The 72,089-nt window shown below is 37.0% G+C and overlaps 1 protein-coding gene across 2 annotated transcripts; it reads right to left on the bottom strand.

Annotated features, from left to right (window-relative positions):
- Positions 1-20,385: 20,385 nt before the first annotated feature.
- On the bottom strand, positions 20,386-68,650 carry LOC131069303 (uncharacterized). Of its 2 annotated transcripts, XM_058004664.2 has the most exons (6): positions 68,344-68,647; positions 65,634-65,839; positions 52,451-52,558; positions 21,831-21,895; positions 21,520-21,585; positions 20,386-21,191 (listed from the first exon to the last, which is right to left on the bottom strand). In XM_058004664.2, the coding sequence occupies exons 1-6, from the start codon at positions 68,405-68,407 to the stop codon at positions 20,822-20,824; spliced, it is 879 nt and encodes a 292-aa protein (XP_057860647.1). In that variant the 5' UTR covers positions 68,408-68,647; the 3' UTR covers positions 20,386-20,821. The 2 variants fall into 2 exon arrangements, with proteins under 2 accessions (XP_057860647.1, XP_057860648.1); XM_058004665.2 differs by lacking the exon at positions 52,451-52,558 and having other exon boundaries at positions 68,344-68,650.
- Positions 68,651-72,089: the final 3,439 nt, after the last annotated feature.

Below are 72,089 nucleotides of genomic sequence, written 5' to 3'. Positions count from 1 at the left end.
CAACTAGCAAGGATGTCTCCCACAAAGACATTCAGTTTGTCTCCTCAAGTGGAGATAACAAGGGTCAGACCTTCACAGTCAAAAGTGCTCCAAGAAAGAAGGTTGACCTAACTACAACCGGTGAGGACATGAGGCTAAAGATGAAGACCGGTGCAACAAGAATAAATAATGTAGATCCAAAAGGAAAAATAAAGTTGAGAGAAGATAGGTTCACCGGAAATGAGAATACAAGAAGGTAGCCTAAAAAATCCCCTACTGGTAGAAGACAAAGAGATGTTGTTGTTCCCAAGAACAATCCCCGGAGAAGTAGAAGTGGAGAAGCCAAACCGGTAAGATCTCCTCATGCATGGACAATAAATTTGTAAGTTATGAGCCCTCTTTCTCCGGTTATTGTTTTACCTACAAAGATTATGGTCATAGGACTGATGAATGCAAAATGAGATCTAGGAATAGACAAGATGTTTTTCCCAGAAATATCAATTTAATCTATGAAAGATACAATGGTTTTGGCCATAGAAGTCATGATTGCAGAAAGAAGAACTCGGAGTCATATGACAACCTGTATAACAACTATGCTCATTATGGAAGTGGTTATAGAGCATATGGGAGTCAAAGACCTGCATGGAACCAAAGGAGATATGTTCCTGCAAGATGAAAAAATAAACCGGTTTTGGTTGTTGGCTACAACAACATGATCAAAGGAAGAAGATCTAACTGGTATGATAGAAGGTCATCAAATCATGTGTTTGGTATGAACACATTCTGCTTCTACAACAATGCTTCCGGTCATGTTGCAGAATCTAGTAGAGCAAGGACAAATCAATAGAATAAGGTAAGACCTGCTCCAAACACTAGAAATGGGAAGAGGAGTGAGACCAAGCAGGTATTGAAGAAGAAGGAAGAGAGTAGAACCATGGACCGACACTGTGCATTCAATGCACAGGTGATATCTTCTAAGGCTTAAAGGAGATGCATGACCATAGGGGGAGTTAAATATTGATCATATCATTCACCCCCAATTTGGAAAGGATGGGTTGCCATCAGTATAAGGGAAAAGATGAGACGACAGTGTATGTGTAGTTACTGCCCTGACTACACATAGGTGAGATAAATTACTGTTGTAAGTGTAAATAGACAAGAAGTGGTATCAGAAGCATTTGACACAAGAAGACAGAGGTCTAAGGAAAGTGTCCCAATGGAGATATTGAACCGATAGAGTACCGATATGCATAGTGTGGTACCGGTATGGATATTAACCGGTATAGCAGGGTATGCAAGTCAATGTGTTCCGGTAACATTGTAGCGGCTCGGGTGGCTTGGAAAGTGGAAATTTTGCCTTGAGCAATATTGGAGAAGCACTGTCTGGCAATGTGTTGGACCGGTAATTGATCTCATGTGCATACATCCTAATGAGTCAACCGGTTGGATATGTGACATGATGATGATGTAGGTTGGCATTGTGGTCATGAAAGAGGATGTCACAGGATTGTAATGGACATCATGGAAGTGAGAGATCATTTGCAGATCATAGATGCTCACTTCTACCGGTACAAGGTGCAGATTGAAGCATCGGGTTAGGACCTGACATGCAACAAAGACCTGAGATCTATGGTTCAAGGGGAGTTCACAGCCATATCCTTTGATTGATATCAGACATACTGAACACAGTGGCAGATTGGGTAGTTGTTTCACTTGCCTATTCAATTTGTCTATCTATCAGAGTCACAATCAGGTTGCTTGGGAGTATAATAGAACAAGAAAAGGATATGCTCATCTATCATTGGGCCACCGGGTGACAGGAAGTGCAGTTTGATTTACCAGTAGAACAACCTACGAAAGAGGAGAAAAAGAATATATTAGATTGGTGTTTGATTGCTACCAACTAAGATCGGTATCACAGCAACCCCCAAAGAGGTAAAAACTACCATTGGTATTAGATTAGCACCAATTGGTATCAGTGTCTGCATAAAAAATTGGTATCAAATGGAGAAGATGCAGTCTAACCGACAAGTAAGTAGTATTCAGTGACACACCTATCAACAATTGGTATCAAACTGGTATATAAAATTGGAGTCAGTTGGTGTCTGAACCCTACATCTCAAGTGCTGCTATTTGAGACGATGCAAAGCATAGTGGTAAAAAATGGAGAAGCAACCAATAGAAAGGGGGAGAGATAATGCCTTTAGTATACCGGATGTTAGTTCCCTTTGCCATTATTGTCAAAGGGGGAGAGAGAATGCCTATAATATACCAAATACTACATGTGTTGACATCAATGCCAAAGAGGGAGATTGTTGGCATTTTGTTGTCATTGATGTCTACCAGATTGTGTTGTAATTGATGTCAACTGGTATAACTGTCATGGATGTCAACCAGCAGTGTGTGCAGTTGAGATGAACCGGTATGCAAGCTAGAGTCACTATTATACAAGTTGATGTTGGGAGTGAAGAAACCAGTGCATGATGTGTTGTCATTAGGCTATTGCCAACCAGTAAGCTGGTAACCGGTAAATATGTGACCGATGAGAATGCAAAGTTAAACAAACAAGTATGTGCAGTGGAACTAGCATGTAGTGTGATGGCACATAGTAGGACTACAACCAGATGAAGAGGTTATCATATGATGAAGATGTGACCGACAGAGTTTGGGTTGTTGCAAGTTAATAAGGTAGACAAAAGGAAAGTTGTCGAGTCATATGTCAAGCTAAAGTTGTGTCTGATCTAACAAGGAAGTCATATCAGTGCAATGCAGGAGGCGGACTTAGAAGTGTAATGACAACTGGTTCCCTTCAGATGGTTGTCAGCAAGTGACAAAGATCCACTTCCGTCGGTAAGTGGTCATACTGAGCTCATCTCACATCATGCATGGAATGCATCACAACTCTGGTATAAGACAATCAAAGGAGTTTAAGGCAAATGATTGAGAGCTCACACCAGATGAACATAGTGGAATAATGAGGATGCCTCAGGTGCATGAAATCAGAGATATACATTGGATCAACAAGAGTAAGCATAATGAGCTACCAAGACAGAAAAAGGAAGAGTATGAAATGGTGAGGTTACCACCTTGGCAAACCGGTTGAAAGGAGAACCGGTCAGTTGAAGAAGGCAAGTGGTAGCATTTGCACACATGGATTCACTCTAGGATGTTGATGTCTACCGGAATGCATATGTAGTATGGTGCATGACAATTGGAGGTTGATGGCATGGTGTCATCAGAGGTGGTTATCGATATGCAGACAAGAGAAGTGTCAACTGGTAAGAGAACAAAGACTAAGGAGAAAGCCTCTCATCCAATGGCTCAGCCCAGATACCTATTGAGGACCAGTATGTGTGATGAGCGGGCTAACATGATATAGCGGCAGGATAGAGAAGGTGATGGCATGAAGGATGATTGGTTGGTGTATACTGGTAAGTTGACATGTATAGGCAAGGTTATAGAACTAGTAGGTAAGCATCGATTGAGTGGTTGGTCGGTGATCTTGTCTGAACCAACACAGAAGACTTAGTTGAGGTGGATGCCAACCAAGATGCCATGTGGAGTCGAGGTGGCAAACATGCGTGAAGTGGTAGATGGAGTGTGCACCGACGAGGTAGTTACAAGGTCGGTCGACATTATATGAAGACCCCGAAAAATCATGAGATGTGTTGCAGAGGTTTGCGGCTTGAGGAAGGTCGAACAAAGGAGATCGATGGCATGCATTGATAGATGCAAAGTATCTGGGTGCATATCAAAGTAGGTGATGCAAACCGTCGAACCATTTATGGTGATTGACCAAGTGCCAAGTCGATGGACAGTCCCTGTTTGCTAAGTATAGCAAACATTCTTTGAAAGAAAAGAGATATGTTGGTGATGTTTGATTGCTTGCATGTTGTCAATCTACATGCAGATCGGATCTAATTTGATTAGCCTCATGGTTGGAAAAGAAACCCTAGCACGCCAAGTTTTGAACTCATGTTTTGGCGGGAATGCCTGGGTATAAAGATGTAGATAGAAGACCAGATTGAGCGATGCTGCAAGATGGTGTGATTCCAATTAAAAGAAAATAGTGCTAACAAAGAGTTGATCTAACTGTGAGAGTGAAGTAACTGAGCATTTGGAGGTGCAACCGGTAAGAGGTTTTGAAAGTGGTTTAACCTGTAAGGCCAAGGCAACTGATAAACTATTATAGAGTTTAACAATAGTATAAACCGGTAGGGTTTGCACCAGTAAGAAGGAAACAGAGAGAGTGAAGCATGTAGGGAGAGTGTTGAAGGAAATCCAACAAGGTGAAGGACAGAGCGGGGTTTAACCAATACTATGAAAGTCACTGGTAACTGGGTGCAAAGATAGACAACTGGTAGATCCCGAACCGGTAAGGCAACAACATCAAGCAAAGAAGAGAGAGGAAGAGAGTAAGCAAAGATCAGACAAGAAAGAGGTAATGTGACAGGAGGAGGAGTGAACCGGTAAGGCAGAGGAGGTGTCACACCGACATAGAGGAATCATTTGAAGAGGTTACAAAACTCATTGGTGACCAAGTTTTAACTTCTGTATTATATTGATAATACTCTTTGTAATCACTGAGTTGGAGTTCGGTGCAGGGGTTGGTGCTCCTCGGGTTGGTGCCCTAAATCAGCAAGGGTGATGCTCCTTGGGTTGGTGGCCTAAATGATGTAAACATTGTTTTATTGTGAGGCTAGATTGGAGCAATAGACTCCAGCAACATTTCTCACCAAGGTTTTTCCCATCTTGGGTTTTCCTCGTATATCAATGTTATGTGATGTGTCTTTGTGTGGTTGTATTGTGATATCTTCCTTTATCTCTCTGATGGGTTTACTTAGTGTTTGCATTGCGAACCGGTACTCACTCTTAGGACTAAAAGGTTAAGTGTTTTGGAAATCATTGATTCACCCCCTCCCCCTCTCAATGGCATCTTGTGTCCAACATGTGAGATAACATTTTGGATCCTTAAGGAGAGCGTTTGACTAGTGCACCTATTCTAGCAGTGCCAGACCCTTTGGGGAATTTTGTGGTGTGCACAAATTCTTCTTTAGAGGGTCTAGGAGTGGTGTTGATGCATGATGGTCGTGTGATTGCATATGAGTTGCAAAAACTTAAAGATTATGAGCAGAATTATCTCAACCATGATCTAGAGTTAGTGGCAGCGGTTCATGCTTTAGTTAGATGGAGGCATTTTCTTCTTGGGCATATTCGAGTTGTACAATGATCATCGTAGTTTGAAGTATATCTTCATGCAGTTGAATTTGAATGCCAAACAGAGGTGTTGGATGGATTTTTTATGTGAGTACGACTTTGAGGTGAGATACATCCAGGGTAAGGAGAATGTGGTAGTGGATTCTTTGAGCTGCAGGAGGCATGAGATTTCAGTAGTGTCTCTTAGTGTGGATTTGAGGAGCCATATTCTCAGTGCCCTTCCTTCAAATGTGTGGTATCAGGAGATTATTGCAAAGTTTTCCGTAGGTAGAGCTCTTGAGGGAAGATATACAGGTCATTCAGTTGAGTCAGATGGAATTCTTAGACATTTGGGACGCATTTATGTTCCACCATCAGACGGTCTTCAAGATTTGATCATGTCAGAGGCACATCGTGCACCTTACTTGGCACATCCAAGTGTCAAGAAGATGCATGCAGATTTGAGACAAATATATCATTGGTCTGGTATGAGGAGAGATATTGCAGATTTTGTGTCATGTTGCCTAGAGTGTCAGTAAGTGAAGGCAAAGCATCAGCATCCCACAAGATTATTACAGTCACATTTGGTTCTAGGATGGAAATGGGATATTATATCTATATGTCTTCACATCGTCATGATGCTATTATGGTCACCGTGGACAAGTTGACCAAAGTAGCGCACTTTCCCCCAATCAGATCATCATATACAACAATGATAGTAGCTTGGGTTTTCTTGGAGGGAGTTGTGAGGTTGCATGGTATTCCTTGGTGGATCATATAAAATCGCGATCTAGTGTGATGTAGGAGCGTCCCCGGTTTACAGGAATCTTGCATCAACCAAAAAAATATTTCCTTTTTGTTTTGCTTTTTGTTTATAGTTTCAACATTTCTTTATGTGTGTTTCAAATTTGGCTCAGCTGGACCTATGGAGTTGGATTTTACTTGAAGACTTGATCATCTTCCTTATTCCCAAACCGTGGAGCATTTGGATCATTTTCCGAGAAGTTATTGCTACCGGTGAGCATTTGGATTATTATAATAAAGCATTAGAATGTAATCAAGAAGTTAGACTAAGCATAGAAGATAGATCTTAAGATTTGAGGTCCTGGTTGTGACCTGTTTTATATTTTGAGCATGTTTTAACAGGCCCGTGAGCCGGTTTTTGTAACCCAGTTCTTACTGGTTGGTTGTAATCAGTTTTCATGATATAAATCAATATGTTCTGCATTGCCTCCATCATGCCCTTATGTTTCTGTTGTGTTTACTCTTGTTGACCGGTCTGGACTGATCTATTTGAGGTCCCTCCTAGCCATTGACTGCTTCACAGTGTTCACATCAGCATTCTGGATAGCTCTTCAGCATGATTTAGGCACGCAATTGAACTTTAGTTCAACTTATCACACCGAGACAGATGGACAGACAAAGAGGGTGAACCAAGTTTTGGAGGACAAGTTGAGGATGTATGTGATGGATCAGTAGTCTCGTTGGGAGGATTACCTCTATTTGGTTGAGTTTGCATACAATAATGGTTACCACAACTCTATTGGCATGTCTCCTTATCAGACATTATATGGTAGACCATGTCGTACACCCCTGACTTGGGACCGTTTGGAGGACAAAGTGTGTATTGGATAAGAGATGTTGCATGATATGGAGGAGCAAGTGGCTTTCATTAGAGAGCATTTGACGGCCGCTCAGGATAGTTAGAAGAAGTATGTGGATGCACATCGAGTGGCCAGGCAATTTTCTGTTGGTGACATGGTGTTTCCGAGAGTTCGCCCGCAAAAGACTCTGATCCGTTATGGAAAAGGCTCTAAGTTGGTGCCTCGATTTGTTGGACCTTTCGAGAGTTTGGAGCAGATTGGTCATGTGGCTTATCGCTTTGCCTTGTCGTCTAGCTTGTCCCGCATCCATGATATCTTTCATGTTTTAGTTATGAGGTTATATCATCCTGATATTTCGCATGTTTTGGATTGGAATGCTTTATAGGTCGAGGATAGGCAATTTTCTATGGAGCCCGTGCACATTCTTCAGCTACATGGGAGGATGTCCCTCAGAGGCATGAGCATAGAGCAGGTAACGGTCCAGTGGGATCCGATTGATGATTCTTCAGCTACATGGGAGGATGCAACGCAAATGAGAGAGCTATAGCCCTATATGTTCCCAGTCTTCCAGGAGTAAGCCTAGGCAAAGGGGGGGAAGGATGTAGCATCCACCATTGACTTGACCTATTTTGACTAGAGTTGACTTTTATTTCATTCTTGATAGACTTATCTAGACTATATTTGATGATTTGGATGATGAATACTCATGTGTTTCAGTTACTTACTATTGATGTTAGACACTATTGGACATATGTTATTTTGATAATCTATATGGATATTGATACCATCATTATTGATCGTGTGATTTGATGGATATATGTATTTGATGGTTTTCATATGCTTACTATGTGATGGAGCATTGATAGATTATGTTGATCTTGGATTTGATGTTGATTATGATTACGCTAACCCTATTTCATGGTTATATATGATGAGATGTTTATGAGATGTGTTTGACTATCTTCATGAAAGGGACGATGTCACATCACTCATTGTGAATGGGATGTGCCATCGTGATTCCCTATCACTTGTTTGTTATAAGATATATGCAGGATTTTGCAGGGACCAGACATCAACTCCACCTGGCTTCACAAGTCTAATTGTGTCTTTAATTCCAATGGCTTATGTGGTTCAGAGATGACATGAGTTCCCTTCACATACTCTAGGTCTAAGATGTTCACCATGCGTTGTTAACGTCTTGGCGTAATTCACCATGTCAGTTAGTGAGTTTAATCTTTTCAGTATTGTGAGTATGTTTAGAGATGGTCGATTTATTTGATTATGTTTAGATTAATTATTTGATCCTTCATGTGTGATTTTAGAATTAATAATGCTTATTTTAATGTATTAAATTTATTGGCTTTGATTATTTAATTACTTGATATTTTATGTTTATTTATTTTGTGTGATTTTAATATTTATTGTTTAATCTTTATTGTTGTTTAATAATTATTTAATATTGGTGGTTAAAACCTTTATTGGTATTTAATTATTTAATTATTTGCCTATGGTTAATAGTTCATTTGATATTTAATATTTATTTGGCTCTTTAATTCATTTATGAGCTTTTGGTTTCAAATTCCCCATTTAATTAATTAATTAATTTATAGCTTATGTTTTATTTATATAGTTGACTTTGATTTATTAGTGGGGGTGTATAAACACATTTGAAAAAAAAAAAATCTTCCCACTTAGCTGTATAAGCAAATTTTTTATGACTTTCACCTACCTTCCATTCTCATTGGCTGAATTTGTAATGGAAATATACAAGTAACCTAACATGGGGATTGGTAAAAATTATTGTATTTTGGTTTATTTTCATTGGCTAGAGTTTTGTTTTAGACTTCTTTTTATTTGGTAGTTTGGGCTTGTTGTCAGGTTACCATTCTTGAAGTTTTCTTCAACATTTGGATTTCGTTTTTGGTTTTGGCCTTGGATTGCTGGAGATTGTGGTTTGGATTTGGATTTGGAGCTCTTCGTCAAATTTCTGCCATAACTTCTATTTCCAGGTTGGAGCTCTTGTCTCTTGTAAAGATTTTCATTTCTCTGTATTTTCCGTGTCTGCAGAAATTGCTGCTTGTGGGTTTTATTTGGGGAAAAGATTTATTATATAGTTTGGACTAAAGTTCATAGGAAATATTTATGTGCATATATTTTAATATAAAGTTGAACTATTGGGCTTGGAAAAAATACTATTTTTCTATTGGCTGGTTTGGTTTGTCGTGAACGCATGACTTCGCATTTTTTATAATTTCAATTATGTGAAGATTTGAATCTCTTCTTCTACGAATGTTGTCTTTTGGGTGATTAAAGGGAGAATTGTTTGTGGGTAGAGATTTTGGGAGAGTTTGTATTAGACTTGGAGAGATTTGATTGATTTTTGTCATGAGGGAGTTTTGAGGATTTCACTGTTATTTTCTGATTTTGGTTTGGTTAAAGGGATTCCCTAGTTCTCCATGAGTGAAACAATGATTTGGGAATGAGTATTATTTGGTTTGGAGCTATCTGTGAATTGATTTTGGTGCATATTGAGTTGGAACCTCTTGGGTTTTGAGATTCGATTTCTCCTTCTTAAGTTAATGGTTTTATATTCTATTTGTTGCTATTATTGTGTCTATTCAAGGCGTATTTGAGTCATTTGGTTTCAGTACTTAGTTATTTTTCTTAGATTTTTAATTTGAAGTCGAAACTTAGCCATTTTTATGCATTTTTTGTACCCTAGAATAAATGTGGTAAAAGATTGAACAAATGCGCTAAAAGACCGAATGAATGTGCTAAACTGTTTAGCAAATGCACTAGAACAATGAACATATGCACCAGAACAGAGGAAAAATGTGCCTCACAACTTGATAAACGTGCTAAAGGAATCAACATATGTGCTAGAATAGTGAACATATGCGCTAAACTGGCTTTTTCCAGTGTTTTTTCTAGTTTGTCATTTGCGATGTCGTTTTCAGATTTGGATTTCGTACCAGAGGCCTTTTTGGATGTTTTATGATAATTTTCAGATTATGCATTTGATCTAATTGATGAATCTTTTACCAGTTTGCTTCTATATTGTTGTAGCAAATCTTTATGTTACTTTTGAGCCCTCTATCATGTTGAGAAGCCATGGTAGAGAGGATTTTTTTATTGCGCCTAGTCCAGTGAGTTGATATGCCTTGTTGTTGATAGTTGGCTCATTTAATGAGAAAAATTCATTATTTTATTGATCTATTTGTATGCTATGAGGCTCCTTGTTGTTTATTTGGCTTTATGACCTTTGGATGACCATGTATGTGTGTGGTTGTATGATGATAATGATTTCAGATTTAATTGTTGATATGAGCCTCTTGTTGCATTTATTGTTGGGCCATGTTATGGGGAGTGGGCTTCCATGTGATGATCGGGGTCACGAGAGATAGGCTTGCGTGAGCTTCCTTGTAAGGATGCATGAAGTCTAGACCACCAGGGCACATTGGGAGTTTACCATGATTTGTAAATAAGTGATAACCTAATAATTGATAGGTTGGGTAGTTAGATTCATTAATAAAGATAATAATTGATGTGAGCCTCATGACTTGATCCTAGGGAGGATTTTTAGGATAAGCTTGAGAAGACCATTGCGATGGCAAGTCAATCTCCCTTGATCTCTCATAGGTTGAGATGGCTCCACATGTCCATCAGGCTAGTGCCTTATGTTGTTATGTTTTGAGGATGGCATGTGATGACACTCCACTCCTACATGTGTTTCCTTGATGATTTATGATTATGCCCTATCGGTTGCATTTATGTCTTGTTGAGTTGTACGCTTTTGGAAGTTTATTTTAGTTGTATTGTGTTGGTTCTTGCATGAGATTCCTTGTGTGATTAGTCTCTTTGGTTATAGGTACCAGCTTAGGTTTAGAGTGTGTTTTGGGACCTTGTGTCATCTCCTAGCACAGGGGATGGTTCTTTTGGTTCCATATGGTTGGGTGGTTGGCGCTTTTTAGCCATTGGGATGTTCTCTTGGATTATTCTTGCATGGATGTGGATTCTTCTTCATGATGACTATGGATGTACCTTGTAGCAGATTTATGTAATGAATATGATGAAATTCATGTAATGTAATATTCTTGTATGTAGTAGTTGGGATCTTGTATTAGGAAGACCTATGCTCATGATGTATATTATGTACTTGTAATTGTAAGAAGGTTGTAATTGGAAATTAGGATTATGTCATAAATTGTAATGAGACATTAGGAATGTAATTGTATTATTGTAACAATGTGATCTTATGTACCTTGGAATTAAAATGGATTATGGTTGAAATAGAAATGGATTTGCATTGTGGTCTAATTGTATTATTCTATGGAATGTTTAGGATGTAAATTAAGATGTAATTTAGAATGTAAGGGAACCTTAGAAGAGGATTAATTGTAATGTAAGAAATTAATATGTTAGAAGATGTTAACTAGGTCTAGTGAAGATGAATGATTCATATAGATGCATTAAGAGAGGGGAAGTTATGCATATCATGTGAAGGATTGTAAGTAGGAGGTTGCGTTAAGATTCTTGCATTATGCATTTAGAATTAATGATAAAGAAGACGATCATATTAGTAATAGATGCAATTTAAGTATGTTTAAATGGATTAGTAAAGATGGATTATACCTATGCATTAGGATTGCATTATCATGGAAAAGGATAAAGAGCATGTAGATAGGAATTATTGGGTTAAAACACATTTGGATTTGGTGCATAAAACGAATGTAGGATTAAGGGGTTGTCTTTCATTTTTAAAGAAGGAATGTAATATGCTAGTTGAAAGATAAAATAGTATGTGTATCATAATGGATAGATAATCTAGTAGGTTGCATATCTCATGGTTAGGCATTAAATTAAGATGGAATGTGTTTATCATGTGAGTAGGATGTCATTATGGTAGTTATTTAAGTAAAGACGTTGGGGAAGGGTTAATGATGTTATGTTATTTCCGCTTGCGTAAATTAATGAAATGTGTAATGATGCATGTTCATAATGGTTAAATGGTTAATGGATGTAGTTAGATGGAGATCTTATGTGTTACATTAGTTGTTACTAGAGGTTAATAAATTTTTTATCTCCAATAGTATGTTAGATGCTTAGTTTCTCTAGGGCATTTTGGTGGGCATTACACATTAAACATTTCATCCATTAGGAACTTAAGAGTATCAAGATGTTCTTGCATATGGGTAGTTTGTCCTGTTTGAGGATCAACAACTACTTGGGTTAGTTCTTGAAAGAGTTCCTATTATCATAAATGTATTGGTCCAAGCTTCTATTTTTTATTGAGGATTTTCATCGTGTCTATGTCTAAATACCAAGGTTTTATGTTGCAACTTGTCCTCATCATCATCAATTTATTAGTAGATTTTTTGGCTCTTTTTTTTCTTGAATTTGCAATAGATTTGGAATTACCACAACAATTTTTTTCTGGTGTTTTCTCTTGATTTATCAACCAATCTAAAGAGAGTGTTAAATCATTCAAAGAATGATCTATGTCATCAAATCTACTGATCATTGTTTCATTTCTGACCTTAGAATTTTGTACATGAGTAATTACAGTCTGCATATCATCACCTGACTTATGAAAATTGTTTAGAATCTGATCAGACTGTAACTTTAATTGTTCTAGAGATGTTTTTGTATTTTTTCAGATTTTCATGGTTTTCCACAACAATGTTTCCTACATTATTATGTAATATTGTCACCGAATTCTTTAGAGCTAAAATATTTGTAAAAAAATCATCTACATTTTGCTGCAAGTGTTCACAAAACCTTAAATGCAATTTCTATGCTTGAATTCATTAGATGGCTCCTTTTCTTCTGAAGTACTTGGTTGGAAAACATATTGAAAGAGAGAAACAGTACCATGTCCTGTCTTGAAATTGCCTCTAATGGGTGGCCATCTTCCATTCTTATAATAGGATGCTTCTTGTTCTTTATACCATTCAAGTGTTTCAGCTCTAGGCAATGTATAAACCATGTGACAAAAAGGATGATTCACCTTTTATTTTCCTTTATTTTGTGTTCAAACAGGTTTTGAAATTTTCCTTAAAGGATTCAGTCCCTTGTTGAGGGGGACATCATCATCTTCTAATTCCACAAATAATTAAGCCTTCTTTCTACTAGAAGATGAAATGAAAGATGATCTATCACTTTGAAATGTTTCCTAAAAAGTGTTGTAGCTACTCTTGGTTGACAGAGATCTAGGCAATATGCTTATGTGATTCTGAGATACATTGTGAACAAAATTAATAGCTTCTATCAATTTAGGAGCAACATGTTGCATCCAGTCAATTTTCCATCTTGCTGGAATATCAATAGTATTGATATGTCCTCTTTGTAACTGGACTTCTCCATTCAATGTTCTAGCATAAGACAATTTTGGTAGAATAGCAGGATTGTTTGTGTTTGTCAAACTGTAGAGGATTTGGAATTGATAGACGAATATTTGAATTTATCAAACATGTTTAGTCCATATAAAGAACTAAACACTCCCCAATAGTTTAATGAACCATATTTTACTTTGGTACTTGACTTCTCTCAAGCAACAATTGTAAGATTAGGGAAATAGGTGAAACAAACAAAGTTCTTTGTTAACCTAGGCACACTTGACAATTGATAGGCATGATTGTAATCTACTTGCCTCTGATCACAAAGTGCTAAGTATGATACAGGCCTAATATTTTAGGATCTGATGACCCAACATTGACTTGGATGGCACCAAAATGAACAAAATTTACATCTTTATGTTGTCTAATATATTCTATTTCTTCAACTGGGAAAATAGACCACATCTTGGTCTGGAATGTTTGTTGGGGATCATATTCTAATGTTAGATCAACAATTTTCATGCAAGGCACAACAAAATGCTTGAATGTAGACCTAGAAATAAAATTCCTTAAAGGATTTGGGTTCAAAACACTCTTCTTATAAACAAATTATGCTTTTAACTGAGGAGGTTTATAGATGCTTACTTGTTGTTCAATTGTATTCTTTGAAGTATCGATTTCTGGAATATCTTCTTCGATCATCAAGTCTCCAGTCGTAGGTTGGACATGAGGAATATCGAATAATCATTCCATGCTTGCTTCATTGACTCATTCAATGCCATCTTGGGTAGAAAATCTCTAGAACTCAGCCATTTTCTTTTAAGAGTGACAAGTTAGGATAATCTAGAGACACTTATTGGGGTTTTACGAGAGAGATAAAAGGACTTTCAAAATCACCAAGAAGGAGAGTAGATAGAGGAGATAATTCTCAATCTCAACACCAAAAGTGAAACCCTACAAAGATGAACTCTTTGTACTCTAGATAACTTCTCAGATTCTTTTTACTTGAAATGGATATATTTGCAAGACTAATGACAATGAACGATGATGGCTCTGATACCAAAGGTTAATCGACACAACAATACCAAAGGATACTTTAATTGAGGTTTACGAGAGAACGTCTATTGGAATAGGTGATAAATATTTTAGGGTGTCCTATGTGTGCTTTCTTTGTCAACCAATTACCGATTCATTTACAAAATCACGCATAAGGTTATGAAAAATGGTCAAGTTTACTCTAGATTTTGTGGTCATTAGCGAGTTACACAATGGGTTTACAATAGCATTCTAGAAGTTAAATCATTAGTCTTGACTACATGCCTTATCATATTTGTTTTTACGAATTCTCTTTCCATAACACTACTTAATCTTTAAATCAAGGAAGTTGTGGCATAAGTGGTTTGGTTATTTGAACTACCACTATTTACAACTAGGCCAACATGGCATGGTAACAAAGTTGCATTCTAGTCACTTTTTTGACAGAGTTTTCTAGGGATGTATTATCAATAAACATCCAAAAGAGAAGTTTGGAAAATGAAAATCATGGATAGCTACTAATATTATAGAGCTAGTACATAGTCATTCAGTTGATCCCTTTTAAAAGCCTTCATTTAGTAGGGTCAATTATGTTATTGCATTCATTGATGCCTTCCCTAAGTTCATTTGGGTGTATTTTTTTCAAAATAAGGTAGAGGTTGTTAAGTACTCTCAAGACTTCAAAGAACCTATGGAGAAACAATCTAATAAAAAAATCAAGATACTACAAATTGCTAATGGTGACAAGTATGACAAACATTAATTTGAGAAATTTTGTACTATAGAGGGAATTGAATTATAGATCATAGTTCCAAAAAAAAAATTATATAGTAGTGTGCAAAATGATTCCTTAAAAAAATGGAAATCTACATTATTCAATCTAGATCTCTTGCATCATCATTTTGGGAAAAACTAGTTTAACATGCACACTACATTTAGGAAAGATTTCACACAGTCTTGAAAGGAGTCACTTCTTTTGAATCTTGGAGAAGAAAGAAAGCCACAATTAAATAATTTAGAGCCTTCACATGTCCAGCTTTCACTCACATTCTAGTAGAAAAATAAAAATCTATATATCCCCAAAGTGGGCAATGTATCTTTCTTAGTTATCAAGATAGTGTAAAAGGATACAAGCTCCATCCAAATAATCACAAGTTGTTCATTAAGAGGAGAGTTATATTTGAGGAAGGTTCTCAAAGTCCAACTCTTGATAATTCACATTATTCAATCACTAGGGATATGCTTGAGACAAATGACAAATCCTTCGAAGGAGGTGGATCCAAGTGAGAATTATTTTGACGATGATGGTTTTTATACTTGATGAGATTGTTGATGAGAGTCATCCTCCCTCTCCTTGGAATCATTCTCAAGACATAGAATCTCTTCCCAATTCTCCTTGTAGACACCTAAAATTGTCCTAGCTTAATTAAATGATTTTTCAATTTATTTAATTAATACTAAGCCTTCTATTAATTAAATAGATATTTATGTAAGAATTTGTCAATAATAATCAAGATCTAAAACCTAATGGATAACACAACACAAGAGAGACAGATATTGATAAGAACAAATTGTATTCTCATCAAGATGCAAAAATAGATCAACCATATAATGAAGATGAGCCCCCTTATAAAGGCAATGCCATATGGATATGTGAGTTGTTGAAATCAAGGAACACTAAGAGGGGGTGGGTGAATCAGTGTTCTGCAATTTTTAATTTTATTAAATTGGTCGTTCAACCACTTAATGCATATGAACAAGGGAAAGATGCAAGAACATAAACCAAATAGCCAAAACACCATAACACAAAGATTTCTATACATGGAAACCCGATTAAGGGAAAAACCACGGTGAGGATGAACCCACAATATAAATATACTACACATAATTATAGAAATATTACAATAGGGAATGCACATGCATTTAGGCATATTAATATTTTTCAAAGTTGTTTGCGGTGTGGCGTTTTGGTTAAGTATTGCCACCCCCTTTCTTTTTTTGGCCTTCTCTTCTGTTTGTTTGCGCGTGCCACGTGGTGTCACAATGTTGCTCTAAGCGGCTCACCTTTCTTCATTTGAGTCATCATCAATCTCATCTTCATATCCATGTTCCTCTATAGAACATAAGCCCTTCTTCTCTCTTCTATTAAAGTTGTGCTTCCTAGTTTTGTTTCTCTTCTCATCATCATCCAATCTCTTACAATCTTCCTTGTAAGTGTAGTGAGAAGCATAATGCCCAATTCTACCACAAAAAAAACATTTAAGAGGTAACTTACCTTTGTATTTTTCAGTGCCTTGATGCATTCTTCTCACAAAGTTTGCTTTAGCTTCATCCAAATCCCCACTGCATTCTAAATCATCATGTCTTGAAACATTAAATGTTGCTTCTTTCTTTTCTCTTTTCTCTTCCTCCAATTCTGAAATTTCAAAGGCTGCTAAGGTACTAGTAAGCTGATCAATAGTATACTTGCTCAAGTCATCTCTTTCTTGAATGACACACCTTGTTGCTTTGTAGGATTTCGGTAGGGTTAACAAGATCTTCTGAACAACATCACATTCATCCAAATGTCCACCGATATTTCTAATACCATTAGCAAGATCATACACTCAATAAGAATATAGTTCTCAACACCTTCATCTTCAAGCATTCTCAAATATCCATACTTCTACTTCAAATTCATCAGCCTAGCCCGTTTTGTCTTCGGATCTCCTTCAAATGCCAAACACAACTTGTTCCACATAGCTTTAGCTTCTTTCAATCCCTTAACTCTTCCAAATTAAATCACTTAACTGAAAAAATTATAACTCTAACCTTCGCATTAGTCTCCTTTAACTTTATCTAATCCGGAGTCTGAGGACTACCTTGCGGAGGTGTATCTCCGGTCCAAATGATTTTCCATATTCCAATTTGCAATGTCTCCAAATGCAATTTCATTCTCTCCTTCTAGTACAGAAATTTTGTACCATCAAAGATTGGAACTTTGTAATGCGCGTCATGTGCCATACTGGATCTACCTCAAGCGGTTAAGCTTACTCAAGAGGAACCTTGCTCTAATACCAATTGTTGAACCTAAGTCAGAACTGAGACGGGGAGTGAATTAGTCTTGAACAAAAATTAATGCAACACATAAACAATTAATTAGCAACACAAACACAACACATGAACACCAAGATTTTCTACGTCGAAAACCCAAACAGGGAAAAACGACGGTGAACACTTGCCCACAAAATATATCCACTATGAATATCAGATTACAATGAATGAGCTCACTACTACTAACTTGCAAATCAAGGCTAACTACGCTTGGGGAAAGATACAAAAAAAGGACTTGCAAACCTGAAGCTAACTACAACAGGGCAAGATACAAAAGTGATTTGAAAAGAAGGATCTCCTAATCATGAAGTTGTCCTTGAACTTTGCATCAAGAGACCAACATCAACTCACACAACTCAAACATCAACTATCAACACTTTGTCTCATACCTCTGCCATAGTCTAAAACAACTCGCATATCATTCAATCACAACTCTTCTTTTGTGCTCTTCACTAAATTTCTCTGACTATCTTCACATCACATACTTTCTCTCTCTTCCACACATTCTCTCTACGTACAACATTATTTATATATAAGATAGATCATCAAAAATTGCATTAAGTCAGTTTGAACCAAAATACACCTTTTGGACTAAAAACACACACGATGATCCACTCCAAGAGAAAGAGGGGACCAAAATACATCTTCCAAAAATCAATCCATTGATCCGCAATCATCGGAACAAAAACTTCAACATCCCAACACGCAATGCATCCATATAGACAATTAACGGTCAAAACATATCTTCAATGCAAATAACTGTTATCTGAATCTCCAAACGCTACGATGAGACACATAACATATCAAATAACCTTCCATTAATCATATCTGAACCCAAAGATAGGTTTAACATAGAATATCACAACTGGGTATGAATAATGCCACAACATCCAAAGAACACAAAGATATTTCCGGACTACAAAACCAACTCATCCATAATACCAAAAACATAACCAAAGAAGATAACAATATCAAACAACATCAACAACACATTCCAAACCCGAACACTTCCAGAACAACCAATAGAACAACTGCAACATCAACACAACAAGATATCTATGCGCCACATAATTTCCGGACCAACAACTATTCGGAACAACAAGTTTGACATCAATGACAACCACAACAACACATACTTCCAACAATTATGCACAAGACCAAACATTTCCCAAGCAATCGAAGTCCTAAGTCAATATATTGCTAATCTTGGACAGGTACATTGGGATGCTAGTTAAGAGTGTTTAGATATTTGAGAGACATTTCAGAGTATTCCTTGTGTTTCTATGGTTATGTTATTGGAACTTGACATTCTGTGAGTATCCATGGATATGTGGATTCAAATTGAGCAAGTGACATTGACAACAAAAGATCCATTGATGGTTATGTTTTTACTCCATATGGTGGTACTATTAATTGGATGAGTAAGCGACAAATTGTAGTCACTTTGTCCACGACAAAAGCAAAGTGTATGACAACTACTAATGTTTGTAAGGAAGCCAATTGGCTTGGTCAATTGTTTTCAAATATTGGGTATGATGCATGTATGATTACTATATGTTGTGATAGTCAGTGCCATTTGATTTTCCATGCCAAAACAAAGCACATTGATGTTCAATTTCATTTTGTTTGAGATATGGTAGAGGATGGGAAGGTAAAATTGGAGAAGGTTGACACTTTGACAAATGTTGCAAATCCATTGACAAAACCAGTGGGCATATAGAAGTTCAAATGGTGTTAGAGTTCTATGGGCCCCTCAACCCCCTACAATTGATTGATAGGTTCTTGAAAGGTCTTCAACAAGTGGGAGAATGTTGGAATTAATGTGTCTCAACCTTTGCAAATCATAACACTGGTATTTGGATTTATTTATTTAAAATTTGGTTTAATTTGATAAGCCTACTTAAAAATTTTGTTTGCACGTGTTATTTTGTCATCTTGTGGGAGTTGGCATGTTGACTTGTCATCCTTCTAAGAAGGTGACATGGTGTATTTTGTCCTCACATAGAGGTAGGCATCCCACTAAGAAGATCTTGGACTTTTGTGGAGGTAGGTGACAAGTGTCATTTAATGACAAATTATGACACACCCGCCTATGACAACTTATGATAGCTTTTATAACACACCAAACTATGACAATTTATGATAGATTCTATGACATAATGGACAAGTGTCCAAAGACATCTTTTTGAGGAGAAGTAGGATGTCCAAGTTGGGTAATGATAGGCTGTAGGAGGAACTCCTATTGTTAGTCAGTTATGATTGATTCTCTTATTGTTGTAATCTTGTTTTTATGACAACTGTCAAAGTTGTAAGAGCATTTGTCATACCTAAAGATAGTAAATTTTGGGTGCCCAACTTAGAAGGTTTGAATGAAGAGTCATTTGATGATGCACATGTGTCATTTGCATGCTTATTAGGTTGTTGAAAAAGTGTGCGAATGTTTTACACAACCACCTCTTCTATCTTCATCTAGAATCTTCCCCGATTGTATTTCTCTATATAAGGTGGTCTTGGAGAACATTATGCATGTTATGTTTTGCAAGTGAAGTTTTTTGCTACCAAAATTAATCCAAATTGTGGATTGTTAGTTGTTGAAGAATCTCGTTGAAGAAGGAACGTACTGTTATTGTAATGTAACTATTGTTTCAGGATTACAAAGTACCGTGTTTTTGAAATGTAGAGCAATTCCCCGCATATATCGTGTTCAATGTTGTATATATTTATGCATGTTTAATATTTCTTAAATGTGTTTCTATTTTTGAAATAGATAAATATTGTATAAAAACTTGTACTCTCTCCCCATTAGAATAGTGTTAAGAAGCAAATTTCCACACCTTTGCTTCCTTTCACTATTATAAGACATCTATGAGTAGGTACAAAAGTGTTGAGTACACAAATAAGTGTTACAATGTAAGTAAACATTATTTATGTAAGTTTTTGAAAGATGTTTATTAGTACTATGTTACGTTAAATTATGGTATTGACAACCAAATGATTTTGGTAGGAGTCCAAACAGACCAATGGTTCAAGAGATAATAGCTTAACCAGCGAACGACGTGATCATAAATTACAATTCAACACCCAGAGCAAAGTTTAACCAAAATTAGCTTGAGCTCGTGACTAACACATAACCTAAAATGGTATTGGCCAAAGGCATGGAACATTTATTTAAAGAATTACATTAAACACCCCTCCTCGAAAACTTATCTGTAAAAAATCAACGGCGAACTTAGAAGTCATCCAATCATGTACCTCTGGTTTGAAATGATTTACCGTCAGAACCCAAATTCTCATTCAACCATTTTTGTAATGGTAGCTGAGAGCGAATATCTTTGCCCGATTACATGGGCCAAGGTTACATTAAATAACAATACTTTGGTGCAGAATCTTTTTTATCACTTCCGTGACTGATGTGGATTCAGCTTAAAAATCAATTGTGTGGGGATAAAGCCCTTAAAAGGAAAATAAAGTACATATAAAATATTTGATCTGTAAAAGACTTCTGAAATATGGAGTCTACGAGTACATGTCTATAGTTGTACAAGGAAGTTGCAACATGAAGTCCACGAGTACATTGTTTCATGGTCGTACAAGGAAATGGCCATCAAGTAAAATTCCTGATCTTTGCACTTCCAGTGTCTTGATGCTGACATCAGGTCCTAACCAGAATTTCTTCAGATAGGCAGGTTCACTATCACTTGCAGTCTCTGTATTGTTGGAAAATATGGAAAGACTTCCCTCATCTTCTACTTGTAATTTTAAAGCTGTTCTCTGATCTTCATCTGTTTTGTTATAAGATGTACTGGCAACCCTCAAAATTTTAGGCAATGAATCTGGTTGTAGTTGTAAAGCTCCTTTTTTCAAACTCAAATTTATATCCGAGAGATCAATACGAAGCCTTCCTGATGATATCTCAGCTACCAATTTCGCCACCAAGGGGCTCGACAGGCTTATTTTTGGAAAACAAAGCACCAGACAGAATTAATTTATCCACTATATCAACAGTTTGGTAAAAGATTGAAGCAAAACTATCTGAGACATTCAACTACCTCCAACACTACTACAAACATTTGTTATACCTCAGACATGACATATCGACTGCTTATATATATGTATTGATTTTCATTGACAAAATGGTCTAAATTAGCTAATTAGTAACTGATACTAATGCAATAATGAACATTGATGCCCCTATTTTTAAATCAGTAGTCGTCTTTATAGGACTGTTTGCACAAATTAAAATGCATTTCTTCAGAAGAACAATAAAACTTGCTAACCTGGATAATAAATCTTGCTCATTAATTTGAGCAGAAGCCCTCACCCGAAATGGCTCTTTAAGAAGCCTGAAAATCATAACAGGATATCGTCAATTTCTCATAATGCCAATACAATAAATGTTTACATGAGAATATACACAACGACATTTTCATCTCATATGCTTAACTCATGAACATATCATTTCCCGTAAAAACAATAAGAAATAGTACACACAGAAAATCCAATGAAAAAACTGTAAATTGTAGCATGATTTCAAAATTTGGTTAAGTTATGGAAACATTGTCGGGCAGCGAGGCATGAATTACTGGACCTTGAACTATTCAATTTCAGTTTGATGTCCTCGGCAGTTAATTGTACATTTGTGAGGTAGATTCCCTGTCAAATAAAAATATCCGCTGTTAATGTCTGATTTCATACTTATAGCAAAAGTTTCAAAACCCAGCTCTCTGACTGTTATATACTTTAAGTGGAAAGTTATGAAGCAACTCTTCAAAAAAATTATACCACTGTAAAAGCGGTAAATAAATCATATTACTCGAATTCCAGTAAACTCAGGTGAAATATTTTTAAATTTGTCATTGCTCCAGACATGGAAAATGAGTAAGACAAGCACAGATACAAATGTAAAATAAATTCATGAAAATCTTTGATGCGTGTTTGCTTAAAATGCATCACTGGGACAGCAGATGTTATCCATAAAGAAATTTCAGAATGTTTTTCTGTCACCGATTTGAGCTTACAGTTCTCATGTGTCAAGAGCATAGTGCAACTGTGGTAAGATTTTGTCCTTTCATGATGCAGATTAAACATCTGTTCTTAAACGTGACACCCAGATCCACCAAATCAGAATGTATGTATCCAGTCCAGAAAACACAAACAGCATCATTAACATACCCTTCCTCGCGCTAAAGAAAACCCATTCCAAATAGAAACAAAATCCTCTCCAAAAAATAAAGAGACCAACACCCAAAAAATCCTAATATAAGGAGTCAAACAAAAAAACCAAAAAAATAGGGACTGCAAGAATCAGCGGTTACATCCCACAGTCCACAAATAACTATAAAACATAAAAGGGACCAATAGTGGGAATCTACAATTAATACAGCCGTTACATCAACTTCCCCATCTTTGAAAAGTCCGAACCTCCTGGTTTAGAACAATCAGACCATGTTGCCATCCATATGTGAGTGCAAACCTTTCAGTAGGCCTGTCATCGAGGTTTTCTCTTGGGATTCCTTGACACAATTTTGGGCCATTACCAAAATTTCCAATCCCAGTTTTCTTGTGGAGAGGAGTCCAGTGTTGTTTCCACTATTCAGATGGACTAATAAAACTATGCAGGATCCCTAAAGTAGAATGCACAGAATAATCACTAATAGACTTGAAATCTTTTCCTTCATTCCAATCCCACTTCACATTACTGCTGTCATATTGAGTTAAATAGTCACTTTTCAACCATTTCTATACTTCCTTAGATTGTCAGGAGATCCACCATCTATGATCACCTTACACATCTTGTCCTTACATTTGCATTTTGTTCGGAAGACACTCTTCCTCATCCAATAAACCTCAGGTATTTCTTAGTCCCCAGAGAGTAAGGTTCTTCTCACCATCAAGTTCTCTTCTGTTTCAGCCTCAACTTCTTTCTTGTTCTTGGGCTACCATCACCCTCTTAGGGTTGTGAGGGCAGTCTATGGCCTTATGGGCTTCATCACAAATAAAACACTTCAATGGCTTCCACTCTCCAGAAGGTGGTCGTCCTCATCCTCTACCTCCGAAGCCTCCCCCTCCTCTAAAGTCAACCGTCACATTCTTGCCTTCTAGCTCTTCACTCCTGGCCGGTCCTAAAGAAACCTTTCCTTTTATTTTGATAGCTTTCACCCCTTTTACTTACAACTTTTTTTTCCAGTTTAGTTTCTCCTCAGCCTTTAAGGCATATTCATATGCCTCATCCACAATAGGAACTTTCACTAATGCAAGCTCATCTTGGAGTTGAAACTTGACCCCATTCACATACCAAGCTGCCACTTGTCCTTCACTCTCTTGTATAACTGTTCAAATTTGAAGCCTCATAAACTGTTCAGAATAAGTCTACACTGACGGATCCATCTGTTTTAAATTCTGAAATTCTTTAAAGATTTTTTGTTGGTGATCTGAGGGCAAAAATCGACCTTTGAGATGTTTCAACATCTTAGGCCAAAGCCGAATTTTATCTTTTTCCTATCTTCTTCTCAAATTGCACATCTTCCCACCATAGGGCTTCATGTGATTTCAACTTCAAGGCAGCAAATTTTACTCTTTTTGGATCATCTTTGTCTATGTCTTCCATCTCAAAGTACTCCTCCAACTCTTGGATTTAATCTAAATATATATCAGGATTGAGCTTACCTTTAAAATCTGAAATATCCACCTTTACTTTGGAGCTTTGTTTAGTCAATGCTTCAATAAGCCTCTCCAAAGGGTCTGAAGCCCTAGCAGCATTTACTAAGTTCTCTGCTTTCTCTTCAAGCTCATCCAATTTTAATCTTGCCTCAAGGGTCTCTAATCTTCTAAGCTCTTCGCTAGTGTTCCTCCGAGGGCCTGCATTCCTCCTGCCCCTTCTTTCCCAATTGATGTGGGCTCCCCTTTGGGCCATCACGGATTGCTCTGGTACCAAAAACTAATGCAGATTAAACCTCTGTTCTTAAATGTGACACCCAGATACACCAAATCAGAATGCATATATCCAGTCCAGAAACACAAACAGCAGCATCAGCATATCCTTCCTCACACTAAAGAAAACCAATTCCAAATAGAAACAAAATCCTCTCCAAAAAACAGAGAGATCAACACCCAAAAACTCCAAATATAAAGAATCAAAACAAAAAAAAACCCAAAAATAGGGACTGCGAGAATCAGCGGTTACATCCCACAGTCCACAAATAGCTACAAAATATAAAAAGGACTGATATTGGGAATCTACAATTAATACAACCGTTACATCATTTCAGCATGCCATTAATTATTTCTTGGAGCTCCACAATGATTTGATATGCATGAGTCTCCTAATAGGAACTAAGATGCTGGCCATGGGTAGCTAAAGTATACTTTTTTTGAAAGGTTAAATCACATTGATAAAGTGAAGTAGACAGCCACTTTTCTTAGGAACAAGATATAGCCAATGTAGTGAAACCTGTGCATAATGGAAACTGACAGCATAACATTTGTTTGTATGGCATGTATAAGTTGATATTGTAATGATGCAACATTGTATGATAACCTGGTAAGAAATTCATGTTAGACACCAATATCAAATTAAAGGCATAATATGTACTGCCAAAGTGAGTGTCCGTGAACAGTCAATACTTTCCCATGTCATCATGTCATATCCCTGCCAGTATATAAGATTGCAGCCTTTGTAAGGAAAAAATAGCAGGGTTCAAAAACTCAAATTGTAGCCTTAATAGAAATTAAGCTAGGGCCAACCAAAGATAAAAGGATAAGAATTAATTTATTACATGAAAGGCCGACTAGAAGAATTATCAATTATATTACATCATCACTTCAGTGTTAGGGGCAGACTAAGATCCAAGGCTATTCCCTTTTATTAAGGCCAACCAAGGTGCATAAGATTAAAATAAATTAAGTTCAAATATTATGGCCGGCCTCTCTTAGAAGATCAGAAATAAAATCAAATATATAAAAGCCGACCTCTCTTGAATAGTAGCATTTCTTGGATTTGAAACAGTATAAGAAGAAGATAAAATAGTGATGGGAAAAGGGGAAAAAAGATAAGGAACATCATACGAATTATTGCAAGCTCATTACAAGCAGACATAAATGTATTATTACAGCAGACATGAATACATTATTGAGCAGATTTGGAAGGTAGAATATGCAGACTTGAAGGATATCCAAGAAGGATGAATGAATCCAATCAGCATCAGCACTCATCAAAGCAGAGAAAGAGGCATACCAACACAGATTCAAGGATCTACAGCAGTCAATAAAAGAACACAAAATCCAGATAAGGAAAAGATCATTGTGAGCAGAAAGTACAAACCAAGATCAGAGCTATAATAGATCAGATCCAGATTTATTATACACAACAGCTAATAGCATTAATAACTATCTTTGTGGTATATGTTTAGCCTATGCACTTTAAGTTAGCATTTATGATATAATCTCTTATATATGTGTTGAATGTAAAATACATATGCATGAACATAAATTTGCAAATCATATAGGGAAGGGAAGGAGGTGCAAGGAAGAGTAGTTATAAGATCAGCATCTAAGTAGACCACGCCGAGTGGATGTCCAAAGCGCCTGCCACTGAGGCCAAGAGGGTGAGTGTCCGCTCTTGGGCTTAGATAGGTGGATTGCAAGGCCCCCCTATTACGAGCCTCTCTCCCAACTCTACAATGATTGACTATTGATTTAAAGGGATGAAGCATGAATACGGAAAGCAAATACAAGCACCCAACTAGGTGGACCACCCCGAGTGGATGTCCATTGTGCCTGGGGCCAAGAGGGTGAGTGTCCGCTCTTGGGCTTAGTGCAAGAATGGCTTCGGGTGGACCTGTTGTGATGTTTTCACACATCGCCCCATTGCAAATGGGAACCCCCTACTTTTTAGGTCTTCTCGGTCTTTTGGTTTTGGTTTGTTGAGCCTTTTCACAGCAGTCTCTTCAATCTCCCCGGTTTGCATGTGATTGGGATGAAATTTGATCAAGCTTGCAAGTTGTTTGAGTAAATTTGGCTAAGTCTAGAGCCTGTTTTGTCCATTTTAGGGTTTTGCCCTTTAAACTTGGATTTCAAGCCTTTCGAAACTTTAGGGTTTTGGAAAAACTGAACATTGCATTGGAATTAGGACTCTTCAAGAAACTCGACAGTGAAATTTGAGTGAATTCTTAGCAAATTTCTATTTTTAGAAAGTTCCTATTTTTTAGGGATTTCACTACCTCCTGGATTGTCTTTATTTCGCCAAAAATCAAACTTGCTATATTTAGCAGTTTCTATTTTTAGTAAGTTTCGTCTCATCCTATTTTGCCCTAATCTTAACATTTTGAAATACTTACTATTGGGTAAGTCTATTTTGGGCAGGTTCTTCATAGGCAGGGGTGCTAGCATTGAAGACTGAACATTCCTAGATACTTGTTTAAATTCGAAAAGTTTGAAAAAGCAAGCTTCTGAACAAAAAATGGATGTGTGGGGAAATCATTCCAAAAATGGAAAGGCGTTGAAAATCCTCCTAAGGCGAGAAAAATCACTTCAATCCTGAAATGGCATCCCAATCCGGAAATGAGTAAAATTGGCTATCTAATGAGCAATCAATGATAGATCCTTGCCAAAGGCAAAATGGCTTTCAAGGAAGTGGGCGTCAAATTGAGGGTGTGGAGAAATTTTCCTCCACACCATATTTTCCTTCACCCTAGTGATTTAGCACCCAAATGCAAAGGGGAGCACTAGAAAGGGTGTGTGAAGGAATTTTCCTCCACACAAAATTCCTCCTCCATGCCTAATTTCCGCCCAATCCAAGAGTTGGGTGCCAAATGGAAGGTGTCAGGGAAAGTTATCAAGGGGTCGAATTCCTCGAGGACACTGAGTTCACGCCCAAGACAAGGAAAGAAGATTGAATCCTAAGGCATCAAGGAAATGCATTCAAAAGTGAAATTCCTCCATGAAGTGGAAATAGCACCCAAGGCCAATTGAGGGCGCCAAATGGGGGGTGCCATCGAAAAGTCAAGCCCTATAAAAATTCCTCCATGCCAAGCATCCAGCGCCAAAGATCAAGAAGGGGCGCCAATTCTAAGGTGTCAAGGAAAGACAACACCAAGGAAGAATTCCTCCATGATGGTGTTTTAGCACCCAAGCACAGTTGAGAGCGCTAGAGTGAGGAAGGGGAGGATTTTTCCTTCCAAGGAAAATTCCTCCACAGGGTAATTCTGGTGCCCAAGTTTAAAGATTGAATTCCAAGGCATGGAAATTTGAAGACAAGGATGAAATCAAAGGAGAAAATTCCCCAAAGAAAATTCAAAAAATCCTCTTTCGAGCATGAAAATTCATCCAAATTTCAAAAAAAATTCAGATTTGGCTAAGTGAGAGAATTTTCCATCTCTTGGACCCTGGAACCCTAATTTGAAAAACAATTCCTTAAAAATAGGAGATGTTGAAAATCAATGAAAAATCTTCTCCAAGGCAAGGAAAGTTCAAAACTTCAAGAAAACTCTTCCCAGATGAAAGCTTCTCTCCAAGGATTTTTTGCCAAGTGGCAGTCAAGTCAATGCATGTTGAATCAATGGAGATTCTTTTTTGCATGCAGCCGTTGTGTATGGAGATGATGGTGCATTTATGACATAATGGGGCAATTTTTGCATGGAGGAATATTCAGTGCATGTTGGGTGAATTTAGTGAAGAGTGGTGCATTTAATGCATTTTGGATACCAATTGTAATGGGATGGAATTAATTGTATATGGGCATAATGGGCATTTATTGTTGATTCCCACCTTGTTGCATCATGTGTGGGAAATCTTTTAGGGAGAAACCCTAATTAGGGTTTTGCATTTAGCCAAGGCTTGAATTGAAGCCTATATAAAGGGGTGACCCCCCTCATTTGTAGGGGAGGGAGATTTGTATGAAATTGTTGCAATAAGTTTTTGAGATAATAAAAGTGAAAAATTATTCTCTGATGGTGTTCACTTAAGTTATTTTTCAAAACTTGCATGGTTTCACCTTCCTCACTTAGAGTAGAAGTAGAGTAGTGCTTTGATTTCAATGGAGAATATGATGGTGTTTGATGAATTTCCATGGTTCATACTTTTTGCATCTTGTTGATTATAAGTTGCAGTGTAAAGTTTGTCTGAACCACCAAATTCATGCTAAGTTTGATTGTGAATTGTCGTTTTGATTGCGTCGTGTTGGGTATTCAAATGCACTTTCTCAATGTGAAAATCCTTTAACATCCTCAGAAGATTGCACCAGATCTTGCAGAGTTGTAGTTAAACTTGGCGAAGCAGAGCTTGGTTTATTTGGGATTTGTCCACTAAAGCATTATCTATTGATATCACTGCCCTTAGGTGTAGATCTAGATCCTTCTAACCCTTTCTCCTTTAATTTCAGTTCATTCCAGTTTAGTTCGTTTGAAGCAGAAGAATCGCAGAATTGTTATATCCGATGATGAAGTTCCAGAGACAACAAAGAAGTGAAAGAATGATTCAAACGTAAGTTCCCTTGGATTACCAACATATCACATCAGGACAACTGAGTCACGTCCATTGCACATAGGAACCTTGGAGTCGATTGTTTGAACTCACTGCAATCTTAGCAAACAATCGTACTTTGATCAAGAGAGTGAAGTGACCATTAGGTAACTTTATTCCATGAGGCGCTGTCATAAAAAACACATCAACGGGACCTATCATGCTTCCTCCTCCAAAGCCTATTGTGATTGAATATTAGGAAGCAATATAGAAATGATCTATTTTATTAAATTGTGATAATTACATGCTCTTATCTAACCCTAATGATTTTAAATTATATATATGTATATATCGTTGGTTGGGGTTGCAGGATTTAAATCAAGCGTTATCTTGTTAAAAAGGACATTTTACTTGGTAGATCTCTAACCATATCTCATCTCTTGCCTCTATTGTATTTGTGATTCTAGGGCAAATTCTAGGGTAAATCCAAAAGGGGCCAATACAATTGGTACCAAAGCTTTGATCCTGCCAGCCTACAAGGTAAAACTGAAACAATGAATGCATTCTAGTCAATACAAAGGATCTAACAATACGTGTATTCGTATGTATGCTTTGTGTCTACATATATTCATGTGTAAGCTTCGTGTTTTTATGTGTGCATATATTCTTGTGTATGCTTTATGTTTTTATGTGTCTGCATATATTCTTGTGTATGCTTCGTGTTTTTATGTGTCTGCATATATTCTTGTGTATGCTTCGTGTTTTTATGTGTACGTTTTTAGAGAAAATACAAGGTTAAAATTTAATTATGTACTTCCAAGAACGTAGAAGCTATTAGACATAACAGTTTAGAATTGAACATTTGGTGCATTTTTTTATGCTATGAAATAAACTAACTATAAACCATACATTACTATTCTAGAGAAACAAAGATTTATGAAGGTTTAAGAATAAAATGTGCACATACAACTTTAAATTTAGGCTTCAGTGGAGAATTTTATTTTTCACTACAATAAAGTTTAAAGACAACGATCATGGATAATTTTATAACAATTGAATTTGTCAATGATAAAGTATAGTCTTCATATTTTAAAAAAAAGTAAAGTTGACATTTAAATATGTTCAAACTCTACATAATAAGTCAAGAATTTGGTAATAAAAATGATGTCAAACTTTGTAGAATTAATTAATTGGGTTGTATAGACTGTACTCCTCTACGCTAGATGTTCTCTGACTAGTCATCATTTTCAAGCTTTCGGTCATTTAGAGCAGTTAGTACAAGAGAAAACTCAAGAAAGCACTCTGTTAAGTCTTTTCATTGTCTAGCACTGCTTGCAAAAATTATCCAACTAGCCATCACTTTCAAGCTTTGGGTCATTTGCACAGTACAAGAGAAAACTCAAGAAAGCAATCTGGTTATATCTTTTCATCTACACATATTGGGTGTTTGTTGAATCAGTGCAATTTGTTGAAGCAGCTTTCATCTATCCTGAATCTCTACAAAAACTCTATGCATAGCCCTTTTTACCTTCATTGATCCACAAAACACCTCTTAGTCTTTTCACAAAATATACCTCTCCTCTTGAAATCAGCATACAGCTTTAAGATTTACTTCTAACATGTCATTCTATTTTCAAATGTTCCATCTTCTATGAGATCTGAGAGAGACGTCACTGTCTTATAGAGGCTTCAGTGCCTCTCTATCCCCATTCATCCATAGGAAGTTGTAATTCTCAAATGTAGATCCTTACAAGGGATTACCTAGGTTCTAGGCTAGTTAATTCCTTCTTGAAGTCCACTATTGGTAGTAAAGGCAGCAAGCCCCAAGTTAAAAATGCCTCAGCAGCTTTTTGACATTTGGGTTTGGGTTTCGTATTCAGTTTCAGCCAAAAAAATTGGGTTTGACCTCGTTATATATATATATATATATATATATATATATAATCCTTGAAGTTCAAAATTTGAAAAAATTGTACAGAAAAAGGGTTAGGGTTTCTTTTATTAATTGTTATTTTAAATAAAGCATTCAATTAAGCTGTAGGATGTGGGAGGCAACTGTCGGAGACATCAAATAAGTGATGACTGTGCAACTGAGGGATCGGACCTGGCTTATTCTTTGAAGATAGCATAATATCTCGTAGTGGCTGTGAGAGGCGGAGGTGACTGCAATAGGCAGCTGCGAGAAATGGACGAGGGCCACACATTTCGTCTGCATTCATCTTATTTCTTTGTTTTCTTCTCTATTCGTTCTCTTATGAGTCTGCTCTAATTTTGTTTACGTTTCATTTTGTGGATTTAGGTGTTCTATTTCATTTATTTGTTGTCTTTTTATAAAATTTAGTAGATTTATTTTAATAATGAACATTTTAAATTTTATCATATGAACATTTAATATATTAAAATATAATGTTTTTAAATATGTAAAAATTAATCATGGACTTCTCGTTCTAATTATTAATATATTTAATAATATTTTGACTTTTTTAATTATTAATTTTTTTTTAACTTGTCAATGCCGAATTTAACCCAAATTTTATCATTAACAAGCTCAAACACCAAACCTTGTGACACTTTTAGTGTAGGTGTTTCCACCTTACCCAAGAACCAATCTGCAAACCATCCTTCACACACGAGAGAAGCAACTTGATAGAATACTATTTCACCACTAAACGAACATATTGAGGCAAGTACAAATGTACATCAGCCTTTCTTAAAGGCAAAGGCGAGATGAGAGCACCAATGAGGTGCGAGAGTAGGTAGAGGTTAGGTATAACCATTTAACAACCTAGCTACAACTACCAATGCACTTAGGAAATATGGAAAGGCCACCTAAGTAGAACTTAAGCAAGAGTAAATGCATTATAAGATGCATTATGGGTCCCGACCACATTGCCATATTAGGTGCCCATGTACAACTACAATGCAATGCACTCAAATCTCTCACAATCGGAGAAAAGGAGAAAAACCCTGTGGTAGAAAAATCCTCTCCAAAAGAGACAACATGAAGGACTAAGAAGCCTCCAAAACGATGTCCTAAAACAAGACCATGAAGAACATTATTGAAGCATGAGGATGTAGCCAACTGTCAAAAGATGACTGATATTCTGTTGTAACCAAAGAACCTCCTCTGAAAAAAGATGATGATCAAGACCAAGAAGACAACAATCTGCATGAGTGCCCCAAACAACACTACTCAAACAACGATCAAATCACAACAAAGGCAATAAAATTTGTCAATCAAAAATACAAACAGCACATGAATCTACATGAGTGACCCCAACGACACTACTCAGCCAATCCAAGTTGCATGAATGATCTCACCATCACTACTCAAGCAATTCATGTTGAAAATACAAGTGCAATATTCTAAAGAACCATGATCATAATGAGGAAGGTAACCTCCACAAAATAGGAATGCAAGAGTGTCTCAACTCACTCCAAGCGAAACCAAGGAAGCATTAGCACAAACAGTATAATACCCCCCATAGTGTTGATTAGGGAGAGTCATGACAAATCCACCAAAACTATGTGTCATCAAGCTATGCATGAAAGAGATGATACAACATCTAAAGTGACCAAAATAGAGTAACTGCAACTCAACAAAGGGTATGCACTGAAACTACACACTTGCATGAGGCAAGAATCCCGAAGATTCCATAGTTGTCGTGGAGGGGCACTCACTTGACAAACTTGTGATCGGAAAACTACAAAGGCACTACACAACCCCCATGGCACTTTATAATACAGTGCAAGTACAATGATATGACACAACAATTGTGCAAAATCCCCAAAAGACATGAATGTGACACTACATCTCAATGCGTCTACAAAGGAAAGTGCTTACAAAAGATGCTCAAATGATCCATAAAGACAAAAAAGCTATATATACATATGATGCAGCCCAAAAGAAGCTATCCCATGCAAACAAAGCGTTTTCAAATGCCAAAAGCAACCAACCAATTGACTAGAGTGTCAAAAACACAAAATCACGAATTGATTGTACCTGAGGCAAAATCTGAAAAATATGCATGGATAGAATGAAAGTGCCCTAAAAGACATTTCCAGCACAATAAAAATTGCAAGAAACGGGTCAAAAGATATGAGCTCGGGAGCCCAAAATGCACCTCTGACTTCAACAAGCTACAAAATGCACCAACATCAAAATCTAAAAAAACAACTAGCACCATAACAAACTGCAAAAAAAACAACCCACGCTGACTGGGAACCGCAAATGAGAAGACAACCTACCTACAAATGCGAATCTAACATAAAACCACCTCCAAAAAAAACGTTACACCCAAAATGAATGAGCCAACTAACGGGTGGATGGGAATAAAGAAGCCTGCAGAGAACAAGTGCATTGCAAACCAAATAGATTGCACGCAAAATATGCCACGGTTCTCAATAGCAAATACAATTGCCAGGAAAGTAGATCTGCAACCTGCAAAAAATTGGAGGAACCAATCGCAAGACAAAAGCCGTTGTTCAATAGCGAATCAGGATCATCAATAATAGAAACTACCAACAAGTAAACCTAACCACGTCCACAATTTGAGATGGATTGGAAATATGAATCTCATTACAAGAAAACAATGTTGATGATACACTCAATGTTTAGTGCTTCATTTCCATAAGCCAACCTGTTTGTGTATGTTTTATCATTCACCCAACATTAGAATAAAATGCCAAAGACACTCTATCCTCTCTTGAACAAAATCACTACATATGCCAAGATTGCAAAGAAAGACCACACGGCAACTCCAAGGTTTATATGTGTGAACGGGCGACTTTATGTTGAATAGCTTCCTTGGTTATGTATGTTGAAATACAAGGGGGACTTACGCTCAACTAATATCAACCACAAGTTAGGACTTGGACGAATATAACAATAAATGCTCTCTTTTTTTTTTCAGTTTTGGATTTCAAAAAAAAGGATAAAAGGATGAGGATTTAGAAGTTCTATACTACTCCTAAGAACTCGGGAGACGGTAAAGATTAGGTGAAACCAATCAATGATACTTTGTTTCGCCACACTATGGACAACTAGACAAAGTAGGTGCAATCTTCTAAGGTTGTGCTTGAGATTTTTAGACTACAAATGATACCATCCAATGAACAATATTCATTCAAAGTAGAAGTTAAGCATCCACGATATAAGCTCAATCTAACTTTACACATTGAATAAAAATCATCTATTCAAAGAAAGTATGAGCAATTGTTTCACCAACCTATAATATCAAATCCTTCATTCATTTAACAACTTCGAAATTAAAATACTTTAAGCAAAACTATTCTATGTTGAAGAAGGATATGCATCCATGCAACCACGTGATAATAATAAGGCTTCAAAGCAAACTGCAAATGAACTTATATTATCAAAATAGCTCTAAGCAACAATTTCATAAATCTCTTCACACAACAAAATGAGAGAATAAGAGTTTATATAGAGTTTGAGGAAACAAATGAAAGGCCGAGATCGATCTAAGATCAACGGCTGAGATCAAGACACAACCACCCTAGATAGAGTTTCCCAAACTAACACCAGAGACAAATGCATGCTAGACAAGTGGCATGAGGACCTATCTCCTAGGAAGGCACATTCCTATCCTCGCTAGTGGCAGTGTGTTCAATGAATCTGGACACGATCAGGCCGACCTCCTCCATGGTGACATGTGGCAGCATATTGATCATGTATTCCCATCCGTCCAATTTGTCTGTGCATGCAACAAAAGCAATCTCCCAATCCATCTCTTTCTTCTGGAAGGCATCCCGGATGGACAGGAATTTCGATGCCTTAGTCAAATTCTGCTTTAGGACTAGTCCAATGATGGCGAAGAAAATTTCCTGAGTTCACTGTTTGAGATTTTCCAGCCGCATATAATTTTCTCGTATGGTCTCCTTTTCAAGCAAATCAGCAATTACAAGGAAATTTTGCTTTGTATTTCTTTAAATCTGCTCTTCGGCCTTAATACTATCAGCCTTCACCCTCTCGAGGACTTCGCTTCATGCAACCAATGCCCAATGCCATGCGTTGAAATCGTATGCAGCTCCTGCTGCAATTATCTTTCCATCAATCAATTCTTGTTTAGGAATCCCTTTCAACACTCTAAGGCACGGGATAATTTCGTCTTGAACATCGTGAAGGTCAGCCCATGCTTCTACCATGCTCGCAATTCTGGAGAGCAAAGAGGAAGTTTGTCCATATGTCAACACCAATTTGTCCATGAATGTGGTCACTTCTCTTTTGCTTGCCATCCATTCTTTAGCCTCTCTTGCTGTCACTTTTTCTTCTTCAAAATTTTCAATTGCTTCTCATTAAGGATTCAAAAGTGGAGGAGTTGCTACATCGCCTTGGTTAAGTGGCTTGGTCAAGTGCTAAATGTCTTCCTTTAGGCGCTCAATTTCCTTCTTGTATTCTCTTTTCTTTCGTATCTCTTTTTCCAATCTCGCCTTCATGGAAGTGACTGAATTGTCTAAGTCTTCCACCTCTTGACCCTTTGTAGTTGGTCCCAAGTCGATGGTAGTGATCTCATATTCCTGAGAGTAATATTCTCCTTTGCCTTGTCCACCTTTGGTACAGCAATCTGGACTGTACAACGGCCTTTTTCATCTCTCTGGATTGTGGAAAACTTCTTGGCTGGCTTCTTAAAAGCAAACTTTTCTAATCTAGCTAGGAAATCGACCACGTCATCTTCTTCCTGGACTACTTCCATAAGTACCTTTATCTTCAACCTTTCCTTCAACCAATTAGGAATCGTAGGCTATTCAATGCTTTCTTCCTAATTACTCTCTTCACATGGAATATCCTAACCTCCTCGAAGACTGGAAATCATTCCCTCCTGAAATTAATCGCCCAGAATATCCATTTCATTGTCCGATTCCAATATCTCCGTATCTATAGGAGATGGTGGTTCTTCCTCCTTCTGAATTGAAATCATATTTCCCTCATGGATTGGCGAAGGAATTTTTATTTCAGCAAGTGGTTGATCCTCTATAATCATTAGGCTGTCCAAATTCCTAGATGTAGCAGAATGGGATGGCTCTGATCTCTGCTTCTTTTGAGCAAGTTCCTCATCAACTACTTCCTTCCTTTTTCTTGAATTGATGCTTTCGATTGGCTTGGCACTTTGAGATGCCCCTTCATTGGAAGAGTATGATTCCATGGCGCCCATTAAGTTGTAAGTGAGAGTCACACCCCTTCGCTTCAGCACTTGGACCTATTGGTCAACCCACCATTGTGAATACTTGACAACTGGCCGCATCAAGGTAGTTAGATCTATGAGTTCTAGTTCTGACCACCTTACACGAGGAAGAGGCATGTTCTCATCAAAGCGTGGTTGAGTGTACTTGCCATAATCCTCTAACTAATCCAGCACACAAAAGAGCTCAGTTGTTCTGATCAAGCTTATTGACAATCTAGACCATAGTCTTTCTTGATGTCATACTCGTCTGCAACATTCGCCCAAAAATCCTCCAGATCAACCCTATGTTTGTATTTTTCTCCATTTACTTATCCAATACAATTATGTGGATCGAAATCAGCCCTGGATCGATAAAATGTGAATGGATACCATTGCATTTCCAACCTAACACTCTCAACTGCTTGTGTCATTGGGCAAGATTCCAACATATTGTCGATGAAAAATGGAAAGGAAATGGCTGCTTTCTGCTTTGCTCTTTGCAATCCTTGATACGTTTCCAATTGCCTCAAAACTTCAAGCAAGATCATTCTATTAGTGGGATAGATTGGAAGTTGATAAGGACATCCGGTAAATCCCTGGACTCTTACGTATGTGAACCTTGGAAATTGGATAAACCAAGATCCATGCTTGCTTTTCAGGCTCTTGGCTTCTTCAGTAAGCCTCTGATGGGTTCCTCCTTGCAATGTTCTGGTAACATACATCAAGAATGCATCATTTACCCGCTTGAAGTGGGCCTTCTCGGTAAGTTGCAACAGCGGATAGCAATCATAGGACTTGAATTCATTTTCACCATTGCCTACTATGCCTTTGCAAATCAATCTAGTATATTTGTAGTTTCTTGCCAATAGCTAGACAATGTCGGAGCTCATGTAAAAGGACTTCATCCTTTTCAAATTCTTCAGTTGCTCATTCATGTTGTCGTTGGTTATCCTGGACCAATTGAACATTTTGACTCTAGAGATGATCTCATCGATAAAATAATACATCCATGATTCAAATGGCACACCTTGAGGGCTGCCCATTACTCTATTTAGCAGTAAAATGATATCACCATATTCCTCCTTGAAGTCTGTGCAAAGCAATTTCTTTGGCACTTTCATGAAGTTGGGCCTTGGCTTCTCTAGCCACAACTTATTGACATTCGTCGCGCAGTGCTCAAGCTGGTCTTCATAGAGTCTCCTGGTTTCTTCTTTAGTTTTATAGGAAGTTCGATTGTAATTTGGTATCCCAAATGCTTCCTAGATGGCTAACTCTCCAAGATGAGCCAATACTCTTCCATCTAGTGCAACAATTTCTCTCTCTTGGGAATTGTAGTGTATGGCACATTCAACCATAAGCTCAACACATTCCATAGCTGGTGGAAATCCAGCTGCTTGGATGATGCCATTTCTTGTCATCTGGCGAGCAATAGGTGTTGGCAAAAATCCAACTTGCCCATACATTCTCCTCTTGAAATCTTTAAAGTCCACATGCTTGAGGTTGGCGTCTGTAATGTTTTTCCATTTGGAATTAAATTTTGATTCAAGCTGCAGTCCTTTGCTAGTGAACTTCATATGGGCTTTCCTTGAAGGTGCTCCTTTACTTGTCATCAACCTGTGATAAACATGAAAAAATTCAACATTATTTTTCAAGAAAATTTAAAGTTTTAACTCTGATTTTGGACGTTTTGCTTGAAAACTTCACTTTCAGCTTGTCAAAAGCTAAATTTTTGTGAAAAATCAGACTGAAAATGGAAGAATTTGGCTTAGCACTTAGCAGATTTTGCGAAATAAATGATCAAGATAGAAGAAGAATGAAAGAAATCATTCAAAAATATGGATTTTTGAACTTATGGAATTTACTTTTGACTGATTTTGGCGAAAATCTTCCTTCAACTCAGAAAAATCACTTTATTCTCTAGAAATTATGTCCTGCAACTCAAAAAATTTACTTTATTCTCTGTCCTCCACTCTAAAAATTTATTTTGTCCTCAAAAAAAATTCTCCTTTAAAAATCTCTCTTTCGCAACCTTGAGAGAGAACAAAAAACTTTCTAACTTTAATCTTCAACTTGAGAATGAATTGAAAAGGACAAGTCGAATTGATATAGAGTTGGAAAAGTTCGATTCTTTTAGTAACTCCATGTTTTTCTTTAGATTCGTCAAACTTGGACTTGTTTTATTTCTTCCAAAATGGAAACTTAATCTTCTCTTTGAACAAGTTGGCATGGAATCTTCTAGATTCTTCTTGAGTTTGAAAATTGTTCCAAGTGTTGGATATTTTGAAAATTTCTTCTAAGTGTTGGAAAAATATAAAAATATTCTGAGTGTTGAGTTTACTTTTCCAACTTCAAACTTGTTTAAGCCTTTATCCATGGTGGATTTCATGTGCTTCATGCCATGTTTGTCTATTTCTCTAGCCATTTCTTTTTTCTCCTTGGCGAACTTGATCATCTTCATGCCAATTTTACCTAGGCGGACTTCATAGTTTTCAAGCCATTTGCCATAATGGCATTGCGGACTTCTTCATTGGTTGGCTATTTTTACTTCATGGCATGGCAACTGGACTTGATAGCTTGATTGGACATGGCGGACTTTGTCTTGTCTTGGCCATCCTTTCCATATGCTAGGGTGGAATTTAACCTTCTTGTGCCATGCTACTTCTTAGCGGAGTTGGAGAATGATTGGGCATTTTGGCCTTGGGCGGACTTTACCATTAGTTGGACATTCCTATACCAAGCATGGTGGACTTTGGGAGTCATTGGACATTCCTTGAGGGCAGACTTTACCCTTTGTCGTGCCACTTCCTTTCTAGGTGTTGGGCGGACTTTAAGCTTGATTGGACATGGCAAACTTTAAGTGTTTCCAGCCATCCTTGGGCGGACTTAGCCAACTTCATGCCATCTCCCCTTGGGCGGACTTTGCTAAGCCTTGGACAATCCAAGCTTGGGAGGGCAGACTTGAGCTTTGCTTGGATATTCAACCTTGCTGGAGGATGGCAGACCTTGAGAGTGTTGTGCCATGGCGGACTTGGCACTTACCTCGCAATCTCACCTTTGTCATGGTGAACTTTAACCTTGGCAAGACGTGGTCTTCTTCCATTGGTATCTCCATTCGAACTTGTCTTTGTCACAAACAGTAGATTTTCTTGCTTAACCATTCATGTTTATCTGGAACATCTAGAACAAAACCCCTGTCTAGAGATTTCACCTTGCTTTTTACACTTGAAGACACAAATTTCTTATTATGAAGATGTGATTGTTGTTGCCATGACCAAAGGTACCCAATCCAAGGTAAACTTTCAAAAAAGCAGAATCCCACAAAAATAGGAAGGTGTTAGAATTGACCCTAAGCAGTGTTCAAAGCATGATTTCTCTATTCGGCTCGGATGATTCCTGAAAAACTCTAACTCAAACTCTAAAAAATGAAGGCTTGTGAAATTGCAATGCTAAGACAAAAACCCTAAAAAGCAAACAACTGGGGGTCCCCATTTGTAATGGGGTGATGTGTGAAATAGGTCACAACACAACCCAGCCCATAGACCACCAACTTCAAGTAACAAGGAGAGCCTTCTAGCAATTACCAAACCATAAAATGTCGGTCAAATCAGGTCCTTCATGGTCAAGGAAGCCAAGAACCCACCAAAACAAATAGAATGTGCTTGATGATATGAAAAGATCAATTGAAGATCAAAGCACAATCAAGAAACTGCCAGCTCCAAAAGAAAACGCGTCGAGAAAAAACAATTTACTCCAACATTGTTTATGTGTCTATGTATTTCGTTTTTTTAAATCGGAAGGGGAGAAGAGGGCCCCATACACTTCGCGCTAAAATCATTTTTTAAAATACCATTTTTAAGGGGCCGCAATTTGGAGGAGTTCTATCCTTCAAAGAGAACCAACAATTTATCAACCAACATTTGGAGGAGTTCTATCCTACAAAGAAAAGATGAAACCTCCTAAGAAACTTAAATTCCACTCAAAAGAGTGGAAAAGTCCAATACGAGGCTGGAGGATCCATTGAAGGGCATACCTAGTTTCAAAACATAGCAGCTTCCTCCCACTCCATAGTCAACTGTATGCCATTATCAACTGAATCGCAAGCTTCCACTCATAGTTTTTCAGCTTCCTCCCACTCCATTGTCAATTGTATGCCATCATCAACTGAATCACAAGCTTCCATTCATAGTTTGACAGCTTCCATTTTCCTCCCTTTCTGGTTACCTGAAATACCACAACGATTTGAACTTTCCACATTTGGACTGGGAGATGATTAAGCTATTAGAGGATAGTTGATATTCTTCATTCTCAAGGGAGCCATTCATTTCCAGCTTTGACTTTTCAGTGAGATCTTGGAGAAAATATGCATCTTCCTCTAAGAGCTGCTCCATAGGACGTTGAAAATCTTCATCAATCCCAGCAATCTGAGTTGTGCATGGTTGAGCCTCATCATCTAGAATTTGGAATTTATTGCAAGCCAAAGCAGCCACTATATTGTTCAAATCTGCTAAAGAGATGAGCAGCTCTCCAAGCCCACTGACATGGTCTAGGAGTTGAGAAGGCAAAGACTTCAGTTGCTCAAAAAACTAACCATGGTTGTGCCAGACAAAGGCCTTGTCTAGATTGCTTACTTTCCTCATCCATTTTTGCAGACAGATAGACTGCTGACCAAGGAGAATTTTAAAAGGATAGCCCACAAATTTATGTTCACTCATATTGCACCCAAAGAATATGTACAACAAACTTCAAAGTTTAAATATTAGATCCTAATGCCCTGCAAAGAGTGAATCTGAATAGAATGGAAAATTTGTTTGGAGATGTAAACCCATGCACAAATCCTCACAAATCTGCACTTAGGGCTGATCTGCTCATTGATTTTCACAAATTCACACACCTGGTCAATCAAATTTTTAATTAATCCAGGTTCTTTTGTGATCAGAGAAAGGCTATACATATGCAGGCATATCAGAATCCTAGAAAGGGAGAACCTCTACATCGAAAAAAAGGGGACCAAGGAGCCATGAACATTAAAACCTTTCTAAAGAAAACAAGGACCATTTTGTTGCACAAAAGCACGGTCTTCAACAGAAAGGAACTAGAGGAAGAGGTCATGTTCTTAAATAAAACAAAAGTTGCCAACAAATTGCTCCATGTAATTTTAGTCCAAGAATCAATCATGTCATAGTGAGGTCACTTCCCTAAACATCTAAAACAAAGACCTGCTGCCCATATTGTCTGCTGTGTCCTCAATATTGCCACCATGGACATGGAAATCAACAGGTTCATGACTGCCAAACATACCGTGGCATCAAAGTTAGATAGACCACCCAAAGGATCAGGCAATAATGGCACAGCCAGGGTTCTAGAGATCAGTAAAGGAGATGTTAGGTTACCTTCTAAAATCTATTAAATCCAAAAGTTGGCACAACCGTAAAAGGGATTAGAAATCTTCTTGCATTTCTTAAAAATGAAGAGGACATCCAAGCTACCAATTGTGGAGATGCAACTACAAGGGCAAGCTCTTTTTTGCAAAAAGAAATCCCTTCCGAAAAGGAGTAGAGAGCTCACTGCATGCCTCAGGCTAGGTGCCCTTCTTCCAACCAGAACGTGCCGTTCTTCCAACCAGAACACTTAAGTAGCCCAAAATCCTTCACGCCATCTCACTCCACTCCTGGTTTCAAGTTCTACCATACCCACTCCATTATCTGCTCTCACCTGCCTTGTTGCATGTAATGTCCCCTTCTCAGTGATGTCCATTCAGTGGTCCATTGGCCTATTCTGGAGACCCATAGGCTATTTGGAAAGGAGAATTAGGGTTTCCAACTTCTGTGGAGTTCTGCATGAGCTTTTTAGGGTTTGTCAGGAGGGAATTCTTCAGTTCTGCTTATGGTTTCCTTTTGTGTTTTCCATGAACTCTAGGGTGGCATAACATGCATGTGATTCTTTGGTGAAGTGAGAACTTACTATTTTTAGTAAGTTAGGGTTTGACTGTTTGGATGATGCAGTTCTACTGAGCTTTCCAAGCCCTTTCTCTGGGTGCGAAGATCATGTTTTTCGGAGTAGTATTCCTTGACTTACTATTTTTAGTAAGTAGCTATGTTGAGCATTTCTATTTTTAGCAGTCTCAGTCAAGGTCCTGATTCAGCACATTTTTGTGGTCTTCATCGCACAGCTTCATCCTTGATTTTGGCAATAATCAATATTTTTGATGAAGATACTTTTTAATATATTAATACCTAAGGCATGAGGTTTTAATATTTAACTGATTTTGATGGACAACTTAGGAAAAAGGGCAATATTATTTTATCCTAAGTTTCATATTTTTCCTAAGTCAGGTGGGCGCCTATTGTGACCATTTCACACATCGCCCCATTAAAATGGGGACCCCCTCTTTTTGCTTCTGTTTTGCCTGTTCTTCTCTCTGCTTTTAGGGTTTTGAGTGAGTGAGTTGTCTAGGCTAGGGCTAAGCCTTAGAGGTTTCTTTTGGATATTTTTTCAAGCCGAGTCCAGTCAAATTTTGAAAGTTATTAAGCGTCCTTCCAAAGGTTGATTATTGAAGTAAGATGAGTCTGTCAGGAAGTCAGATATGTCTCAGGTTAGGTCTAGATTCGGGAATTTTTTGGGGTACAGTTCAAATTTTGTCTAAGTGTTAGCATTTTGAAGATGAAATTGTACATTTTTGCCTAGGTAAATTTTGATCAAATTTTGGAGGCAAGATGATACCTGAAACAACAAAAGTGCTCCTGTCCTTCACTGGAGGCCCAGGGCAAATTTCATTCTAAGTGCAATTTCTTGTTTTGCGAGGGCTTGCTAACTGATTCCTGGCCTTGAAGATGACCTAACTCTGCCTCGTGAAATGATTGGAGACCTAATTTTTGAATATTTTAGCTAGAAAGGACAAAAGCGCTCCTATCCCTCACCAAGGGACCAGAGCACAAATGTTATTTTATGCATATTTGTCACTGACTTTTCTATTTTGTTTTGTGCAGGGTCTTCCGGAATGATAAATTGGACATGACTTGATACTTTTGAAGATTTTGAAGGCACAAAAATGGTGAATTTTGAAGGTTAAAGGAAAAAGTGCTCCTATCCCTCTCCAAGGGACCAAGGACAAGTGCTCCCGTCCCTCACTGAGGGACCAGGGCGAAAAGACTTATTTGAGCCATTCCTGGCCTTGTTTGGCTAAATTGAGACATCAAAGGCATGGTGAAGGACGAAATGAACATTATAGAGCATCCAGACTTGATTGAAAACAAAGAAATGATGAAGTTTTTGCCTAGAAGGTCAAAAGTGCTCCCGTCCCTCACCGAAGGACCAGAGCACTTTTCTTTATATGCACAATTTTAGACCTCTTTTGGACATTAACTTCTACTCATAGCATGAAGTAAGATGAAATCTTCCCTAGAAAACGAATTTCGAGGTGAAAAGTGAGACAATTTGGCTTAGAACGCAAAAAGTGCTCCCATCCCTCACTGAAGGACCAGAGCACTGAATTTCAAATTTGCACTGTCTTTGCAAGGTTAAGGTGATTTTATGATTTGAAGAGGTTAAGGGAAGCATGTTTTGTCCATTGAATATAATTTAAGCGGATCACAAAGGAGTAAATCAACCCAAATGACAAAAAGTGCTCCCGTCCCTCACTGAAGGACCATGCCACTTTTTCAAGTTTCTCTTCTTTGTTTGATATTTTATGGCAAAACTTGACTTGGATGGAAAGACGAAGGATGTTTTATGCCTTGGATGCAATTGAGAGATTTAAAGAACAGAAAAGTATGCCAAGATGTAAAAAGTGCTCCCATCCCTCTCCAAGGGACCAAAGCGATTTTCAAAAGTGCTCCCGTCCCTCACTGAAGGACCAGAGCGCTTTTCTAAAAATACAAATTTCTTGCAAAGGCAAGGCAAGTTGCGTGATTGAAATGAATGAAAGAAGGCAAGATTCATCCATTGAAGATAATTTGGAAGACTAGCAAAGGACGAATTGGCTTGGAATTGCAAAAGTGCTCCCGTCCCTCTCCAAGGGACCAGAGCGATTTTCAAAAGTGCTCCTGTCCCTCTCCAAGGGACCAGAGCACTTAATATGTTATCTTGCCTTTCTCACCAATTTTGGACAAATTGAGACCAAGGCGCAGGTTTGAAAAAGTGTTTAAAATGCCTTGAAGTGGAATTGAGATGCGAGAGTTGCAAATTTTGACGACAACTGGCAAAAGTGCTCCCGTCCCTCACCAAGGGACCAGAGCGCTTTTTCCAAATATGACCATTTACCTTGCATTTTGAAATGATATTTTTATTACCAAGGCTCAAGATGGTGTGAAATGTGATATTCTACGCCTTGAGGGTAAATTGAAGATTAATGTGATCAAGAATTCATGCAATGGACTCAAAAGTGCTCCTGTCCCTCACTGAAGGACCAGAGCGCTTTTTTTGAAAATAATAAATTCCCTCCGAGATTATGCTAAGGCAAAGTTGAATGAGATGGGAAGGATCTTCTAAAACATGGTGAACAAAGGTTTGACTTCGAAAAATTGAGAATCCTAGCCTAAAAATGAAAAAGTGATCCCGTCCCTCTCCAAGGGACCAGAGCGCTTAACATGTGCATTCTTTATTTTGCAATATCCCAACGTTAACATCCTCCAAATCGCATGAAATGCCAAAATCATCAACTTCGAAATATTTGAAAAAAGAATTAATTAAATTGGCATTTAATAAAAGCGCATAGCATTTAATAAATTAATTTTGAGCCTCCAAAAAATCGATTTTTTATTTAAAATTAATGTTTGTGAAATTAAAATTAAAAAAGAGAGCGCTTGAGGTATCATTTTTATTATTTTATTAAGTCGGCCTCTTCCTTTTTTTAATTTTATTTATTTTTTGGCCTATTTTCATCAAGTCGGCCTATAGGGAAATGAAATGGTGAACACCCTATATAATGGAGGTGCTTTGAGCAAATTTAATCAATCATTCACTCATTATTTCAAATGCGATTTGAGGAGCAAGGAAGGAGGTGCGAAATCTGGTCTAGTTGGAGCGAATTATCCTAAGTGTTGAAGACTAAAGGTGGTGGAATTGATGCTTGAGAAGACTAAAGGAGGCGCATTTTGCTAAAGGAAGGACTTCGATCTACATTTCGCTTAGCAAATTCACCTTATTTTTGCATCATTTTTTTAGAATTAATTCTCAAGTGGAGGTATGGCGAGATCATCCTAGTCCCAATGTTGAAGTTTTAAGTTTTGAACTTTAAGTTTTTGAAAATTGCGTAGTTAATTAGGAAATGATAACTCAAGATTTATCATGAAGTTTCCTAATTAAAATCTTAAATCTTCCTTTCTACTCTATATTTCTACGTTGCAAAATATATTACTCATTATGAAATGTTGTGTAGGTGTCAAGATGGCGACCCCAAAGGCAGGAGCATCCACTAGTCGTCCAGCTCTCATGAAGGAAGATCAGAGGAATGAAGAATTGGAGACCAGGATCGTGTCAAAGTGGAGCAACATTGGAGATACCAACTTGGGAAACTTCAATGTGAAGAAGTTTCGAGAGGTCCCTTACATTGGAAAGCCATCACCTGTCGCAAAGAGAATAATTGAAAGTGGCATCATCAAGGCGGTCGGTTTTCCTCCAGCAGTCCAGTGCCATGAGCTAATGATCGAGTGTGCTCGCCATTATGACCCACAATCAAGATCGATCGTGTCTAAGGAAGGGAGCACTTTGGCTTACCTTTTAGAGGAGGCTATAAGTGAGGCTCTCCATCTTCCAAAGCATAAAGATATGATTTACAAAAGCTTAGAAGGAGCCAAGTCCATGTATGAAGATAATCCAGACTCTTGCTTGAACATCATCAATAAGAGTTGGTTACTCAAAAGTCGTCCTCGCCTGAGCAAGATTCCCAACACACCACATAGGATCGACTTCCAGGAGGAGTACAAAGATTTGATAACTTTGCTCAATCGAGTTACAGGGGCTCCTCAAGCCTTCTATTTTGAGAAGTGGATGTTCTACTTCATCCAAGTGATAGTTCAAGGAAAAGGAATGATTCATTGGGCTAGAATTATTAGCCATTGCTTGGACGTGCAGATAAGGAGACTAAAGCCTACCAAGTCATTCCACATGAGCTCATACATCATATATGCCTTGATCAGGAGTTTCGAATATGCAGGACTACCTCACAGAGGAGTGATCGGAAGAGGACCCGGGGAAGTCAGAGTTTGTGATTCTTATGTTCATTTGCATCATCCACTAGAAAGTGACTACAAGTTAGTCAATGATACCTTCACGATGAACATTACCAGGATATTGCAAGGCGGGATTCACAACCGACTATCTCAAGATGCACAAGAACTTATAAAGAGGTACGGTGCTTGGTTCATCCAGCTTCAAAAGTTTACATATATCAGAGTTCATGGGTGTCCTTCACCCCCCTACATGTTGCCGAGGTATCCGACAGACAAGATAGTGCTACTCGAGGTCACTAGGCAGTTGGCAGACTATGCGAAGGCATTTAGACACAGACATAGAAATGGAGCTCCCGTGCCCATCATATTGGGGAATTCAGTTGAGGTATGTCCTAATGCTCTAGCCTTAGATGATGCAGAGAGGGAGTTGGCTTCATATTCATTCACGTTCTTTGCCTCAAGGGAGAATTTTGATCCTTATGGGTATATAGAAGAGGCATATGGTAGGAAGTACAAGCACGAATTTCAGGTAGAAGACTTTTGGATGAATCTCTCAAGTGATTTAGAAGTGAAATGAAAGATGCATTCCAAATTGCCTTTAGATTTCATCAGGAAATGTAAAGTTTACATAGTGGCCGATCAAGCTCAGGAGATGTTATGATAGAGAAGACAAGGTAGTGAAGATAGATTAGAACGAGCCTGAGATTACAGACTTGAGAGCTTTGTTGGCTCCAGTTTTGTCATGTACTCGCAGATGGGTGGATGTACAACATCAAAAGTTAAGAGAACAGAACGTACCAATGACTTATACTTTGGAGGAAAGACCAGAAGAAGGAGGAGCAAGCGCGAGTGAAGACAATTCTCATCCTAGAGGCGCGAAGAGGAAAGAAAGACCTGAGAAAAGGGAACCCTCCAAGAAGAAGCAAGAGGCTAATCGAGATCGCTCATCACGTACATCATCTCGACATGAGAAAAGGACAAGTCAAGTTGAAGGACAAGAGATGACGATGCCTGAGGTGGATGAATCTATGGAGTCAATAGTACAAAATGATAGACCTGAAAAAGGGAAGGCACTTCAGCATTCGTCAAGTTGATCTCCCCAAGTCAATGAGCTACATGAAGACAAGAATGATGATGAAGTGACATCTCCTCTCCGAGAAGAGGAACCATTGCCTAAAGAGATACAAGTTAGAGAGACGAGATCTGCCATTCCATATTGGTTGAAGGAGAGACTAACAAGGGTGATTGTGATCGAGGATGAAGATAATGTGATTGACTTAGAGAGCCTTGTAGGAAATTCTCAGGAAGTAACGGAGAAGAAGAAGGCCACCAAGATGTCCAAGATGATCAGAGATGAGACAGGGTCCAGGAAGTTGCAGATAGCTACACCGGCAGTGGACAAGTATGAAGGTGAAATCCTTGCAAAAGAGTACGATATAGAAACATTTGAGCTTGGTCCACTCACTGTTGAGCAGGCACTGGATGAGGCAACCGATTCGTTTGAAGTACTTAAAGACAAGCTTAAGGAAGAAATGGAAAAGAATAGAAAGCTTGAGAGAGAGAGAGGTGCTTGGAGAGGCTACTTTAGCCATCTCAATCAGCCCTTGGGACGCCAGGATCCAGCAGTGTCTCCTGTGCAAGCACTTCCCCTTGAATCAGTTGGCGAGGCAGAGAGAGTCAAGAGCTTAGTTCAGCTTATGAGCTCTTGGATTGACAAATCCCACACAGTAGCCGTTGAATTTGCAACAAGGATGATGCAGACAATCCACCGAGCTATCCAGGTCCTTGAGATCATCCACAACCTAATGATAACCGTAGCCGCTTTTGCCCACACCAGAGATGTTATCATTCCTGTTCTACAAGTAATCAGGCAAACACCAAGGAAGATCCTAGCACAAGAAAAGATAATGGATGGAGGAGCTCATAATTTACTCCAGTGGTCAACTCTACTCCAGATGAAGGAGGTTCTTTTCGAAGACATCAACACCAAATGCAATCAAGTTGAAGGTGTCATCCATCCAATTCAGGATAGGGTGTTTGAGGTGTTATGTACTATTCTTGGCAGGAGGATCGAAGTTGAGACAGATGTGGATCTTCAAGAGTTGGAAGAAAGAGTCAAGGTCATCTTTTGCAAGAATGAGAATATCATCACAGATGAGCAGCGAGATCTAATGTTTACTACTATGCTCCTGATTGAGAAGACCAAAGAACTCGAACCTGGATGGGAAGCTGCTCTTCTCAAGGCCTTTGATCAGGTTATCCACTTGGAGGAACGAATGAGGAATCTTCCCGAGATTCCTATTGCTGAGATTGAGGGAATTGTGTCCAGATTCATTGCATATGCTAAGAAAGAGCATTGGAAAGGGAATAAGGTTCTAGAAGAGAGGTTGTTGTAGATGATGTGGCACCTTAATTATCATTGGTCTATGTTTCCTAGATTTTTGTGCCAATTAAATATTTGGCTATGCATTTAATATTGTTCAATAAAAGGGGAACTTTTTGTAACAAACCCTAATTAGGGTTTAGGTGTCAAAATCTCAGCCGTTGATCTTCTTTTGATCTGGGCCATTTATTGTAATTGAGGATGCTATATATACCCTCACTCATTTTCATTTTGTCAATTAGATATTAGAGATTGGATAGTTAGAAGTTAGAAGATTAGAGCTTTTGGAGAGAAGAAAGTTATTTTGTAGCAAGATTGAGCATTGAAGAAAGAATTTCAAGCAATTGTTGTCTATTTTGGCTTTGAGATCAATAAAATATTGAAGTTATGGTGTTTTATTGCAATTCTTGTGGCTATTTTCATGGTTGTTTGCTTTCTTGAATCATTCTCGATCGAAGTAGTATTTAAATTTGAAGGACTAAGTGTTGGGCTTGATCTTTGGTGAGATTCACGTTCCAAACCACTAGCTTCTTACTGATTGTAAGGACGCCTTGTGTGGTCAACTGGAGATATTTGGATTGCTTGAACCTTCAATCATTATTGAACTATTGATATGTATCTTTATGATAGTATCTATAATTCTTGATGATTTGAAAATCATTAAACACCTTAGAAGATCGCATCAATTTCAGTAAAGTTGTAATTGCTTGGCAATACTGAGATTGGTAGAATCTTACCAAGTCTAGCCTACATTGAGTCATTCTTAGGATTAGATTAGAATCCATCTCTTGCAAACCCTGTCTTTTGATCTTTTTTGAGAACTTCTTAGTTTTGGGAAAATTTTGTTCCTGTAGCTCAAAAACGTAAGGCCCCTTGATGAAACAGCATTCACAACGACCACTGGTGCTTATCCACACGTAGAGACCCTACATCAAAGAACCTTGGAGTCATCCTGATTGATCCTTTTTTGCGACATCTTCAGCAATCAGAGGCTTTATTCAAGAGAGGATAAGGTACCTTTGGGTATTTTATTCTGTGTTTGATAGTGTACAAAATACACGTCAACAGCGCCCAAATTTCATGTTATTGATGCTTTGTAATGTTATTATTTTATAACATATTGACAGCTTAAAAAGTTCACCCAAGAGTCTTGGAGTGGGCGCCAAGTCTAGGAAATGACATGAAATGAAATTGGAGCAAATGAAAGGTAATTTGAATGATCCCATATTGGAGGGAAATGCAGTTCGATTTGAGGAGAAAGCTATAAGTATGTGCCTTGGGCTTTCATTTTGGTTATCTTATGAAATTGCATCATTATGTTGTCGGTTTGGCAATTGAACTTGAAGCTTTGGAGCGAGGCTCCCTAGTATTGCCAATTTTGTACTTGAGACATAGTACCTAGCTGAGTGGTGTATCCTTGGTGAATTTTTCAGTGTGTAATCTCAGTTTTTCAGTGTGTGTTGTGTTTTCTGGAGTTGCTGGTTTGGTGTGGCTGAAGCGAAGATTTGCTCGTATCTCCTTGCCTGTGCGATCCATCATTTTGGGTATCGACTCTTTGGAAGCGTACTGGGAAGGCGACCATTCTTCTAACTTGGCGCGGTATTTGGTGTGGATTCTGATTTTTTGGAGCAGATCAAACTTTCTGCTGTACTGCCCCCTTTCCTTGCTGCCTTGGGATGTGTGCAGCTGCTTTCCACTCTCTAGAGTTGCAGATTTGAGGTTCTATTTTGGTCGCCTATGTTATATCTATCATTTTCTTTTGATATGATGCAATTCCGATGGGTTTTGGGACAGTTATGAATAATTTAGTGAAATTGGGAATGGCTGGTCTGCCTGTTATTGATGCTCAGAATTAGGGACAGCAGTAGCAGTTTCTTTCAGTGTGTTGGATTTGGTGTTTTATCAGTTTGGACAACATTACTTCTCTATTCTATCTTTCTATTTCTATATTGTAAGGTTAAGTAGTAGTACTACTAACCATTTCTGAAGTGTTACTTGCCCACTGCTTAAGTGGAAGAGGCTGGCTTAGCCGCCTTCTTGCTTTGTAATTCAGTTTTGAAGTTTTGTCCTCCCACTAAGTTAGTGGTTGAGTGATTTTATGTTCGTAATAGTCCTCCCGCTGAATAAGTGGTCGAGTTGAGCTTTTGTTGTGATTTAGTCCTCCCGCTAGAACATTGCGGTTGAGTGATTTGTGTCTTGGTGTGTTGTTCTCTTGGCTAGTTTAAGCTTCTTGTTTACCCGCTGGATAAGCGAAAGGGGCTGGCTTGCCGCCCATTATTGTATTCAGCTTTCAGTTGGTTTATGGTGCTAACGATCCCTGGAACACCGCATCCTCTCACCCTCCCAGATTGGGCTCTTGGTGAACAAAAGGTGGAAAGGGTTCCTTTCAGTTATTCTGGATTATTTCTCTAACCTTAATGGGTTACTGTGTTTGCTTTGTAAATCTTATAGTAAAATCCAAAAAAAAATTATTGGGGATATTACATTGCATTCACTCACCATTGCCCTTCTATCAATATATAAATACATACACATTCATATATGTACATGTATTATGGTTCACCCTTATTTGATCCAAGTTCCCATTTTCCATTATATCCTCCAAACATCTATATTTAATGGTAAACCATAAAAGATCTTTCCTTAAGAAATACATAAATCTTCATCATAAATTTTAATTATTTATATACCCTTCAGAATTTGATATTAGAGAATAACTACTATTGATTTAAACCTTCACAAGTTATAAGTTCCTAGCAATAAATTCTTATATTCCATCCAAACAAATATTGAATAAAAAATGTAGCACTGCGCTTTTATTATTGATTCAGGGAAAACTCTTTGACAATGGACTAAGGTACACAACAGACTTTTATTAGTTCCTGCTCAGTCGAGGAAGGATGCCCTACACACAGCAAATCTATGCCAGTGACAATGGGGAGTAAATGATGTGAATGTCATTGGCAAACAGAATGACATCATATATGGCATCATTTAGTTCAAAAAGAAATCTTAAAAGGCATTTTCTAAGCAGGTTCGACTTGGGTACCTGACAAATCTTCTAGGTTTGCCACAGATTCACTTGAGTTTGTCTGGGGGAACCCACAGTCTAATTTGCACACCTTGGTAGAATCCCCTCACAAATTGGCCTAATCCAGACTGGGTATTAAAAAAAGACCCAAATCCAGGCAATGAATGGGATGAATAGGCAACTTAGAATAAAACAGATCCACATGTGGATGGGATCAGTGAGATGGTGTTCCCCTGTTGCAAATTACAACCAGAGCATCTCAGTCCCCTTACTCTCAATCTTTATGGACTGGATTTCTCTTTACTTAATACCTCACACATGAGCACACCAATTTTTATGGGAAAAGCCTCCAAAAGACTGCTTTTCACTACAAAAAAACAAAAAAACACTTCTTTTTTATAAAATCCCATCCTCTTTTTGTCTATAATAATTCTCATCTCAAAACTTATCCAAGAAGGGAGTGTCAGTAAGTCCTTCAGGACTCAAGCAATGAAGAGCAACAAGATGGATTTTTAAAGATAAACTGCGGCGGCACCTTCAAGAACTGCTATATGGAGAGTAACCGTTGGATATTTTAATGTGATGATGATGCATTCTATACCTTCTGATATTTTGAAGTACCAATCATAAGATAGTTTAGGACAGCCCATTTTCATGGTCTAAAAACAGTCCTAACTGGAAGCATTCAAAATTTAGAAGTCGAACATGACTCAATGAATATAATTGAAGCCTTAATGAAAAAGAGATGTAGGGGGTAGAAAAGAATTTTATTACGTTTAAAGCATGTGAAATTATTTCTAACAGATTTGAAATTGAAATATATGAATACAGATTTAGTATAATTAAGATGAGAAATGTGGTATCTTGGTGATTTCCCCCAAGTTGACATGTGCTTAGAAACTCGTACAAATTATATAAGCAACAATCCCAAAGATGTAAAACTGATAAAAACATTCAATTCTAGTACAATCTCTATAAGATCAAAACCTTATACATAGCTCCTTTTGCTGAGATCTTTAATTTTTTTACTCTTCCATGGAATAGTTCGTAATTATTTCCAGATACTAACACCTCCAACTCCCTACAACGTTCAAGCTGCAGTCATAAAGAAAATGGCATGTTAGTATGATTCCATAGGCTGCCAATAAAGCATTAGGCATGATACAATAGAACTTCGGCTCATTTTGTATTCTCCCTCTTCCCCCTCTATCTGCCACTCACCCCCTCCCCCATACATGCATGGAGGCAAAGATGCATATGTAAAAATAAAAACAGGCATGAATTAGGTGAGCAGATAAAAATGCATACAATCTATTAAAAATTTATAAAGACCCTCTCTTCAGCCAAGATGAGTTGCATAGGGGAACAAAAATCAGTCCAAACAAGGAACAAAGATTAAAATAAGGGATTATGATAAAAGACAAGGAATTAAATATTCGATCTATAGATTAGGAAAGCAAGTGATTTGGTAAGAGTTATGCTCACAAAGTGAGAAGCAACTGGAAAATCAATCTGGTGGAACTACATCAAGAAAACATTGAATTAAAAGCAATAATAAAACAAACGAACTAAAAATAATACAAAATTATCTGCAAACAAAGACCAGCTAACCTCCTTCCATTTGATTATAGCTTTTCTTGTTTAAAAGTTCTGAACATAACATCCATAGATCCATAGCAACTGAGAAGGCATAGTGAACAGTTACTCTATTCATGATCTAAAAATAAGCTATACATATTATTCTAACACGCGTAAAACAATCTTAACAAATGTTACGATGTCTAAAGGACTACATTCCCATTTCCAACTAAGAAGAAATGGCACCATCCATAGCAACCAATGAAAGAAATAGATTAGGAAAGCCCACAATTGTGTTATGTGGGTCCGCATAGAATTTAAGAGGCATTAAAAGTTTGTGGCAGCCTTCCTGCAAAGGGCTACTGCTCCTATTTTCAATGAAAGATTCAAATCCTTCAAACAAGAGAACCTAGAAACTTTACATCATATATTAGAGCAGGCTTATTTGTTGGTGGAAATAAGGAATATTTTCAGATGAGAGTCTAGAGGATTGAAATATGTGGCAAAATAATTTAAAATTTATTTTGCAAAATGGCAGCCTTCATGCGTGAATTTGCAGTTATAGCTAATGTTCCTACTAACAAGTAGTAGTTAATAACTTAATATATATTTAATAACTGCAAACACAGCAGAAAACTTTGTTTACCATGAGATCATCTTCCGTGAAACTGTCAAAACTTAGGAGGTCCCCCTCCACAGGACCATTAAATGGACCTTAATAAAAATAATTCAGCAAATATTAATTCAAAGAACTTTACCTCAAGGGTTTATTTGACAGATCAGTAATTGTGAGATTGCTATATTTGGGAAGATAGCTGAAATGGGAATCTCAAACTCACTAACAGACATCAAAAGTCAAAACTCTACAGCTACACCTTAAAGGACAAAATCTCAGCAATGTGGAGGACTCTCGCTCTTTCTCAATTGGTGAAAGCTTATATTAGATATGGAAAGTAAGGTGGGCCCAAAAGTTGTTTCCAAACTCTTGGTGAGTTTGCTTCAGAGTTAATAAGATTGCAGTGCCCCCAGAAATAACTTAGGAAATATGTTGCAAAATTCAAGGCCCTCGTGCGGTGTGACTCTGCATTTATAGCTTATGTTCCTAACTTCCTATTGACAGTAAGTAGTATTAATAAAATTTCTTTAATAACTGCAAATAAAGCATAAACATTTGTTTACCATGAGACCATCATCCCCAAAACTGTCCCTAAATTTCTCAGCAGCACCCACTGAAAAAACTTATGAGGCACCCTCTACAGGACCATTAAATGAGTGTTACTAAAGATAATACAGTGAATTTTAATCTATAGAAATTAACCTCAGGGACTTACTTGAAAGATCAGCAATAAAAGGATTACTACATTTTGGGAAGATAGCTGGAATGGGATTTTTAAACTCACTAACATGGACCTCAGAATTCTGCAGCTGCACCTTAAGGGACAAAATATCGCAATGTGTAGGACCATCTCTCTTTCTCAATCGCTGAAAGCTATATTGGACATGCTAAGATAATGTAAACCCAAAAGATGTTTACAAAACGTAGGTGACTTTGCTTCAAAATCTAATCATTCATGGTCAGTTTCAACTTTTGAGGGCTAAAGACCAAATCCATCACCTCGAGAACATACAAAAATAACATAGATTTTTTGGACAACTTGAAAAACAAGATTCTAATACAATACTAGCTCAGACGAAAAGGAATTGTGGGACCAAGTATTTGTCTGAGTCGCCTGAGGGGAGGAAACTCCAAAGCATCTTTTCATCACATGCTAAATTGCCAAAGATGTTTGGACACATCATGCCTCCATGTTTCAGGTGAAACTGAGGGCTGCAGACACTATTAAAGGAAAAATCAATAAAATGGTGCAGATATACTCCCAAGTGTAGATCACTCAAATATTTGACAATGAAGCTAACTCCAAGGAGTCTCTTCTTGGAACCATCAGAAACCAGGCCAGGGCTATGTCCTATACTAACATTGGAATACAGCAAAAAAACTTGTCCTCCTTGTCATCGTCAGACATTCAAGATTTCATTATTGCTAGGCAGTGAGAAATCTAAGGGCAATACACAATCAGGTTCTTCCTGATAAATCCTAAGACCAGATGAACTCCTCAATTTGATTGGATGGAAATTTAACTTTTGATGTAGCATCCAAGAAAAACCTTGGAATGGCAAGCATGCTCAGTAACCCCTTTGAATATTTTGTGGGCACCTATTTGCAGTGCCTGGAAATTCTCAGTAACAATAGGGCAAAATTGTTGGCTTTAGAAATGGATCGGGGTACACATGGCAAAGGAGAGAAGAATTGAACACCTCCTTATTGAAGCACAAGTGCAGAGGGCCAGAGACAAACACCAAAGTATTGCTATCTGAGCACCTGTACTTGTACATATCAAGCATCAATAAATATAGCTACTATTGATCCAGTTTGTATGCATACTAATGACTAGCAATCGATATGTGTTAGTGCCTTTCTTTACCAAAAGGTGCACTCGTGCAAAAAAACATGCACAGCACACCATCATGAAAGCATCCTTAAAAAGTTCTGTCCAGCCTTATTTTCTTCCTTTTGTAATTTATCATAACATTGTTACAAATTACAAATAAAACCCTTCATTTTTGTTTAGGCGGTATTTGATGAAGTATTTTAGAGAAATTTTAGTCAAAAAATTATACTACAGAAACTCGTCTATCCTGTAATAGTATGAGATGGTAGACCAGAGCTGATATTATTCAAGAGTTCTTTTTTAGCAAAAGAGAATTATATTAATATGATGAAGCAATTACATTATCCTAAGCCTATTTCAGGGAGAACTAAGGGCAACGACAAAGCTATGTAAAAGTGTGAATAAATAAGCGCAACAGCTCCAATACAAAACCTAAAGAATGAATAAACCAAAAGAGGACTAAGAAAGCGAAGATAATAGTTATTATCAGTCAAACTATATGTAATGTCCCACTTCAAAATAGAATTTAATAATAAATGATAATAATAATATTAAAACATTAAAAATTAAATAAAAATATAAAATAATATAATTAAATATGATTAATTAAAATTAATTAAGTTAATGAAAAGTCAAAAGACATGAAAGGAAAAGTTGTGACTCCCTCAACAATGAGATATAAAAGGGAGAAGAGAACCTCATTTGAGAGGGAGGATAAATAGGAAATGAGAAGTGCAGATCTGATTTAAATAATAAGTGCAGATCTGATTACAAAAGGCTGTGTCCCTTTCAAAGGGTAGAAATAATGAAGAGTTGCACTCTTTCAAAGGGTGCTAATGGTGAAAGGGTATGTCTCTTGCCAAAGGGCATACATGATGAAGAAGTGTGGCCTCTCCCTCAAATTGAGAGATATAAAGGTAAGGAATCAAAAGCATCTAGTGACATCACCATTGATCAGATCAGATCAGACAGTAGCATCCTTGTTCTTGGTGGTATGCATGGGGATGTGCTTAATATGTATGCTTAGTATATGAAGCCGGATAAAGCTGTTATGCAGAATCTAGTAATAATATTGTTATAAACTGCAATATGTATGACAGTCATACTTAATATCATATATATTCATAATACATGAGAAGTTAGTGTACTTATAGTCTAAATCATGTTATTACTGTCAGTATTTAAGAAGATGGGGATGAGATGTTCCAAAGAGGGGCAGTCTAAATCCAAGCAATAGGTTAAGTCCCAAGATAGGGTGGGGATCAGCGACCCATAAGCCTTGAGGGTATAGACCCAAGATAGGTAAGGGCTTGGATCTGTAAACTTTGAGGGAACCTATTGTAGTTGGTCTCTAAGCGCTTTGGTAGCATACGTAAACCTTTCTCCCTTAAAACTGAAGTAGTAGCAGGGTCTGATATCTATATTAATAATAATATTAATCAGCTAATGAGGAAAATAGATATGCAATTGTTAATAACTAATTAAAGAATATCAATCAATTTTAATATATTGAAATAGATCAAGTAGGGGACATTACACTATATATACACAGCAACAGCACGGCCAAGCAAAACTATAAATGGAATTCAATTATGTTGGATATTAGAGTAGTTGTGTAATGTGTTGTTGTCATTGACGTCAACATATTCTTGTGTTGCAGAGAATCGGATTGTTGTAGAGAGTTGGTTTGGGTGATCTATTGCAGATGGGCTAATGCAAAGTAATGGGTTTTGAGATACTTAGCTCTAGTTGATTCAGTATGAGTTTCAGTGTTTCGGAAGGTGATTTGATCAAGTTATATGATCCAGTGTAATGATTGGCTTTTCTATTGGTTCTGTATTGCAGAGTTGTGATTTCTGGATTGTATTGCTCGGAATTGATTCTTTATGTGGTGCGGATTTTGGAGAACGATTGGGACATTCATGTGTGTCCTCAATTCGGATGGTTCATGATTTGAAACTTCACAAGCATATCTTTCAGTTTGTCAATTGGTGTTCTTGAGCTCCGGTGATGAAATAATGATGATTCTAATTAGCCAAGTTGTTGACGTTATTGCAGTGGAATTCACGTTGCTTGTTGGTGTTCTTTGATCGTGTCCTATGCGTTTTGGTGGTCCGCATCGATCGCGGTGCGCGTTATTGAAGATTTTATTGGTCCGGTGGTATTCTTTGTGTTATGCAATATATTTGGTGGTTTAGCGTGTTGCTAATGATCTTGGTAAATTATTTGGTGGTGTTGTGCGTTCGAGGATTTGATTTGGGTCAATGCTATGTCCTTGCCGACATTGTATTGGTCCAGTTATTGATTTATGTATCGTGTGGTGTAATTTTGTAATTAGGTCTTATGTGTTGAGCTGACCTTGAGGATAAGGTTGATGATTTGTATAAATAAGTGATGTAATCATGTAAGTTGTGTGTCTGTGAGTGTCTATGGTTGTATCTATGATCTGTGAGAGTATTGTATGTGCGAACAAGCGAATTAATCTTTCGGTAGTGTGGCAGAGCAGAGAAGTGTTGTTGTGCAGACAGTGTGCTTAATCGGAACTGTTATCAGGCATTTGGAGATGCTATTCTTTCAGTTCATGTAAACTGGATTGGTGTCCCATCTTTGTAAGGCAGTGAGTCTTCCCAAGGTTGTTGCCCTTCATTGTTTTGAGGAATGAGCTCTAGGCAGTGTGCCTGAATGCATGTGCATTCCCCATTGTAATAATTACACATACTACTACAGAGTATCATCATATTGTGGGTAGGTTCCGACCGTGGTTTTTCCCTTAACCGGGTTTTCCACGTCAAAAATTTGTGTTATATGTGTTGTTAATGTGGTGATTATTTATGTTATTGTTGTTCATGATCAAATCTGAAGTTAAGGTTAATTTGGTGAAAACTGATTAAACACCCCCCCCCCCTCTCAGTTTTCCTGCATTGTTGCTGCCAACAAATTATACAGCTTAAAACAGGAAAAACGAGGCAAATTAAAAGACGCTAAAATATTGAAAATCAGTTTACCTGCCTGAAAGTGCAAAAATGACAAAAGAAAATCAAGTTAGAGAGATTTATCGACAAAAACTGTTGGTTTGTTTGAAACAAATGGCCTTTTATTATTACACATGTACCAAATGCATTTTTTATTTTTCTCATTTGCCCACATTTTTTCCTCATGTTGACCCTCACTGACCTGATTTTTACCAGTTTTTTGAATTACTAAGACATTAGTGCTAGGTACATTTAAAATTTGGGTACCCACATTTTTCCCCATCTTCTGTTACTATGATTATTATAGTTGATCAACATCCATAGTACCAAAGAGTGACTATCTGAACTGTCATAAGCAAAAGTAAACTATCAGTACGAATTAAATTGTCCTTCTATTGCATGTGGCTCTTATCCTTGGGTGCTTTTCTTCATAAAATAAACAAAATAAATTTATTCACTTGCTCGTCCTTTGGGCCTGTGGGCCAGATTTCCAGGTTGACTATAGTTCTCTTATTTTGTTGCAGTGTGCACCTCCTTTCAAGGAATCTAAGATAGGGCAGCTGTACTAGAGATAGGCTTACGGAAAGACAAGTTTCAATCCCCCCTTCATCCATTGAACTCTCTACTTGACCGTTGAACAATGTGCCTTTTTAGCAGCCTGGACATTTTGTTGCATAACTTCAGCAAGCCTTTACCTGGTCCTGTCTGTTGTAAGGATTTTCTAATAGATTCAATTCAGCTCAGGTCATCAATAAATAATGATTCCAATACAAGAGATGATACATTCTTGTCTTATGCATTCCTGTATAACTTTAATGCAAATCTATTTGTTGAAAAATGCAAATACTGTCAGACCAAGTACTTTTTCCATGAATGGGATTGTCAAGATGTTTTATTCATCTAATTCCTTAACCAAATTCTGGATGTTGATTGTGTTAGTTTCAAGGGATCTAATCGAAGTCAAAGTTTCTTTGTTCTCTTTGTTGGGATTTTTGGCGATTGTTGGAGGTTTGACACAGATTAGAAGCAGACCTGTCTGGAAGGAATTGGGGAAGTTCAAAAGAAGAGGGATAATTCTAGATTCTAGTTCCTTGTGGGAGAAGATGAAGTGGCATATCCTCCTTGAAGATGAAGTGGCATATCCAGCATTAGCTCCAGGAATACTTAGCTGTTAGAATGGGGAGTGGAGGTTAAATGCAATGTGCCTAAAATGAGACAAATTGCGAAGTCAATGATAAAGAAGAATTGGGTCGTTTAAGAAGGCCTTGGATGTAGAAAAGGCCATCCAAGTCTAGGAATAACAAATGAAAATGGAAAGACAATACCAGAGTGAAAAATTGATTTATGAGTTGTCATACAGCTTGATGTTGGGCTGGAGGGGAACATGTCTCTCTGGAAATCACTGTTTTCACAGGCTCCTCATCATCAATCCTGATGGGCTGATCTTCTCTTGAGAGGGAAGATAATACTGGACACCTATCTTCTGATCAACCAAGTACAGTATGGAGTTTTGCTTCTTTCTGACTCATTCAGCATATCTAACACTCATTGATCTTAGATGCTAAATGAGAAGCTAGCAAAAATTTTGAATACAGTTCATCATCAATTCTTCTCTAAAGGATATGCCAATTGATATTTGTAAAGGGGGCAATTCATATTAGCATGCAGCAAAATACTGATGTTATACAGGAAGCAATCAATTTTGTCCATTTTGGTTGCTTCTGGAAGCAAAGCTAAGAAAGCAGTCATATTTTTTTGTCACTGTCAATTGGTCACAATCATCAAATTATTATTCCCCATTCACATGTTTCTTTTAACAAACTATCCATATAACTTGACTACCAAGCATCAATACAATGTCTATTATCCAACCAATTAGCCACCTAAAAGATGTTCTCCTTCTTTCAACATTAGCTGGGCAGGTATTACAAAGTAATGTTATATAATCCCATTTTTAATAGGAATGCAAAATGATGCTTCCGTGCATAGTAAATACACACTTTTGTGCAAATAAAAGATTGGCCCATCCCTGCTACCATGTAATCCTCTTCACACCCTTCCAATAATATGGTTACAAAGTTTTCTACACTGAATGATAACCTGCAACTATTGACGTGTGAAATTCTTCTCAGATTCTCCCTTTATCATCTACAGCAGGAATAATGCAAAATTTACCATTAAAATAAGATACTTGTATCATCATTAATGCAACAGTGCAATGTAAGATGTCCACTTTATTTCATTTGGCTCCTGAGCCATGGATTACTATTAGGATTAGTATGCTATTCACTTGCAGTTTTATTTTTAATTTTGTTTTCTCCAAACACCTTCTAGAGGGTGTAACTTTTGATCAAGAGCTCCAATTTCAATACTTTTTTTATTTTAAATTGAAGATCTCAATGAGCCAGATGCATTAAACCATTGAAGATATGTTTGGAAATTGTTAAAACCCTCAAGAACCCCTCGTAAAGTGAGAAAATGAATTCCAAAGTTTCATAGTGTGACACCAAAAAAAAAAGGGGTAAAAGGTGGAAGCCCTTAAGGAGGCTAGATCTTTGGGCTACAAGTGAAGATCTAGAGATACTTGGGATATTATTGTAAAGGCATTAAATAAGATCATGGTAGAAGGTCAACAGCAGTAGTTACACTGGGAAGAGTGGAGCATCTTGTCATAACTAGTGGGGCCTTCATTAGGTGTCATGGTCTTCATGGAATGCTAGTCTTGGGATTGGTACCTACTAGGGGTTATGGAATCAAAGATGTCTCCCTTTGTGGTTTCTATTTTGAGTACATGAATAAATGCATAATGCGGTGTAGGTTTTTGCTGGTAGACCATGATTTTGGTGGTCATTAGTTTACAAGAAACTACTTGGTGGTGTCCTATTTCCTTTTCTCTACATATTGAGTGTATGAAATAGAGGTTTCATAGTGTTATGTGGGTGAAGTAATATCATGTAGCTGGGAATGCTATTAGACTGTTGAAGATTAAGTAGATTGAATTGGTGTAATCTTGTCCTTAAGAGTAATACAAGCTCAATATCTTTTTGGTTGTGGATTTTTTCCTTTTTAAGATTTTCTCCATTTAAATCTAGATTTATGTGTTATTGTTACTTTTAGTTTGCTGATTTATGCTTCTTCGTGTTCTATTTGATGGTCTGATCATGTGTACTAATCAGTTAATCAGATTTGAGCACTATTTGTATATACTTTTATTTTATCTATTTACCCTCTTCTCAACAATTTCCTCACTGGTTCCACATCTTTTGCCTCGAAATGAGTTATCCAAGCTCGTGAGAAGACTATAAATTCCATATTGTCCCTAAGAATTGATCCATGTTGCAAATCAACCATGGATGTTCCACACATCACCCTTATTCAATGTGTACAAATCTAAAGTAAAACATCCATTGTTTACCTTGTTCTCTTGTATGGTCAAGGGGCAGACACCCATTGCAGGGGTCAGAGATAATTGCAAGCTGAAAAGTCTCCCAGGTCTGATGTGGTGGCAAGCATCATAAAATTAATGATCTCATCTCTTCCAACAAACTATCAAATTTGTATTTTACTGAATATGAACAAATATCTATACACACTCAAGGTAAGGACAGCAATTCACAGTATACTATATTTCAGATCAATAAAATTCTGATTACAGTTTTTATGGCAATAATGCTCTTTATATATAAATGAATGCATGTTTTCTCTAATCTCTGATTTTCGTTCAATTTTTCTATTTTCTTCTAATAGCACAAGCTTAATTCTGCATTTTTTATGTGTTGTTCCCTAGACTTCTTCAGTTCTAAATCATTAATGCTCCTAGAATGAAAGAAGATTTCAATATTTTTCTTATTATTTCTATTTTCAAAGATGAAAAAGCTTGAATTTTAGTCGTTGTGATTGCACTTCGCTTGTTGTAAGTTATTATAGCCAATGTTTGACCATATTTGTCTCATTTTGTTTACATTTTCAATGAATGATAGCCAACAATTCTTTGCCAAAGAGATAACATGCTCTCCTTGAAGCCAATATATCACTTATAATCATCCCTCAACCAGTACAGTTTTTATTAAATTTAACTGGTGAGTGTTGACTGAGTTCTAATGTAAATTTGACATTGTGAAATGCGTGGCTTCTGCAGCATGAAAATTGTTGCCTCTATTGCTTCATTGCAATGAAAAACTGAAGTCATTGTTTATTAAGCAAAATTGGTCCAGCAAGAATGTAACAAACAGGTCCAATTATCCAATACTAACAATCATACATTCATATCTTACATGTCAAGTTAGCATCCTGAACACATGATCTAACTCAAAATGCACTTGCAATAGGGTTTTATATGATTCAATGAATAAGCACACGTGCCAGGACCATTATTTCTCTTTGAAATAGGGTTTTACATGATTCAATGAATAAGCACACGTGCCAGGACCATTATTTCTCTTTCTCCATCCCATAGACTCTTATTTTGTATCTTTATATGCAGTATTATTTTGCTTGAAATGCAAAGATTTTCCTTAACTTTTTAAGGGCATTTACAAAGGTCGGATGTCTCCTCCATGTTCCAAATTGATGGTAACAGATTTCTCAACATCTCAAACTTTGTTCTGGTAACAAGGAATCTGTGCCATTCTAGGGACAGACACCAATCCTCATCCCTTATTACACTATAACTTATTACTATTGCTATCCTCTCAATGCAAGAGCTATGAGAAGGGCATTCTACTAACTTGTCAATTGTGCACTTAATACCATATGATACAAAAGAAATAGCCATGACTCACTTTGATGGTTTTCCTTCCATGGTTTGCCAATTATGGAGACAAGATAGAATATATAATAGTTTATTGTAGTTGTATATAATTAAGATTTAGAGAAATGCTTACACTTGAATTATTTTCTTTATTGGCCAAACAGTGCACATATATCCTACTTCTAGATAGATGGCAATCCGCGAGCCAAACTAATTCTACTAAATTTGGCTATAGACTGAAGATTGAGATGTCAGTATCTCTAAAGCCACAAAATGATACTGTCATCCTCTACATCTAAGGTATGCAAAATGGCAAATTAATTGTGACAGGATCACCAATCTGTACAAACCACTTTGACCACCTACTTGACGTCAGTTACAACTTACAATGCACTTCTTTCTTCAAAAATTCACAATAATGTTAGGTTTTTTTGTAAGTTGACTGAGACAATATATTTTTGTTCATGTTTAGAACAAAAATTTCTGACTTGAAATCTGTTGCATCACTAAGAACAACTCAAACATCCTCTATCCCTTCTACTAAATGTTTTTACCATCACCCAAAGAAACAAAACTTATTGAACTAGAATCCAAAATAAACTTGTCATACTAGTCTCTGCAACATGCAAAATGTCAAGGTGCATTAAAATTTTAAAAAGTAGCAACTAGTTGCATCATCATTATCTCGGCAAGTTGTGATAGACACATACTCTTCCTCTCTAGAGTCTTGCACCACCTCAACTGTCACATTGGTCTGAGCCCACAACTTCTTATGGGGAGATCATATTGTCATTTCCAGCATTATATTTTGATAAGCCCAAACTTATGACATTAATAACACTTGACATTGTGCTTGGATTGTGAATCAAAAGTCAAAGTTTTCTTCATTGTACCTTCATATTGCGCAACAAGTGTACTCTCGAATTGTCCAAAACTAGACTCAGCCATTTGCATTTATCTCTGATCTTTTTGCAATATATATGAGCCAACTTTTTCAAAGGTGAGAGTATGACTCTACCAACAAATACAAAGGCTCCACAAAATTTTGAATGAAGGTGGTATGCTATTGATGACTAAAGAAACTACATCATCTTTACCTATTGATTTATCGAAAATAGGCAGCTAATCTCTTAATTATATCATTCTAAGTAGAAGCTCTAACAATGACCAAACAACAAGTTTTTTAAATAACTGACAGCCTTTTCCAAAAGTTTGCTATTTGTTTTTCAAACTCTGCTAAAGATCACTAGTGGAAGTGGCATTCCAAACTTCTAGGATCAAGTCATCTGAAATGAACAATTGTAACGAGGCCTTTTTAAGACAGTAATCAAAATCTGCAAAATTCAAAGCCGTTGTGGTTTCTATTTTTAGGGCTATCCTATCATAATTCCCATACTCAATAATGTTAAGCATTTTGTGACTCTGAACATTAAATTTTTAACCTATCAATTTTTGGGCTTCGAGCAAAACAGAATTTTGAATATTGGCCATTGCTAGGGTTTCAACTTATAGGAAAAAATTCCAGACATTAGCAGAAAAATAAGCAATTGCAGACCAATATAATCCAGGACTTTTGTAATATCTCTGTTTTTGTACAGCCCTTGCTGTTCGTCCATACAGTACTTGTTCATCAGATCATACAGATTTTGTACAACCCAATCTTCCTTCTATTTTTGCATTGTCCAAGAAAAAAGGAGAAATTGCTATTAAATCGCTGCTGTAGGATATATGTGATGATTTCATGAATAGGTGACTAAGGGAAGCAGTTGAACTTGTAAAATATACAAACAATTTGAATAGGGATAATAATTTGACTATGGATTTAAGCCATTCTTGGAAACCAAATGACCCATTGAAAATTTGACATTTTCTCATTTCTACTTTCTACTGTACTGATATATTAAAACATCTAGTCACACTGTCTTCTACAAGAAGGTATTCAAAAAGAGAAATTATTCCCACACTCTGTACTTTACCATTACTTGGATTTTTCTTATTTTAATCTAGCTTTTTTTAAGTAGTGAAACAAAGCAAACAGGGTGTTTTACCATCCTAATAAAGGAGAATCAACTGCAATACGAGAACAATTGCCATCCATAAATATTAAAATTGGAAGTAGGTAGGACGTATACAACGTGTCAACTTTATTCTGCAGGTCATATGATACGAATTAAGATATATGTAACTAGCCTGTGGTCTATTCAAACTGAAGCAATTTCGCCTTTGGGTGAAATTATACAAAATAGTAAATTAAATCCATTGCAAGCATTTTCTATTCACAACAAACATGACCAGATACTTTGCCAGGGATGTGCCTAAATTGGTACTTATGTTCTCTTGTGGTAGCTTAGTCAACGCAAGAAGGAAATGACAAATATAAACCACATTTCATAACTTCACTATGATGGAAGATGGCACACCTGGGATTTTAGAAGAGTTGTCACTGTAGTTTGCAACAACCTTCCAACCAAGCATTCAGACCCATGCACAGCTGTTGTTTTAACTGGCGTTAATAAGTCTTTGGTATTCTGATGACAGAGCACATGAGGGTGAACTGGATTGATTGAAACTCTGGAGACAACCTTCATCTTGTTACTTCCATAGCGGCCAGTGTCACCTACCAGCTCTGGTAATTTATAGAACAATTGGTGAGAAGGCGAGAAAAGCAATAACTGAAACCTCAAGAATGTGGAACAAATTTTATAAAGAAACACACAAAAGAAAGAATCTTCTCCAACTTAAGGATGAGGTTTGAAATAATTCAAAATAATTAAAAGCAAAAGCATCTACAATACAATAACAATGTAGGACAAAGAGAAGATATATCCAATACAGAATTGATGATAAAATATAAAAAATAAAAAATAACTCAGTTGTATCTACAACAAAAGATTCCACCGGTACCATCTATAGCTGGCTTCAATGGGTGGTGAATCTTCATAACATACGTTATTGAGGTCTGTTTAAGTTTATCGCACTTAATTTTATTTCCAGTAAACCTCCTACATGCTGTCCGGACTCCAAAGCATCATAGCAGAACTCACTGAGTCTTTAAAAAACTTGCATGTTCAACATTTTGAGTGAACTCAAATGAGTTCAAGGCAAACAACTTGACGAGACTTTAAAGGCTGGGAAATTTTATAACATTAAAAAAAAAGAGAGAGGCTTATAAGTTATAATCCATTCAAAACTCCTCCCTTTTGCTCAGCTCAACGCCATACTCATTTGGGGAAATTGGGGAAACAAATCGACTTTGTAATAGTTGACCTTGTTTGGACTCTGGACAATCTGCACAGTCTACTTAGGCCCCTTTATTGAGCCCTAGCAATACTGTTTTTTCAACTACAATTAGTAAAAGATAATGATAATTTTTAGATCCCAGAATAGAGGCATGCCAATGTGACCCATACAATGAACATTAAACTTTACCCATATAGTACTCTGGGTGGAAAATGGATCGCTAAGGTTCAGTTTACTCTTAAGCTTTATTATGGGGTCAAACACAAGGGATGCAAAATTTGAACAATATAATGACCAAGGTAAATGGAAGCGGAAAAATGTCCTTGTAGACTTTAACAAGAAGTTTCTAATAGGCCAAATTGGCATCTGGCTTGTCAGCGAGAGTGTATGCAGAGAGAGAAAGAAAAAATGCGAGAAGGCAAAGGCAGTTTGTTAGGTTATTGCCAATCAATCAAGAAACCAATTTGATGTGTAATATTGCCCTTGTGAAATCCCGCATGAGAATTGTTTTTACATTCACCTTCTATACTGTTTATATAGAGGATACATAGCCTATTCCATGCCGGATTCAACCCATGCCTTTTTAATAGACTACACAGGCCTTAACGATAAACCCCATTCAGGCTGCCACGCAGAAACTACATATATTAAAGATAAGATATTTCCACAGTCCGTAAAGGTGAAAATTGAAAGAGCTTATGGTAAAAAATTTAGGATTACATTCTATGATTCGTCATTTTGTTCTAATATGATCCCAAACATTAATTAAAAACCTTTATAATGTTATTACTCGATGCTCTTTCAATTTTCATATATATAGAGAGAGAGAGTAGAATACTATCCGAAAGTTAATTTTAAAAAATTCACATTTATATCGAGGAGATCTTTCAATTTTTATTAATTATATGTATGAAAGATGATTTTTAGCATCCTTTACACCAAGTGTATTTCTGGGATAAATCAAAGTGCATCTATAAGACAGAAGAATGTTTGTACTGCAACGTTTGTGCACACATACAAACACATTTTAACTTCATATCCAAGCTAGAGTGTAAAGAGCGTCTTGCCCATTCTACCACCAGAGAAAACCCATTATATTCTATAGGGCTATTCTCATATAAACATCAAGATCAGAATTGAATCCCAAGAGGGTGCCTTACTTCCTTTCGTTGTATAGGATTCTAGCACCTTATATCCTGAAGACATCAAGAACAGAGTTGATTCCAAATGGGCATAGCAAACAGAAACCCAATCTTGGTTAAGAACCTTGGCTTCTAATTGTTACGGTTCTCAAACAATATATGAATAAGCTCTACAAACAGAATGCATCTTAATCTCTACTTTTTATTATTTGAGCATCTATGAACGCTGTATTAACATCGAAAAGCCTACGAATAACCTGGTTCGGGCATTCCAAGGGTGGATTTACGGATCAAACTTGGATCTCACCTATACAAACAAGCTCAAAAATCAATTACAGTAATACTCCCCTCGTCACCTATCCCTCGCCCCACACCCTCCCCAAAAAAAGGATCTCACTTGTACAAATGAGCCCAAAACCAGTAACACGGACCAACAATACTCCCCCAGAAAAAGAAAGAAATACAAGAAAAATTGCATTATAGCTAGAAGGTGACAAACAGCGAATTAGGGCGCATAACAAACCTAGCCTATTCTACTTCATACAAATGAGGCGCTCACCTTCACACGCATTTACTGATTTAAAAACCAAACATATCATACAATGCAGATGCACATGTGATCGAAACAAGTCTAAAATTCCCTTAATAAAATCTCAGAAAAAAGCCTGCTTGTAGCACAGACGAAAACGCTTTCGTTTATTTGTCATTAGCAGAATATATGATGCGTAACAGCATGAATAATGCTCACCTTTCCAAGTGGGCAGCTGCATTCCAGGAGGGGCTGGATATAATTCCATGCAGATCACACGCATTTGAATTGTTTGTAAATTCAACTATCCGAATAATGATATCAGCACGAAATTTCATAGCATACTGATCATCTTCTGTGAACATTTTTAAAGGGAACTCCGAGAGATTCTCTTTTTGGCTTCATTCAGAGGAATGTGGTCTGCTATTTATAATGCAAGCTAGCGATCGCTTTTTGATGGTCTCTTGGTTATATTCAAACTTGGGGGTTGACTATTTTGGTATACGCTAGGTAGAGAGCCACAGGCTTCAAAAACGATTTAGACGACAAGTAAGGCTTGAGATTAGAGGTTAAACGTTTTAAGCCTGAGATCATAGAGGTTCAATGATTTTTTGACTCTTGGGGTCGGGTAACCTCGTGGTCTCATGGAGAAGGGGCTAACCAAACTCTTAGAGGGTAACCTCATGGTCCCATGGAGAAGGGGCAAACCGGGTCGGGTAACCTCGTGGTCTCATGGAGAAGGGGCTAACCAAACTCTTAGAGGGTAACCTCATGGTCCCATGGAGAAGGGGCAAACCAAACTCTTTATTTAATGGATCAAAAATAATGACAATTCAAAGGAAATTATATAAAAGGAAAAGAAATAATAAAGAGTTATAGATATCCATTAAATAACACTAGCTGAATCAGTTGTAGAAATCAAGTTTCAGCAATAGCGATACGCATGAGTTGAACATAGCTTAAACTTGAAATTTAAAGAGCTTTTGTAGCTATTTGGTGCATCTAACATCACCTTCATTCAATTGCAAAAACTGGTATTTGATTTCTTCCAAACAATTATTATAGGGAGCCTCCTTTTTCAACTAAGAACATGAAGAAGCATGTTGTAACATGGCATTCCGTAAAATTGTAGCATTTTTACTTCCTATGAGTAATATGATTAGAAAATACAACTAAACATCTACTTTTCCAAATGTTCATCAAAATATTTTGTCTCCTTGAATCGACGGTTACATTCTTATAAAACCCAATACCCGAGACAACTTTTTTCCAACCCAACAAATAATCAAAGATAGAAGGAAATATACAAAATAGCAGTCCATTTTTTCTTGGCCCATAAACAACTCCAAAAAATATGTTTTACTTTTGAAACGTTGCAAAAAGGATGCTTAGTTGGAGCAATCTTTAAAAAATTTAATTTGTCGCCAACAGGAATTTAAAGTGTAGGATTTTCTATGTCAAAATTTGAGCATTAGCTTTCACTCTAGGCCTTCAAATTTGAGCACTTAAGTTCCTCCACTTCTTCTCTTTAAATTTAAAACCCCATTTGACATTAAGTCTTGGATATAGTTTCATGTTTGGAAGGAGATGTAAGTAAATCTTCTTAAAAGGGAAACAACATAAGGGAATCTTTCCAAGCCACAACCAGACTTTGAAAACATTGCATTAAAGAGAAGTGCATATTTCCATGAGAATTTTCGCAAGCACCAGTGCTTTCACAAATGTGATAAAACCTTTAGACTTATTAGTTAACCTGAAAGAGTTTTTGGAGATTTACCTGTCACTCAACCCAGTCAAGTGAGTTAAAATCCCAAATATCATTGAACTGTTGTCCACCTTTCTTGAAGAAGTAATGATCTTGTTTGGCGAAAATAACCACAAGCAGCTAGTGCACTAATTTAATCCACCAAATAGAAGAGGTCATGAAACTAAACCCATGTTGACAAATTCTTTCCATTTTAAAAAATTGTAGACATGTTGTTAGGGTTTTCAAATAGATTGCAAAGGGAAAGAAGCTCAATACAGAAGTAGGGAGTCATCGAAATCTTATCAATGCACCCCACACTTTACCGCTTGTTATTTATAACAGCAAGAGAAATATGATGATGAACTAAGAGTTTCCAAGGTTCATCACTAGTCATCACTCTTGTGATCCATTTTGATGATAAACAAGACCCTTGAGTTGTAAGATCCTACAATCCCAACCCACGCTTATTTCTAGGTTGTATGCAATGTGACCAAGATGAAGCTTTAAAACCAGATTTTCCATCCCAATTATACCACAAGAATTGACAAACAATTTTGTTTAGCTCATCATAGCCTTTTTTGGATGGCATCCAACGTAAGAATAGTAAACATGGGAAGCCAAAAAATAAAATTGTTTACTTGAATTTTGCTGGCAAGTGAAGGATATTTGTTCCCCCAATTATAGATCTTATTTTTCAATTTAACTATAAACTAATTCCACATATAAGCTAAAGAGGCCCCCAAATGAAAGGGAATACCTAGGTATATAGTAATATTACCATGGCTAATTTGTTTCCATTATTTGGGTATCCAACAAGGAATTGGATCTGATTTGATCATGAGAAACTTTGTTTTATGGTGGGCTAGTTTGAAACTTAAAATAGAACAATATAGGTCTAGAACTTCCATAACATTATTAATTTGTTGTTCATTCATAATTTTGAATGAACAACAAATTGTCATCAACAAAATGGGAATTAAGGACTATGACATTGTTAGGTATGGATGCCTCTAATTAAGTTCATTTTATTAAATTTCTATAGTAAATAGTCAAGGGCATATGCAACAAGCACATAAAGAAAAGGTGATTGAGGGAAACCCTGCCTAATAGACCGTTGTAAAGGAAATAAGTTAGTGAGAGAATCGAGTTGACTATTTGCATCTTGTAATAACATGTGAACATGTTTGCATATTTTGGGACCAAACCGCAATTGATAATAAACCTCCACCTCATTCTTTCACATCCCTTATCAAAATTAAGCTTCATAAGCAAAGCATTATGCTCTGATTGTTGTGCCCACTCACAAGTCTCTCATGTAAGAATTAAGTTATCAAGAATAAAGCATCTGCCTAGGAACCTCATTTGTTCAAGTCTAACTATTCCTTTAGCCATAGGTTTAATTCTTAATGATAAGACCTTAACAATGATTTTATATAAGATGTATTGAGCAATGTAGTAGGATGCCATCCTAGGGGAGAATCCTCATTTTTACTTCTTAATTAAACCTTTATTAATATCAGGACCTAACAATCCTTGCCTCAAAGCTTCTAAATAAATGAGGTAAAAATCATCCTTAATATGCTACCACGACTAACCAAACTCTTGAAGGGTGTTGCACAAAAATTAGGAGCATATTGGGGAACATAATTATACAACTATGTTCAATATTTAAGTTATTATATTTTTTAAAAATTGATTTAAACTTAAATCATAGAAAATATTGTAATGGTGCAATTTGTATCTTATCTTATTTCTTATTTGATTACATGATTATTTTGAAGAAATGTCTTAATATATGTATATGATGGTAATTTTGGTATAATCTTATGTGAATTGAGTTCATTTTCATAAATTATGTATGTATATAAACATTTTTTTCTATTTTAAAAACCAATATTGTTTTAAATAAGTTTAAAACTATCGGTTTGTCTTAGTGTGTTGGATGAGGTTAACTCTCAAGAAAGGTTTTCTTTGTAGAAGTCAACTTTTTCATAAATTACACACACAATGATCCTCCTCACTTCCAACAAAAACCAACTTCAATGCAAATGCATCAAAATTTTAGTACCACATCCTTAGAACATATAATAATTGTTTTAACCTGAAATCAATAACATGGTGTCATGTAAGTTAGGATAATCATGGTTCATTTCTTCTTTTCTACTTCTATGGGATACCACAATAACAAACTAATGGAGGCTCATGATATCTTTGTTGT

This window comes from Cryptomeria japonica, chromosome 8 (genome assembly GCF_030272615.1).
Source record: "Cryptomeria japonica chromosome 8, Sugi_1.0, whole genome shotgun sequence".
NCBI classification, from domain to species: Eukaryota; Viridiplantae; Streptophyta; class Pinopsida; order Cupressales; family Cupressaceae; genus Cryptomeria; species Cryptomeria japonica.
The sequence above is the reverse complement of the archived record's forward strand: the minus strand, read 5'-3'. Positions and strand labels throughout refer to the sequence as shown.

Bases quoted from the DNA above. Each gene is read 5' to 3' on its own strand.
- LOC131069303 (XM_058004664.2), bottom strand. From the start codon at position 68,407: ATGCGTGTGATCTGCATGGAATTATATCCAGCCCCTCCTGGAATGCAG. The intron at 52,559-65,633 runs GTGTGCCATCTT...TTATGACTGCAG, and splicing joins CAACTCTTCTAAAATCCCAG to CTTGAACGTTGTAGGGAGTT. The intron at 21,586-21,830 runs GTCCAGTAATTC...TATGATTTTCAG, and splicing joins CTGAAATTGAATAGTTCAAG to GCTTCTTAAAGAGCCATTTC.